At 43.8% G+C, this 72,089-nt stretch overlaps 2 long non-coding RNA genes across 2 annotated transcripts in view; one reads left to right on the plus strand and one right to left on the minus strand.

Moving 5' to 3' along the window:
• Positions 1-32,129: 32,129 nt before the first annotated feature.
• LOC309341400 lies at positions 32,130-44,361 on the plus strand. The gene is made up of 3 exons (XR_014156302.1): positions 32,130-32,197; positions 42,908-42,972; positions 43,876-44,361. It is a non-coding gene; the product is annotated as an uncharacterized lncRNA (long non-coding RNA).
• Positions 44,362-71,934: 27,573 nt separating this feature from the next.
• LOC309340346 overlaps positions 71,935-72,089 on the minus strand; it is a 989-nt gene continuing 834 nt past the window's right edge. The window contains exon 2 of the long non-coding RNA XR_014155949.1: positions 71,935-72,089. This exon is cut by the window's right edge and continues 84 nt beyond it. This is a non-coding gene — a long non-coding RNA (uncharacterized lncRNA).

A 72,089-nucleotide genomic window follows, 5' to 3' on the forward strand; every position in this document is an offset into this window, starting at 1 on the left:
CACATTCCATTGTCTATTGAGATAGATGGATGCCAACATCAACAACGTTTCTTACAATTAAGATAATCCATTTTTATATTATCTAGTTGCTTTATGAACAAAATGAGTCAGTGGAGTCTATTGATATATATTTGAATATTTGGTACAGACAGCAGGATGGCCTGATGTTCACAAGTAAACAGTGAATATTGATGTATCAGGAATTTGATCACTCACACCAGTATTAAATTCAAATCAGTATTTCAACGGCACAACTTTAGTGCAGTTATTTTTTAAGATACAGTTTAAAGCAGGTCTGTAGGAATAGTTTACTTTCAATTTTGGTGAAGTAGCAATTTTTCCAGAAAAAGCACTGGGTTTGTGCGAATCGCCTTTTAAAATCCTGTTTGAAAACACAGTTTCTGTATGTATGTATGTGTATATGTGTGGGTGTGTGGGTATGGAAAAAGCATTGAAGAATCTTAAAAAGGGTGAGTTTTCTAAATGGATTATTTAGATTATTTAGATAATTTGTGCGGGGAGGGGAAACTGCAAGTAGGTTGAGTTCAGCTCTACTTTGAAGCAAGGTTTTAGTGAATGCTATTTAATAGTTGAAAGGCACAGTGTAAAATTGGATAAAAATGTAGTTTATTAAGACAGTTACTATTATTAGGTGTGACAGTGAGAAAGTATTATCCACCATCTACATATTTTATATCCCCGATCACTATTTATGCCAAATTTTATTACCTCCAGTGCACAGCACAGCGGTAAGAGACCCAAGATATGACTCATGGTTTTACGATGCCAGTTTTTTAATTCTCCAAATTATGGCTTCGTCCAATCCCCTCCTTCATAACAATATGGTCCTGCTGCAAAGCCATTGCAAATGCATTGGAGAGCCATTGAATTATACCTTTGTTTCTAATAAGAGGTTTAACATTGTCTTTGTTCTTAAATATAATTTTTTCGCAGGTGCTCATATGTATATGATGGTAGACACAGACTACAAAGAGGATATGGATCTACTGGTGTGATTAGACTCTCTTTAATTATAATTTTTTCATAATTTTTGCTAAGGCCTTCCCCCCAAGAGTGATTTGCTTTATACTCTACAGAAGTCTTCAGTGGACTGATTCATGTTTAAAAACATAGCTCAATAGCCTCCTATAATGGGATTTTCCAGAAACACAAATTCCACAAGGGGGTTATTGATTTACTGTAAACCAGAAGACCTTTCCTTAAAGAGCAGCGTACGTAAAGTTGACGGGCAGCTACCTTTGCCCAATTATAAGGTGAAAGCAGTTATTGCCACAGAGAGATTCTGACACGTTGAAAAAAATTAGGTGTGGCTGCTCTGAGGACTTGGTTGGTATGCAAGAGCTCCAGCTTGCCTGTTTATTTACATTGCCCTCCTCACATGACAAAAAAAGAAAAGGGATTTGGAGGGAATGTGGTGGGGGGGAGGGGGGAGAAGCAAACTCAGCCCACAGGTTCTTGTTACAGAGTTCTTCTCATCATCAGATGGAATGGAAACAGTTCAAGGAGAGGAGGTGCCAAAGGTGAGATGGTGGAGAGTAATGGATCCATGCCTTTTGTCTTTGTCCATGGAGTTTTCTTGGCAGGGATACTGGAGTGGCTTGCTGGTTCCTGCTCCAGGTGGATCACGTTTGGTCAAAACTCTCCACTATGACCTGTCCATCTTGGGTGGCCCTGCATGGCATAGCTCATAGCTTCTCTGAGTTATTCAAGCCCCTTCGCCACAGCAAAGCAGTGATCCATGAAGGGGAGAAAAGCAATGACAAACCTAGACAGCATCTTAAAAAGCAGAGACATCACCTTGCCAACAAAGGTCCGTATAGTTAAAGCTATGGTTTTACCAGTCGTGATGTATGGAAGTGAGAGCTGGACCATAAAGAAGGCTGATGGCCGAAGAATTGATGCTTTTGAATTATGGTGCCGGAGGAGACTCTTGAGAGTCCCATGGACTGCAAGAAGATCAAACCTCTCCATTCTGAAGGAAATCAGCCCTGAGTGCTCACTGGAAGGACAGATCGTGAAGCTGAGGCTCCAATACTTTGGCCACCTCATGAGAAGAGAAGACTCCCTTGAAAAGACCCTGATGTTGGGAAAGATGGAGGGCACAAGGAGAAGGGGATGACAGAGGATGAGATGGTTGGACAGTGTTCTTGAAGCTACGAACGTGAGTTTGACCAAACTGCAGTGGAAGCAGTGGAAGAGAGCATCATTCAATAAAGACATTTGATTGGCTGTGTGGCACAGGGATGGCACCCCTTTCCCTGCATGGCCACAGATGAGATGGGATCGCTCAACTGACTGAATCGTAATAATTATAATAATAATTTATTATTTATACCCTACCCATCTGGCTGGGTTCTCCCAGCCACTCTCATTAATTCATCGTTTTATTTGTATGCTGCCTTAGTTAAAGCAATGCTCAAGGCGGCTTACAACATGGCAAGATTTACATAATTACCGACATAACAAAAGTCATAAACAATAAATAAAACACATCAAAAAGTACACAACCAAATGGAAAACAATTTCCCCATAAATCATAAAATCTAAAACTAAGAATACAGCTTTAATATAAACCACAATTTAAAATGATATTTAAAACAAAAACAGAGCCCTCTCTGCCAGCAGCAGCAGCAGCAGCAGCAGCAATCCTTTATGAAGCCTGTCTGGTCCCACCCCAAGCCAGGTGGAGAGAAGCAGGGCAGGGCAGGACTCCCAACAGAATATTAAAAACACAGTAAAACATCAAACACTGAAAACTTCCCTAAACAGGACTGCCTTCAGATGTCTTCTAAAAGTCAGATAGTTGTTTATTTCCTTGACTTCTGATGGGAGGGCTGGTGCCACTACCAAGAAGTCCCTCTGCTTAATTCCTTGTAACCTCACTTCTTGCAGTAAGGGAACTGCCAGAAGGCCCTCAGAGCTGGACCTTGGAGCTGAATGATGGGGGTGGAGACGCTCCTTCAGGTATATTGGGTTGAGGATATATTGGGACACTTGCCCTCGGCTCCTCTTCTGGCTTGGTTATCATTTCAAGGAAAACAGGGGAAAGGCCGGGGTGGTGAACTAGCGGACCTCCAGATGTTGGCAGACCACAACTCTCAAAACCAACCATTGGCTGTGCTAGCTGGGCTGATGGGGTTTCACAACATCAGGTGAGCCGTAGGTCCGCCATCTGTGGGTTAGGAAAGAAGTCAGCAATGCTTAGTTCTCATTGCTTCTTGAGAATTCTAAAACGGGGTGGTGAACTCAAACGCATTTGTTCTTCAATTAGAAGGCGACCATGTGAAACAGCCCTGTACAGGTCTGATACTACACCTAATGTTCTGCACCAGAGTGCAGGAAGCCCCTGTAACCAGCAAAATTATAAAAAGTGAGAGGTATTTAAAATGAAGCAAATTATGCTCTACACAACCCAAAATAACCAGTCAGCTAGTCAAGACAGAAAGTTATTCTTCTCAGAGAGGCACACCCATCTACCTACGGCTGAGCTCTCTCTTTAAAGGATCAAAATATGTTAGTGGAATCAGATCCCTATCTTACTGAATAACAAGCAATGGAACAACAGATTCCTGGTAGCATTCGGTTTTTAACATTTAATCATGAAAGAATATGTATTTCTAAGAGATAAACGGTCCACATGATAAGGTAATTAATCATTTGAGAAAACACGAGAGCACAACTTAACCATCAAAAATAAAAGAGAAAGAATGGAATGTTCCACAAAGGAATGTAATGGAAACTCCTAAAAATGTCAGAAAGGGAAATTTGGATTCTGCTTCCTACATATATGAGTTCTAATCGGAAAAGGGGATGTCGATGTTACCAGCTGCCCATAAGCGGACCCTGATGCATTTGACAATGCATGCATGATTTCCCAGGGGTCTTTACATTGACTTGTATCCAAATCCCTACTTCAGATGTGATTGGGAATAACTTTTGTTCATTCATGTGTGTGTGTTGGGAGAGCAATATTTTTTGCACCAGCCCTTCACATTACAAAGGTGTACCCCCAGCATATGGGGAGATTGTGTGGGTGTAGGAGGGCTGCCACGGGGAGCAGAACATCACTCATAGCACTTTGGAAGTTGCTTGCTGTCTGCTTACAATTCAAAATGTGCAAGGCTGGTTTTAAAACCCGGAATGTTAGGGACTCTTTACCATATTAAATACCAGGGCTGTGTGAACTGCCCCTCCCTTTGGGGCCTGCTTCAGCACTTTGGACTGGACCCTATTCACTTCAGATCCCTTCAGCAGGGGCCTGAATCTGAAGAAATATTTGGGAAAATCCAACCTAGTCCTCCTGTTGACCTGTACTGAGAAACCAGAAAGGGGGCAAACATGCAAAGGTGTATGAAACTCGCAGACAAACTAGTCACCCAAGAAGAGACTACCATGCCCCAATTTTAAGAGCGGTAGATCCAGGCATTTCTCTGGGTTTTTTGTTCATTTATCCCCTCCCACAAATACCCATAATAAGTAAAACGCTAGAGCTGAGTTTTGGGGAGAAGGGGAGCAAATGAGAACAGAAGACTAATTAGTGTAACTAACTAACTATTAAGACACAGATAAATGATGACACATATTTTATAATAAAGTAGGGATTGTGTTGGGTTGGGAAGGATGGAAAGGCCTGAAGAACAACAGAAGGCATAAGATTGATTTAAAGCAAGCATCCCTGGAGGCATCGGCCCTCCAGATGTTTTGGACTACAATTCCCATCATCCCTGACCACTGGTCCTGCTTGTTACGAATGATAGTTGTAGTCCATCCTGAGAATGCAGCTGTAAATAATGTGTAAAATATGGTGACTCTGTCTAAGTAACTATTCTAACTGAAGAATAATAGCATGTAATTAAACCCCATCAGCACTGTGCATTTAAAGCTGTATCATACCACTTCAAACAGTCAAAGAATCCTGGGAACCATTGTATGTTCCGGGTGCTGAGAGTTGTTAGAAGACCCCTTTTCTCCCCACTGAACTACAGTTCTCAAAATGGTTTAACAGCCAATCCTTCTACCCAAGGAACTCTGGGAACAGTAGCTCTGAGGGGGGAATAGAGGTTTTCTAACAACTCTTATGAGTACCCCGAACAAGCCATATTTCCCAGGATCCTTTTCCTATATGACTTAGTTTCAGTCCATCAGAAGGATCATATTTTCCCCATATGAACCTGCCTAGCTTCTGAGATCTTAAAGGAAGGCCCTTCTCTCAGTCTTTTTACCTTCACGGGCACGTCTGGTGGGGTGCAGAAGACGGCCTTCTTGGTGGCTGCTCTCAAGCTTTGGAATTCCCTTCATCAAAGAAGCTAGGCTGGCTCCCTCCTTGCTTTCCTTCTGACGGCAAGGGAGGACTTTTTAAAATTATATTTGCGTTTCAGTATATATATATATATATATATATATATATATATATGCAGGTTTTGGTGTCCTCGGGTGTCTTCCCGTGTAAAAGTTCCCAACTTTTACACGGGAAGACACCCGAGGACACCAAAACCTGCATTCCTGTACCCGTGAAAATCTACGAAAGCATATATATATATATATATATATATATTACATTGTTTTAATTCCAGAGAGTTTAATCATTTTTTAAACAATGACCTGTGTGTTTTATCTGTGTGTGTTTTTGTGAGCTGCCTTGAGCCCAGGTTTTACAGAAAAGGCGGAATATAAATAAATAAATTTGGGGAAGCCATTGCTGGTATGAGAGTCCTTTCAATGTATAGTGTGGATGTGATTAGAGATGGATGCTGGTTCCTTTGTGTCTTTCAGCTGTGCAGCTCAACATCTGTAATAAATAATGAACCTGTGCCGGGTGTAGCCTTTGCATCTGTTTGCTTTCAGACTGAAGACTCTGCCACACCTGACATTTTTTTCCTACAAGGCTGTAGGAAAACCTTTTATCTTAATGTGTACCAGAACAAAGCAGTCAAAGGAAGCGAGACCCAGCCAAGCAACTGGAGAAGGAATGAGAGAGAAAGAAAGCGAGATTGTTGGAAAGACAGAAGCAGGAAAGGGAGGGCATGGTAGCCAAATTGCACTTCTGAGAGTACTGCAATTCTGAGAACTGTTATGCTTGTGCATTTATTTCACTGAATACCACCCATGGTGTTTGGGTTTTATTTGCATTTTATTTTGTTTTCTGCAAACTGCCCTGGGAACTTTCCTGAAGCACAGTGTAGAAATATTTTTTAATAAATGGGCAGAGAAGGTGAAACTCAATAGCTTCCTGCTACCCAGGCAGATCAACGTTGGGCAAACCACTTGATGCCGATCTTCCAGACTGACTTGAGACATTCGTACAATAACCTTCCTGTAAATGCATCCAGGCACTTACTGCTCCAGCAAGAATGTCACCTTAGAGACACAATGACCCATATTTGGGTGATGGAGGAACCAAGATGAGCCGGGGTAAATGGTACATCAGAGCTGATTATGTTTTATTACGAGAAAGGAACATCCATATTGATTTGCCATTTCAATTAAAACCCATATAGGAAAAATGAAATATTGATGCCGTATTGTGTTCTGTGCCGCTTTTAGCAGGTCCATTGAATTCTCAGTGGGAACTTCATCATGCAAAGAGAATGCATTCTGGGTTTCAAATGACACTTGTTCTATATATGTGATGTATGGCCGGGCCATCTGTTTGTTAAATATACATACTAAGGAATCTAACAGGTCTATCTTTGTCCCGTAGGCAATGCAATGATGAAAACAGCCCAAAGACCAATATAGCAATAATTCTATGGAATCTGGAAGATTTGGAAACTTCGGTTAATTTTGTATGTGTAGTTTTTAGCCCAAAGGGTGGCTGAAACAAGGGATGCCGAGATCCACAAATGACTGGTCCTTCTGGAAGGCATACTATAATCAAGAACTGCAATTTTTAATAGGGGGGAAAATCCTATCATTAAGAGCACATGTCAAATAGCAAATTAGGTCAGGAAGATTTGATATGTAGGCATTCAATGCTCCCATAGAAATGGGAACTCAAATATGAAGTGGGCAGGAGTAGGGAAATGAGCACGCTATTCTCCCTAGAGAAGATGACTAGCGGCTTAGTCAGGTTGGCCACATGACCAACTTGCTGTACGCTGGCTCCCTCGGCCAGTAGAGCAAGATGAACATCGCAACCCCAGAGTCGTTCGTGACTGGACCTGACGGTCAGGGGTTCCCTTTACCTTTACCTGTGTTCCTACAAGACTCAAGCCATGATCCATAAATCACTGAAGCAAGCGTACTTGTATTTATGCTAACAAAAAAGAAAAGAAAAATAATTCATCCTCTCTCTACCATGTAGTTTCAGTGATAGCAAGTGTGGGACAGTTTAGTGCAACAGTAGCTGCCCATCATCATATGACTGCAATATGTTTTTTCTAGCTTCTGTGAGTATCCGCTGACCGAGTGCTGGAGTTTAACTACATAGAAACTGCATTTAGCAGCTTTTTTACAGGCTCAAGAGGAGTCAGAGATCAGACCAAAGAGTGCTTCTGGTTCCATGCCAATGTTTAACTGGACCACATGGGATTCCTGTATACACAGGGTGCTTCACGGAGAGCTTCGTTCCGTACCCAGGAGAAGAATAATATTATTTTTCCAATCCTAAGTAAAATGCTAACATGTGTTCCAAGTAGGTTAAGTTGTTGTTACCCAGATAGGAAAGTCAAGACAATGTATGTTTTCTTAATAATGTAATTAGTTCCTTTGGTTCCAAGGTGGAGGGAGGGAGAGACCCCATATCCACTATATAGTTAAAGCACATCACAGTCACAGCTTCCTTCCAAAGGATTCTAGGAACTGCAGTTTGTTTAGGATGCTGGGAAATTGAAGACAAAATTTAAAGAAGTTAAACAAGGAATATTTAAATTTGTAGGAGGGTCAGAAGAAGTTCAATGCTAGATTTGCAGCCTGCATGGAAATCTCTAGCACATCCAAATCAAGCAGGATTATTTGTGCACCTCAAGCAAGCAGGATTCAATCCTGCTTTCTGTAGGGTTTGGGCATGGACCTGAACACAAACAGCATTGAATTCCCTGTGCACCAGCTGATGCACAGAGTCACAGTCTTTTATATATTTCAACCAAAACATAGCATGCTCTGCAGTACCTGAGGGCAACAGGTTAATGGTGGTGGCTACACAACACACCCTTCTATCTTCCAGCAGTAGGGCTCAGAAGGAATTGCTGCCTCCCAGCATTTGCCACCTGAAGCAATTGCCTCACTCTTTCTAATGATAGGGCCGGTCCTAACTTGATAGGATTACTGTTTCTAAAACAACATTTCTGCACACCCTGTGTTGTTTGCATCCTTCTTTCTCATGAAGCTGGTCAATAGCATCAAGTTGCACAGGGCAATATGTAACGACAGGAAAAGTTCTGAGCCAGTCCAAAGCAACAGAGCTTAGTTAAACCGGGAATACGACAGCAGTGCTAAAATACTGACTTCTTCCCTGTTGAGAGCTCTCAGCCTACATCACGCTATGTAACCCTATAACACATCACCATGGAACTCAGTAAGTGTTGTCCGCAGCATTTTAACAACTCAAGGTTTTAACTAGGTGATGATAGAACTGTCCATGAGCATCACCCTATCTCATGCAGAGGGACACTTAACACGGTACAAAAAGCATGTACTTGCTGCTGTCTAGCACTTGCTATTTTTAAACAACACCAGCAGAGTTCAAGAGCTTCTTTATTCCCTGAGTAGTTTCACAGAAAATGCAGGAAAGGTCTCTGCCCCAAAGGGCTTAAAAATGAAAAAAGGGACGCAAGAGAAGTTTTCTTTACATGATTTTAGTTTGAAAAATTAGCTTCTTATTTGAAAACACCCCTCCCCCCATCATTGGCCCCATTATGGATCTCTCAACAGACTGATTTTTGAATGATGGCATGCAGAGTTGAGTACATTACAAATATAGACATGTAAAATATCAGAATTGCTTAGCTTGGATCAGACCAGACCAGATTTTGGATCAGACCAAATTTATCTTTATTTGATTTTTAATTGTATTGTTTTTGCTAATTTGTTGTTTGCCACCCTGGGCTCCTTTTAATTAGTAAGCGTGGCATCCTGTGGCCAACTGTAAGCAGACAAATGCATTTTTGTTAGTAACAGCAACAGGTGTATTGTCTAAATGCAGAGGTTTCATTTTAGCTATCCTGGCTAATAGTTAAGTGGATAGACCTATCCTCTGTTAATTGGCCCAACTTCCTTTTAAAGCAATCTAAATTAGTGGCATGAATAACACCTTGTGGCAATGAATTCCATAAGTTAACTACATGTTGTGGTGGTGTGTTTGTTGTTGTAGTTGTAGTAGTAGTATTAGTGGTATTTTATGACGACGACGACGACGACGACGACGACGACAACAACAACAACAACAACAACAACAACAACAACAACAACAACAACAACTTATTTATACCCTGCCCATCTGGCTGAGTTTCCCCAGCCACTCTGGGCGGCTCCCAACCGCGTGTTAAAAACAATACAGCATTAAATATTAAAAACTTCCCTAAACAGGGCTGCCTTCAGATGTCTTTTAAAGATAGGATAGATTCAGATCTACTGCTGACCAGTTTCACTGGGTGACCTCCAAGAAGATGGGGCCCTAGCAAAATGACATTTGTTATGCTCTCTCACTTCCAGGTTTCAACACAAAACGAGAGGCTGCCCTAGCAGAGAGGGTACTCTTCCATATTCCTGTGGATGGGGTGCCTGAAGTTTGAGTGAAAAGCACAATTTCAGGAATCCTAATGCAGCTTCCACCCCTGAAGCCCTGTAAATTTAGACTTGGTAAATAAAATAAAATCGAATCTGTGTTACCAGAGTTTGCATGCTTTTTATTTTCCTCATTCGGCCAAGATTTCCCCTTTTTAATAGAAAACCTCTTTGGTTCTATAATTTCCTAGACATAGCTCATTCACCATGCTGGCATCACCTTGCACTTCTTTGTACCTTTCCAAATGGGTGGCATACATTTTATACCACAGATTCTATCGCAGGAGTTTTAAATTTAGGAGAGGTTGGGCTCTCCTGACTTCCTTTCAACTTGCGTTTTACCTGACCATTCATTCCTGAAACGTTTCCTCCCTCAGAATTAGATATGGCTGTTTTGACTTTCTATTCTCGGTAATAAATCAGATATGCACGGCATTTATTTTCATGTTTCACTCATACACATATATTGCGCAGTTTTGATATACAGATAAGGAACATCGCTCGAAAAAGAGCACGGAGCATGCAAGACTTCATGCGTAAGATTCACAAGCATATGCACGTATATTTACGCTGTAAAATTGTTCTATATTGCTTTAGGGGTTTTCTAACCGTACAATACCCACATTTCCCCAAGATTCATTGTGTTCTGCATATCGCACGCTTGAGAAAGAAATTTCAGCCTGTGTTTTCAAAATGCCAATGGCGATCTGTCCTTGAATCCTTTGAGGATAAATGAGTTAAAAAATACCGTATTTTTCGCTCTATAAGACGCACCAGACCACAAAACGCACCTAGTTTTTGGAGGAGGAAAACAAGAAAAAAAATATTCTGAATCTCGGAAGCCAGAACAGCAAGAGGGATCGCTGCGCAGTGAAAGCAGCAATCCCTCTTGCTGTTCTGGCTTCTGGGATAGCTGCGCAGCCTGCATTCGCTCCATAAGACGCACACACATTTCCCCTTACTTTTTAGGAGGGAAAAGGTGAGTCTTATAGAGCAAAAAATACAGTAAATAAATCGGAGACAGAGATGGTGTAACATGAAGTTGGGAGTGTGCAGAAGAATCATGATTTATGTATGACAGCAGCAGGCTGGTGATAGACTCATGCAAATCCCCTGTGTTTTCTCCAAGCCTTAGTTCAGACGCGTCTGCTGCTGAACAAGCAAGAAAGGGAGGGAGGACTTAAGCTAAATAATGAAAGTGAAAGCTTATCCTTGGTTCATTGATCTGTATTTGTTGCTGCTCCGCCCTATGCTGCCATCCTTATCCACAAGAGATAACTTACAGGCATCCAGAGAACTACACAAATCCTTAGCATCTCAGATGCTGTCTTTCTTCTGTTGCTTAAATTGCTATTTCACACAGCCAGTGCGGCTAGCATTTGAAAGTCTCCATGACTTTTTAAATCGGCTGTCTGCGAGCCGTTTACTTCCAAGAACTTTCACTGATTTCAGTGGGACGAATTTAAAACAAGACTAATATAGCTGGTAGTCCGAAAAGCGCTGTTGACAGTATGAATGCTGTTATTTATTTGTTTTTCCATGAAATTTGTGCACCGCTTGATTGTTTCTTAAAAAAACAAACAAACCATCAAAACGGTTTACAAAAGATAAAACAATAAAATTGATTAAAAAAAAATTACAACCCTGCTTTAAAACATGCAGAAGTTAAAATACTAAAACACAATTTCCAACCCTTTCCCAGCAGGTCCCTGTCTCAACGTATATAGTTATTGGCAAGAGTTGTCGTAGAATCATAGACTTGGAAGGGACCACGATAGTCATCATGTGGTATAATGGTTAAGAGCAGTAGACTCGTAATCTGGTGAACCAGTTTCGCGTCCCCTTGGGTAGTCACACTTCTTTGAAGTCTCTCAGCCTCACTCACCTCACAGAGTGGTTGTTGTGGGGGAGGAAGGGAAAAGAGAATGTTAGCCACTTTGAGACTCTTTCGGGTAGTGATAAAACAGGATATCAAATCCAAACTCTTCTTCTTCATCATCTAGTCCAACCTCCTGCAATGCAGGAATCTTTTGCCCAACGTGGGGCTTGAACCCAGATATAAATCTGAATATATGTTAACAGAAGAAGATTCCAGCAGTCTAGTCCGGCCCAGGAAGAGAGCAGCTGCTCTAGTGGGGATTGAGACATTGTTGACTTGCACCCAGATCATATGTGTATATACCCAGAAATAAACCCCACTGAGTTCAACAGGACTTGCTGCCATCTCTGTATAACTGCCTAGAATTGTTGTCTCAAAAGGTTTCAGCTAGTGGATTGTGTTGAGTGTGATGTTCCCGATTTCAAATTCATCTTTTGGCCATAGCTTATAGGAATCAGATGTTTTGGACCACAATGCCCACCAGTCCAGTCAGCATGTGCTGGAACTGATGGTTGTAGTCCAAAACAGCTCCAGAATGGTGAAGGCAGCTTGACAGAATTGTGATTACAAACGGAGAAACATTTGGACTGAAAGAGAACACAGCTACTGCTTCGCTGCTGCATTCCTTAGGCCTGCAGGAGGACTTTCACGACCCACACCCCGCGCCATCTCAGGTGCTGTATCCCTTAACCTAGGATGTTAAATGATGCCCAGAATAAGCCGGGTTTTATGTATTTAAATAATAGCATCAAAGCCTGCTGCTGTCCCACAACTGCAGTGGCTATTCCTCCCTCCCGTTAAGCTTGCAAAGTCACAGCTATCAACTGCGGCACACTCTGTGCCAAAATCGTGCTGTTAAAGAACAAGTGCATTGCCCAGTCAGCTGGCTGACCAGTGGGAATTTCAACGAGTCCTTTGCATTTATCATCTCATTGCCCATGATGAGTCAGGTGAAAAAGGAACGATTGCTCACCTCACTGCAACAGAAAGACTCCTATTCTGTCCTTTGACAAGCTACTCCTTCCCTGATATTGACGACAATATCAGCTCTCTGCTCAGAATTTTTCTCACCCCAAATATTGGGTTTATTTTCTAACTGGGGTCCCTTCAGACTGCAGGTTGTGGGGTGGAAATCTGTTTCCCCTTATACACGAGCTTCCTGCACATAAAAAGGTGATATGTTACAGGAAAGGTTTTCAAGTTAACCCTTCCCATGACATCTTAGTTTTCTGAATATAGACAGACTTCTTTTTTAAAATGGAGGAGCAATGAAACTTTGAATTCCATCCCCCAGCAGACTGAAGTAGCACAGTGTAGAAAGAGATATTTCATATGAGCCTGCCAATTTTGTAGCTCCAATGGTGAAACATTGTTTATTTCCATAATTTATTTAAATACTTTATTTAAATATTCCACATCTCCCCTTTCTGCTCCACAATATGGATAACAAACAGAATTTGAAACATAATAGAAGGGGCCGCCAAACTTTTTTGGACTAATGGGCATATTTGGAAGTCTGTCTGTCACAAAATGGCTGTTGTAGGATGTTTGACATAACACAAAATGGCTTCTGTGGGAGTGTGGCATAATGCAAAATATCTGCCACATATAGAAGAACAAAAAAAGAGATGGTAACCCATTAGCAGGAAAGGCATGTATATAAGCAACCGTCACACTCACTTTGCACTGAGACCATTTGCAGGCACCGCAGAAAGTATGAGCCACAGGCGGCAGGTTGGCGACTCCTAAAATACAAAAATATCAATAACATAAAAATTAAAACAGCAGCAGCTGTACAAACAGATGAGCGAACTAAAAAGGAAGGGAAGGACCATTTCAGTTGTTCTTTATGCCAAAGGCACATTGGAACAAAACAGTCTTGATGCTGAAACACCAACAGAGAGCAAACAAGCCTCTCATGGGGGCCACAACTGATGAGGCTGCTCCTCACTGACCCACCAGCTGCACCTCTGCAGCACAATCTTGATTTGGTATTTTAAATAGTACAGTCCTGGTTGGGTAGTTTAAACAGTACAGTACTGTTAGGTTATTTTGATATCTGGACATGGAGAGGATACCTGGTGTCAGCTGGCTGGCTTTCAATCAAAGGAACAATGTTTTTGGTAGGATAAACTTGATATCAAAGGACTTACAAAGGCAAGCCCAAATCTACCAGGCGTCCCTTTGCTTTGATCAAGAGGGAAAATGTGACTTGTGCTCCCAAGTGTCCCTTTTTAGTGGACTTGACACAACAAAGCACCCAAAGTACCTGACAATTTCTTGTAATGCCTTGAAAGACAGGTGTTCATTCCTGGGGAAGCTTTGAAGCTAAAAATAAAATACAAGAAAATTAAAATTAAAGGATTTTTCCAGGTACATAGCAATCATCTTAATACTTACATTTCAGGGGGTTTCTCTCTCTCTCTCTCTCTCTCTCTCTCTCTCTCTCTCTCTCTCTCTGTGTGTGTGTGTTGCTGACAAAACTCCTGAAATGGAATGCAGACAATGAGGTAGAGAAAAGCTTTTGTAAGTCATTTGAGATCAATCAACAGAGAATGCCTTTTACTCAGCCATGTCATTATCAGATTAATAACTGAGTTCCAATTCAAACTGGAATTATTTGGATAATGAAATCAAAAGGGACATTTTCACAAACAATTTGCCTTGGAGCAAAACTAAAAGTGCTCTCTCCTACCCCACTGCGATTTCTATTACAATTTCTATTAATTTTTTTTACCACCACACCCCTTGCAATAAGCCACCAGACCCTTACCTTTTAAATTCTTTGTATTTCCCTCACCCCGCCTCACGCTTCAATGTAAATTGAGATAGCTAGTCTTCTCTAAACTTCCATTGGAGACTTACAGTGGTACCTCGGGTTAAGTACTTAATTCCTTCTGGAGGTCCGTTCTTAACCTGAAACTGTTCTTAACCTGAAGCACCACTTTAGCTAATGGGGCCTCCCGCTGCCACCGCACCACCGGAGCCCAATTTCTGTTCTCATCCTGAAGCAAAGTTCTTAACCTGAAGCACTATTTCTGGGTTAGTGGAGTCTGTAACCTGAAGCGTCTGTAACCTGAAGCGTATGTAACCTGAGGTACCACTGTATTTACTTTGTAAGCAGAGGAAAAAATGCCACCCCAAAGGGTAAGGCCTTTTATCACAACCATCTGAGTCATCTGAAGGGACTCCCTATAATAGATCGGGATTGGCCAACTTCTTTTGGGGTTTTACTGTATTCTCCACCAGGGTGGGCCCAAGACATTTCGGCAAAATGGCCCCCTTCCCTGCCAGGAAATGTGGTGGTGGTGGTGGCCAGGGAAGATCTACATCAAGACCAAGGGTGGAGAGAGAAAGAAGGTTCAACATTGGGATCTGCTGCCCCAGGTAGACCCTGCCATCTGAGGCAGTTGGTCACCTCGTCTCATGGGTGGGCCAGCACTATGCTTCACAAAGCGGGATGAAAAGTGTATTTTGCTGCATCATGTGACCGCCTTTGGAAATGGGCAGGGAACCCAAAATAAAGCTGGTGTTGTCTAGCCCCAAAGGCTAGGTATTATTTATGTCTTTGTAGTAGATTTATATCCCATCTTCCACCTTGAAGTTCAAGGGTTGTATTCCTTGTGGCATGGGCATATTTCTTCTCACGCCCTGGGACTTCCCTTCCATGTCCCCAAATCCTCTGTAGGGATTTTGAGGGCATGAGGGGTTCAGGCAGCAGTAGAGAAAGGGGAAGGTTGTTTTTGCACACGGAAATCTGTTACACGAATGGAACTGCAGTGTTGGATACAACCCCAAGATGGCATGCATGAGGTACACAGGTAGCCTCTCATCCAGGCACTGAGCAGATCCAAACTTGCTCACATTTACGTGACCCCAAACCATGTCCTAGGACCTACACAGTTAAGGAACACTTGCTCTTACACATACAGGTACAAAAGTCACGTTTACGTACAAAATCTAAAAGGTAGGGAATCAATGTGGGGAATATATTTATTTCTTACAACTTGAAACTATATTTTTATTCCTTACAAGTTAAACCATGAAAAACCTTTTGCCATTATTTTGGTGAAAGGGTGGACTTCGGGGCATCCTCACCACATACGTGTGTCTGTAGTTCCTCCAATGCCGTTCTGTATTGTTTCTGTTCATCTTACTCAAAATAAGCTGGTGCGATTCATTGATTATATAGTAAATTCAAGGCAGTTTACAAGAAAATTCATAAGATGCATGGGACGCAGTACAAACAGTCAGAATTGTTGAAGTCCTACTTGTTTGTTAGTGCTCTTTTTCCTGCTCTGGTTTCTTCAGATCATCTGGTTCAAGAGCATTTAGGGTTTGGGGCAGAGACAGGGAATCTCTGGTACTCCAGATATCATTGGACTACAACTCTCATCAGTTCCAGCATGCATGGCCAATAGTCAGGGATGATGGGAATTGTAGTCCAACAACATCTGGAGGGCCGAAGGTCCCTGATTTAGTTCTTTTTTTAAAAAAAAGTAGAGGAAGGGTGGCCTTAAGTGAATGGGTGTGTGTGTGAGAGATTATTTATAGGGAGAATTGGGTTTTGCACTGAAATATTTATAAGAACATCCCAGCATCCCATAGTACAGTTGGCCACAAATGCCTTTCTATATTTCAACAAAATTCTAAGCAGTTTGCAACGTAGGTTGAAACATCTTAAATAAAGACGGCAAATACAACTCCTCATTAATTCCTATATTCAATGAAAAGCAATTAACAACTAAATATAGTGTCCTTAGATCTTTAAAAAAATCAATATATAAAAATAAATTATTTCTAATTAAACGGCAGCAGGACTTTTATTGAGCTGGAGCAAAGTAGCAGGAATAAACAGGACGAGGGCACATTCAATCCTGAGATATTGGGTAATACAAATATGTACATTTTTCATTTTAGAGACCTCTGAAACCACCTGGAGCTCTTGGAGCGAGCAGGCTGTGAATCCCAGGACCCCAGCCTATCACTCTGCTTCATTTGCTGTTGTGCATCAGGCCCCATCCATTGAAACAGTCTCCCCACGGGTGTCTTGTCAGCTCTGTCAGCTTTTTGCTTTCACTGACAGGTAAACGCTGTTTCATTCTCAAAGGCATTTCAGACTGCGCTGTGCTGTTGAGGCTTGGTTTATATACTGCTATTTGTTGAACTTTGCTACAGTTTTTCCATGTCCTGTTTTTCTTGATTTTTATCAGTAGTTGTCACCTGTGTTGTTGTATTTGTATTCTTCAAGAATCATGAATGCCAGCTTGGTCCCATGACGGTGGGTGCCCAGGGCCGTGGGTGCTATGCAGTGGGTGCCCGGCCCCTTCATGGGGAATTTTGTGATGTCCTTCTGTGTGTGTGTGTGGGGGGGGGGATATACATAGCTGTCCTTTATTTACACCATCTGGTGGTGCTGGGAAGCACAGTGGTACCTTGGTTTACATACACTTCAGTTTACATACGCTTCAGGTTACAGACTCCGCTAACCCAGAAATAGTGCTTCCAGTTAATAACTTTGCTTCAGGATAAGAACAGAAATCAAGTTTCGGCGGCGTGGCGGCAGCAGGAGGCCCCATAAGCTAAAGTGGTGCTTCAGGTTAAGAACAGTTTCAGGTTAAGAACGGACCTCCGGAACGAATTAAGTACTTAACCCGAGGTACCACTGTATAAAGGATGGCATTTCCCATGGTTCCCAGCATCCTAAATACTGCAGTGAGCATGCAGGAGAAAGGAAGTAAGCTCAGGGAATATTGTAGCCAAGAGAAAGACCAGATAAGGACTGAGCATCACCACCACTGAACCAAACTGTTGACCTTCTTGCCTGCCTCTTTCCTCTGCTTTCTTTTACTGAGTGCTGGGAGGTGTGAGATAGAGAAACTCCAGTGGGTGCAGAATGCCGCGGTGAGACTCCTTACGGGGTCCTCGCCGCGGGATCACATTCACCTGGTGCTATACCAGCTGCACTGGCTCCCGGTGGAGTACAGGATCAGGTTTAAGGTCCTGGTTTTAACCTTTAAAGCCCTATACGGCCTAGGACCTATGGGACCGCATGTCCTGGTATAATAATAATAATAATAATAATAAATTTTATTTATATCCCCGCCCTCCCCAGCCGAAGCTGGGCTCAGGGCGGCTAACAATAATCAAATAATCAAATAATCACACATTCAAAATATTCATTATAAAAATTAAAATCAAATTAGTGGCAACCGATTAAGCAATATTCTGTGCAGGTTGCCAGAGGAGGGAGTCAGGCTGCGCCCTGACCAAAGGCCTGGTGGAACAACTCTGTCTTGCAGGCCCTGCGGAAAGATGTCAGGTCCCGCAGGGCCCTAGTCTCTTGTGACAGAGCGTTCCACCAGATTGGAGCCGCAGCCGAGAAGGCCCTGGCCCTAGTTGAGGCCAGCCTAACCTCTCTGAGGCCTGGGACCTTGAGGGTGTTATTATTTGCAGACCGTAGGTTTCTCTGTGGGGCATACCAGGAGAGGCGGTCCCGTAGGTACGAGGGTCCTAGACCGTATAGGGCTTTAAAGGTTAAAACCAGCACCTTAAACCTGATCCTGTACTCCACCGGGAGCCAGTGCAGCTGGTATAGTACTGGGTGAATGTGATCTCGCAGCGAAGACCCCATAAGGAGTCTCGCCGCGGCATTCTGCACCCGCTGGAGTTTCTGGGTCAGTCTCAAGGGCAGCCCCACGTAGAGCGAGTTACAATAATCCAGTCTGGAGGTGACCGTCGCATGGATCACGGTGGCTAGGTCAGGGCGAGAGAGATAAGGGGCCAACTGCTTAGCTTGGCGGAGATGAAAAAATGCCGCCTTTGTTATAGCTGTAATCTGCGCCTCCATAGAGAGGGAGGTATCGAAGATTACACCCAAACTCTTAACGGACGGTGCTGGCACTAATTGCACCCCCGCAAGAGATGGGAGTTGCCCCCTCAATCCCATATCGTCCCGGCCCAGCCAGAGGACCTCTGTCTTCGAAGGATTTAACTTCAACCGGCTCCCACGTAACCATCCAGCCACAGCTTCCAGGCATCTCGCCAGTGCGTCCGGGGCCGAGTCAGGATGGCCATCCATCAACAGATAGAGTTGGGTGTCATCAGCATACTGATGGCAGCCCAGCCCAAAACTCCGGACAAGCTGGGCGAGGGGGCGCATAAAGATGTTAAAAAGCATCGGGGAGAGAATCGCACCCTGAGGCACTCCACACACCAAGGAGTGGCGCGATGACAATTCCCCCCCAAGCGCCACCCTCTGTCCCCGACCAGAGAGAAACGAGCGCAGCCATTGAAGGACTGTGCCCTGGATCCCCACGTCGGCAAGGCGGTGGTCCAGGAGTTTGTGATCGACCATGTCGAAGGCTGCTGACAGATCTAGAAGAATCAGCAGCCCGGACCCGCCTCGATCCAGCTGCCTGCGGAGATCATCTGTTAGGGCGACCAGAGCCGTCTCGGTCCCATGGCCAGCGCGGAAGCCGGACTGGAATGGATCCAGAGCAGATGTTTCATCCAGAAACCTACCAAGCTGTTCAGCAACCGCTCTCTCAATCACCTTACCCAGGAATGGAAGATTCGAGACCGGGCGGTAATTGGATAGATCTAAGGGATCTAATGATGTTTTCTTTAAGAGCGGGCGCACCACTGCCTCCTTCAGTTCCCCTGGGAATATCCCGGTGCCAAGGGACAAATTGATGATATCCCCCAGGGGGGGCCGCACCTCGTCTGGACACGCTCTAATCAGCCATGACGGGCACGGGTCAAGAGGACAGGTGGTGGGCTTTCCAGCTCGGAGGAGTCTGTCCACATCGGCTGGAGATATCCGGTCAAAGTGGTCCAATACTGGACCCGAGGACAGTCGAGGGGCCTCCAGTTCCTTTATTGTATCCAAATTGGCAGGGAGGTCATGGCGGAGCAACAGGACCTTCTCCGCAAAAAAGCTCGCAAATGCCTCACAGCTGTGTGTCAGATTATTATTTAAATTTGGCTGTCCTTCAAGGGACGTTAAAGACCGAATTATACTAAATAATTGCGCCGGGCGAGAGCTAGCGGATGCAATGGAGGCCGAGAAGTAGGACTTCTTAGCGGCCTTCACTGCCATCTCATAGGTTTTCATAAAAGCCCTATAAGACGTTCTTGAGGCTCCGTCACGGGCACCCCGCCATACTCGCTCTAGCCGTCTGAGGTCCCGCTTCATTTTCCGAAGTTCCTCGGTAAACCAGGGAGCCCGGTTTCTGCGGGGTTGCAGAGGGCGCTTAGGTGCGATCTCATCGATGGCTGCCAGGAGCTGGGTATTCCAGCCCTCAACAAGCTCAGTCAATGAGTCGCCAGGGGGAGCAAGGTCCCGCAAGGCTTGACGGAATCTATCAGGGTCCATCAGCCTCTGCGGGCGAGCCCAAATCGGCTCACCACCTAAGCAGGGTGGGGGTGGAAAGTCAATCCTAGCTTTCAGACCGTAGTGATCAGACCATGGCACCTTCATCGAAGGAGACATGATCACATCTATACCGGCGCCAAAGATCAAATCCAGCGTGTGGCCTGCTTGATGTGTGGGGCCCGAAACAAACTGGGAGAGCCCTAGTGTCGCCATGGAAGACACCAGGTCCAGAGCCTGTGAGGAGGGAGTGGCATCAGCATGGAAGTTGAAGTCTCCCAATACCAATAGGTTAGGGAACTCCAAGGCCCAGCCGGCCACCGCCTCCAGCAGGCCTGACAGGGTGGCTGCTGGTGCGCTAGGTGGCCGGTACACCAGCCAGACAGCCAAGCTCTCCTCGGAGCCCCACACTAGGCCAACACATTCAATGCCGGGGATCGATGGCGATGGTAGAGCCCTGAAAGAACAATCTTCCCGGATTAATAATGCCACCCCTCCCCCCCGGCCCACAGTCCGTGACTGGTGGAGGACGGAGAAACCCGGGGGCGCCATCTCTCATAAGGTAACAGTTACCCCTTCGTGCACCCAGGTCTCCGTCACACAAGCCAGGTCGACCCCCTGCGAGGTAAAGAAATCTCGCAGGGTGGTGGTTTTGTTGCCTATAGACCTGGCATTGCACAACACCAGTGAAGGAGGTGAGTAATCCTTGCTCACCCTACCCTCGTCTCTCGGGATGGGGCGCAGATTGGAAGGGGTACGAGCATATCCGTATCTCGATCCCCTTCGCTTATAACATCTGCCCCCACCACCATACCTCCCTCGCCCCTCCACGATAGCAATCCCAAGCCTCATAATAACCTCCATTTACAAAATAGAAAGACAAAACAACCAAAAAACAATTGTGCCCAAACAAAAACCAATCCCCACCCCACTCAATATCCCACCCCAAAACAGAACAAGAGAGGCCTTACACTCCAAGCACTCACGATGCAGCAGCAGCAGCAGCAATGTCCCTGGCCTCAATGAGGCCTCTTAAAGCCGTGGCGAAAGGTGAGCCTGGGCCCCGCCCCCTAGGCCAGGTGGAGTTGGCCTAAGGAGGGAGAGGCCTTACACTCCAAGCACCCACGGAGGACCTTACGGTCTTCAAATAAAAACATCTTGGAGATCCTGGGCCCCAGGGAGGTTAGGCTGGCCTCAACCAGAGCCAGGGCTTTTTCAGCCATGGCCCCGATCTGGTGGAACGCTCTGTCACAAGAGACTAGGGCCCTGTGGGACTTGACATCTTTCCGCAGGGCCTGCAAGACAGAGATGTTCCACCAGGCCTTTGGCCAAGGCACTGTCTGACCCCCTACTTCTGTAATCCTCATAGAACTCTAGCCCAATGCTTGCCATTAATTTGTTTCGGAATTGATTTTAGAATGTATTTCAATTAATTGATTGTAAATAAAATTTTATTATTATTATTGTGAGTTTAAATCGCCTTAGATGTATTGCATGATCAGGTGCAGCGCAGGAGCCATCCTGGTGCACTTCTAAGACCCATTTCAGTGGCAAGGTTAAACCTGTTCACCAGTCTTTTCCACTAAAATCAATGGGACTCAAGTGGATTGTGATCCACGTTTGGAAGCGCCAATTATGCCTATTACCGTCTCTTAAATCAGCCAGAGAATTTATAATTAATAAACAGAGCGGTATATTCTTGTAGTATAGACATTCTCAGCTAATTTGAGGGCTTAAAATATTTTACATCATAACGCACGCAATCCCCATGTGTGACTATCTTGGTCCAGTGTATATATAAACCTCTTTTCCCTGGAAAATTTGACTGTCGTCGCTAAATTTTAGAGATGGCTCTCTCTCATCTAACCTGAAATTACCATGGATTTTTTTCTTTATGAAAGGGAAGTGTTGGCAGTTCTAAGTAGCTCCCAAAGCAATCATCGCTAATACGCAGCTGACTGGAGCGAAGACATAAATTTTAAAGACAAAGATAATCATCTTTAGAGCTTGCAAGCCCCTTATTAGTATGCATATAGTGTTACTAAAACTTCAAGCTGTGTATTATGAGATGGCCTTTTAAGCTGTTTAATTTCATTTTCCTCAATATTTAGTAAGTGGAATCTGAGAGGCTGAATGGCACCTCACCAGCTGGACTCGGCTCCTGTTTAGGCAAGGCTTCTAAACTTCTAATATGAAGATGGAACTGGTGGAATTGAGCCAGGGTGAAACATATGGAATTCCAGTTCAGACATCACTTTTGAAAGAAACCATTCTCCTAGTCTTTCCTCCCACCTTTGGTGACTTTTGAAAAATAGCAACAACATTGGAAAGGGGTAAAAAAAACCACAAACCAAGTGTGTGGTCTTTCAAGCCTATGAAGACAGTAAGGATACTTTCAAAGGTGGAAAAGAAGAAGGCAACAATGGCCGTTCCTACCATTAGGCAGAGGGACATGACTGTCTCAGGCAACAATCAGTGGCGAGTTGCAGCGTTGGCCACAAAGCCTGCCCTCAGTTCCCTAAGTTGGCCAACTGTCCTCAGGTCTGATGAAGGATGCTCTCCCACTGCCAGTAAGATTCAAGGGCCCACCCAGTCACCTTTCGAAAGTGAAATGGGAGGTGTTATTTTGTTCATTTTCGCAGACAGCATAATGTCCTGGGCTGACCCTGTTCTATGACGTATGCAGGTCAGAAGCTCTTACAGAAGTGCCCAAGTTGCCATGTTTGTACATGACTTAGATTTTTTAAAAAAAGCATTAAAGGGTTTCAAATTACCTTCAAACACTTCAACTCGCAATATGTAGATGCCATCATGTGAGGAACCCCTAGCATGGTGTAGCAGTTGGAGACCAGTGAGACCAAGATACAAATGCCCAGTCAGTCAGGAAGCTCACTGAATGACAAGGCAAGTCACCTTCTCTTAGAGCAGCCTTCCTCAGATTGTTGTGAGGATGAAATGGGGAGAACCATGTTTGTTCCTTGGAGCAAAGTGGGATATAGATAAATAAATGCTGGTAGCTCCTCACTTCAGATGTTTGACCTCCTATTGGTGGAGACCAATGGAAATGATGATAGCGGGGTGGAACTTTGTGTGCTCATTTGCTCTCCCAAACGGGTTGATTTTATGTGCACGTACTATGGGTGGTGCTGTGGGTTAAACCACAGAGCCTAGGACTTGCTGATCAGAAGGTCGGCGGTTCGAATCCCCGCGACGGGGTGAGCTCCCGTTGCTTGTTCCCTGCTCCTGCCAGCCTAGCAGTTCAAAAGCACATCAAAGTGCAAGTAGATAAATAGGTACCGCTCTGGCGGGAAGGTAAATGGTGTTTCCGTGTGCTGCTCTGGTTCGCCAGAAGCGGCTTAGTCATGCTGGCCACATGACCCAGAAGCTGTATGCTGGCTCCCACAGACAATAAAGCGAGATGAGTGCCGCAACCCCAGATTCTGTCACGACTGGACCTAATGGTCAGGGGTACCTTTACCTTTTACTATGTCTGGACAGCTTTTGTTTTGACCCTAAACATTTGATTTAGTGCATCTTCCTGCAACAATGGTATAATAAGGGCACTGAAATTTTTCTGTAACATGCTAATCTTATCTTATCCTAGGTATTATTTTTCAGTGTAAAAACCCCTAGGAAGAGTTATGTGAGTGAGCTCCCAACTCCCCACTTAGATCTCCAGAGTCTGAATGAACAAAAGAACATCAGTTGCTACGAAGCTTTTTGAAAAAGCACATTTTCAGCCACCCCACATGGGTCTTGGGCTTAAAGTACTTTTGATCCATCATTTACATTTTTATTTCATGTTTCCAAGGAGAGCAAAAGTTTTGAGCTCTGGAAAGATGTGCATTTAATGGGAAGATAGACCTCCCTCATGCCTAGCAAACCCTTGCTTTGGGTAACCAGCAGACAAATAATGTGTCTATCAAATTTATTAGACTCCTCAAATAATAAAACAGGAGATTTTAAGTTCAAAGAAAGCCAGGATGACTTTATTTCTGAATGGATTGGGGGAAGTTGTGCATTAATTCTGACATCAGCTGGTTGAACTCACAAAGGACTAGTGGTAAGACTTACAAATAGTTCTGCACCACATGAAGAGGGGACTCCTCAATGTGTGGTTATTTGGGAAGGAAAATGGGAGACGATCAACGTGTTTTCCTCTGACCTGTTGGATGCTTGTAAAGTTTGTGGTCAGCTTTATCAATCTTGTTCTCTGGAGAGGTTTTCGAACATAGCTAACCAAAGTAGCCTGAAGGGAGACGATTGAAGGGGGAAGAAGAATCAAATAGATTTGCCATGTCTCTTGTCATTTTTATATGATGTTTGACGTACAGCCATTTCCTTTCACAATGCATAGTTATTTCACCCTTGTCTTGCTTTCATTTATGCAGCCAGACTCTGAGTCACACAGGACTTGTGTGAAACGCCATTCGGCGGAGGCACTCTAATAAGACCAATAATGTAACCAGGGGAAAATGGTTATGAATTTGCAACAAAAAATGAAATTATTTCTTCAAACTGGCACAGAGGGGAGTACGTAGCTGCTGGAAATGCAGTTTCAGAGAGAGAGGGAGAATAAAGTAGGGGATAGTGTGAAAGAATATCTCAAACTAAGATTCCTCACATGTCCAAAATATGCATATAATTTAAATTACTGCCATTTATACTCATTTGTTCAATTCATGGAGGCTTCCACTTTTCACAATTCATGGAGGTTCCACTTCAGTGGAACTCCTCTTTGCAGGCATTTCTTTAGGGCTGCCACTTTTATTTCTCCCTAATGGCTCAGATATTAAATGACCTTAAATTTCAATTATGGATGCCTATATTTCCCCTATTACAATGCATTTTTTGTTAGTTTCACCCATATAAAAATGTATATATTAATGAAATTAACATATATAATCACACTTTGGGCTCCCCTGCCCAGTTTTGTTTTTTGAGGGCACCAGGCCCCCTCAATGTTCAGAGGGCATTCACCTCCGCGCCCTGGCCCCTCACAATGTTGCCCGTGTGATGTCAGGAGGTTGCCTTGGGGCCCCCTCCCCAATCATCTTGAGAAGATGGCGCCTCTGGTTGCAGTGTCTGTTTTGCTGCAGCTGGGGCAGATGAAGGCGTCTGGTTGTGCTGCTGCAGATGCATCACGGTGTTTCTTCTCTCTGAGCTCCTCCCAGCAGTCATTTGTCCTCTGGTCATTTCTGGATACACAACCTGTCTCCAGGCATAGCAGTCCTCTGTGATGGATTCCTACATCCCTGTGTGGTGTAGTGGTTAAGAGCGGTAGTCTCGTAATCTGGGGAACCGGGTTCGCGTCTCCGCTCCTCCACATGCAGCTGCTGGATGACCTTGGGCCAGTCACACTTCTCTGAAGTCTCTCAGCCCCACTCACCTCACAGAGTGTTTGTTGTGGGGGAGGAAGGGAAAGGAGAATGTTAGCTGCTTTGAGACTCCTTCAGGTAGTGATAAAGCGGGATATCAAATCCAAACTCTTCTTCTTCTTCTTGATGTTGCCAGCCTTCATGTCACGTTTGCAGACATCTTCGTAATGCAGAATTGGTCTACCAATTGCCCAGGTGCTGGAAGCCAGCACCTCCGAGACTACTCCTCAAACATCTAGAGAAACTCACTGTGTAATACCTCATCACTGATGTTCCCTTTTCCTTTCCCCACACCACTGCCCACTACTGGTGACGAAACCCACAGGGCAATGATATCATGTCAATCAAAGCATGTAGCGAGCTTCACAAAGTGTTACAGAGAAGCGGGAAAAGGAGGCTCAAGGGTGCCATGTCCGGTTGTGCCCTCGTGAAGCAGTTAATAGGATCCGACATCTGCTCAGTGTGAGCGTGTGATGCAAGACACTGGCAGAAGAATGAAGGAAACCATGAGAAAATTCAGGCAGATTCTTTCACTCCTTGGTTTCTTCTGAGTTCTGGCAAATGCCTTCACATTCTTTATGATAATTCGCATTCGCTCGCAAGCTTTTGCATTTTTAGCAGGACATGGTCATAAATAATTCCATTTTATAGTGCAGGAGACATTCTTGGTTTCAGTGACCCTCGATACTTTTCTTTTTTAAGCTGTGCAAGTTGAAACATCCCTGAGTTGTGTGTATGTGCTTGTGTGTACATGCACATCCTGGGGGGGGGGGGACTGGAGGAGTGAAAAGCAACCTTTGTAGTTCAGAGGCTTGCAAAGTATTGCTGAGGTCAGTATCCAACCCCACAAGAGGGTTAAAAAACCCCACCATACTCATATATACCCATTTTGACCGTAAGTTGAAACATACTGTACTCTCTTCTCCTTCATGCGTGTCGTTTTGCTAGGAAGCATACATTATTGGCAGGCACAAAGTAGCATTTCTTAAGACTGCAGCAGACAACTACACTCAACAAACAAACAAAATGAGGAATTACTATTTACTGGGGAAATGTTACCTAAGAATGAATTTGTGATGGGAACCCCACTAGTTCATAATAGGTTGGCCCTTGTGGGAAATGGTGTACTGCAGTGGTGACCAGTGCCCTGTTGAGAGTGGCAGGGAGGCCAACAGTAGATGGCGCCAGAGAATGACAAGCAGAGTCAGAGCCAACTCATTCTAGTTTTATCTCTTGTCTTCCTCCCTGCTGAGTTCTACAAGGAGAACACTGAGACTAAGGAGGAAGATGACAGCCAGTGCTACCCCCTGGACTGGTTGTAAGTAAGAAGTCAGATGAGTGGGGGAACGACTGAGATTGGTAGGGCAATGCCCTATTTACCCTGTGAGCCAGTTGCCACTGAGGTGCACAGCTAAATGATTAAATAATGAATAACTAAATGTTGTTGTTGTTGTTTAGTCGTTTAGTCGTGCCCGACTCTTCGTGATCCCATGGACCAGAGCACGCCAGGCACTCCTGTCTTCCACTGCCTCCCGCAGTTTGGTCAAACTCATGCTGGTAGCTTTGAGAACACTATCCAACCATCTCGTCCTCTGACGTCCCCTTCTCCTTGTGCCCTCCATCTTTCCCACCATCAGGGTCTTTCCCAGGGAGTCTTCTCTTCTCATGAAGTGGCCAAAGTATTGGAGCCTCAGCTTCAGGATCTGTCCTTCCAGTGACCACTCAGGGCTGATTTCATTAAGAATGGATAGGTTTGATCTTCTTGCAGCCATGGGACTCTCAAGAGTCTCCTCCAGCACCATAATTCAAAAGCATCAATTCTTCGGCGATCAGCCTTCTTTATGGTCCAGCTCTCACTTCTATACATCACTACTGGGAAAACTATAGTTTTAACTATACAGACCTTTGTTGGCAAGGTGATGTCTCTGCTTTTTAAGATGCTGTCTAGGTTTGTCAAATAACTGAGGGCAAAAACTGTCTGGGCGTAGAAGGCCAAAATTAAGCTTGAAATGCAAGTAAGGAAGATGCGAAAGAGTTGGTTAATTTTAATTTGGGGTTGGATGGGTGTTGAAAGAGGCTTGGTACAATGTCTAAATTATAAGGAAGAACATAAAGAATTTTTCTTTCCTCCATAAACACCACTAGATGCCTTTTCAAAGGGAAATGACATATTCACAGAGGAGAAAGCTATCAATGTCTACCAGCCCTGTTGGAGGCAATATATCTCTGAATGCCTGTCACTGGGAATCGCAACTTGGGAGAGCCCTGTTGCAGTCAGGGCTTCCAAGAGGAACCCGGCTGGCCCCCGTGAGAACGGAATGCTGCATGAGATGGGCCTGTTCTGGCAAGACTCTTCTTACCTTCTTAGGAAACATTCTCCCACGAGTTGATGAATATTGCCATTTCTGATGTTATTTCCTGTGCCTCTTTATTCTTTTGCACACAGAGCCTATGTAGAATATAGAAGGAAATTGCTGGCAGATGATGGCATGAATCTACAAAAACGTTTATATTCGAATAAATGTGCAATACAATGCTACATAGTTGGCCTTGGTGAAGATTTGACGTTTTCATCCCCAAAAGGGTTTTGATTTGAGTTTCTACTGAAATGGGGCTGCATTTTAATGTTGTATTTTAATCTTGTTTTTAAGTTGTATTTTAATCAATTGTTTTTATACCTGGTGTTAGCCGCCCTGAGCCCAGTCTTGGCTGGGGAGGGTGGGGAATAAATATTATTATTATTATTATTATTATTATTATTATTATTACATCACAAACTGATGTAGAAATACGAAGTACAAGAGTAGGGGGAAAGGGAGAACTGAGAAAATAAAAAATCGACAGATTTGTCCATCTGTATTCCTAGTGTAGGGTTTTAAAGGTCAGTACCAGCACTTTTGTTCTTGAAGCTACCAGCATGAGTTTGATCAAACTGCGGGAGGCAGTGGAGGACAGAAGTGCCTGGCGTGCTCTGGTCCATGGGGTCACGAAGAGTCAGACACGACTAAACGACTAAACAACAACAACAACCAGCACTTTAAACTCAACTCAGAAAATAATTGGCACCCAGTGAAGCTTTCTTCCTGCTGGTGTAATTCTATCTATCTAGACGAATGGTCATTTATGGACTTTATTTAACAGGAAGGTTGTAGCAATTGAATCTAGAGGTTGCAAAGGTATGTGTGACAGTGTTACACAAAGAGAAGAGAGCTAATGTACATGTACACGGAACCTGTGGCCTTCCGGATGTTATTAGACTACAGCTCCCATCTGACCATTGGCCCTGTTGGCTGGGACTGATGGGAGTTGGAGTCTGGTAACCTCTGGAAGACTAGAGGTCCCCCATTCCTGGCATAGACTCTACTGGACTACATGGACCAATGCTCCTGTATAAAACAACCACAATGTATGAATGTAATATTTATTACATTCATATTACTAATTGCACAAACTCATTGCTTATTATTCATCTCATTAAAGGCTACATTAATTATGCCTATGCTATACAAGTCAATAACAAAGAACCTGTTTGACACAGGAAAAAGAGAGAAGAAACAATCCAAAAATCTGCTCTGAGCTATTCAGCTCACACAGACGAAAGCTAGAAAACACATTAATTCTTGGTGTTCTACCTCATGGAACAGATGCGTCTTATTCCAAGATGAAACCTGAGAGCCATAAGCCTGTGAGCCGTCAGGGAGCTGGAAGTCAATGCAAATTCTTAGACAGTCTCAGTCCTCAAAAGATTCTCAAAATGGTCAAGTCTTCCAAGGAGTATGTCTTGCAAGGTTCTCTTTCAGGATTACAAGGGTTGAAGAGTTTTCACCACTCCACTTGGAATTTTAAAAGCCAGGGTGTGTTTATGCTAGTTTTGTACAGAACCAAAGGATGCAAAAGTTATAGACAATATGTTTGGGTTATTATTTCAGGTTTTTTGAGATTGCAAACCCCTCATTACTTCTGAGTAATGCCTAGGATTGTACCCTAGATCTCAATTCCATTGGCTGATATCTGATGCATATGTAGACAATTTAAAAATGCAACATATGTTTTTGAAACATATTGACTGTATGTTTTAACTTGTTTAAAATGCTTAACTGTTTCTTTGGCTGTTCCTTTGTCCCAGAATGTTACCAAATGAACATGTTTGGTGTCATTTGTTTAAACTAGTGAATAAAACAAGAGTCACAGGTTTTTTTGTTTTTTTTTACCCATATGAAGGACAGAAATGTCTAACTCTTGGCAGCCAGCATGAAGATCACATTTTCAAGTGTATCAAAATTCCATTTTATCAGCAAGAAAGGGTCACATTGTCTAACTAGCATAATGAGCACGCAGAATTTTTGCTTATGTTCCAGATGGAACTAATATTTTAAAGTGTTTCTCATGGTGGCTAAACAGGAGTTTGATCGCTCTTAAAAGCCTGTTACAGTTGTAAGTGATGAAAATTGTGATTTCATTCTATTCTTTCTCTGCACACAACCCCCCCCAAAAAATATGTGTTTGGCTATATTATGTTCTTTCCCCTAGAAAAATTGTGAACTTGATTGGATTATTCTATTTCCCTGATCAGTCAATTGCCTGGAGGGAAGTGTGACTGCTATCTTGTTCTAACTAGTAAGCCTCCTCTAGTAAGATTGTGCATTTCTCCATAATTCAGAATGTCTGAATATGGTCCAATTTTGGGAAAGCCAATATTCTTCCATCAGTCACCTGATTTCTGTCACCAAGGGATCAACTGCATCATTTTGCCCTACATGTGAGCCAACGGACCAAATACAAATACCAGCATAAAGGTAAAGGTACCCCTGACAGTTAAGTCCAGTTGCGAATGACTCTGGGTTTGCAGTGCTCATCTTGCTTTACAGGCCCGAGGGAGCCGGCGTTTGTCTGCTTCCGCAGACAGTTTTTCCGGGTCATATGGCCAGTATGACTAAGTGAAGGCAGAGTACAAAGCCCTAAATGACTTGGGACCCAAGTACCTATAACAGCACCTCCCCAATACAAACCATTTCAGGCCCTACGATTGACAGTGCCCTCTAGGTGGTGTCACCACCAAAGGTGAAACCCTGGAAAGCCACTGCCAGCCAGTGTCACCATTACTGGATGGAGCAGTGGTCTGACTTCGTATTAAGCAGCTTCCCATTCTCCTTCCTGTATACTCCCAAGGATGCAGACACAATTGAGAAGGGAAGATGACATAACCCTGAAACGGTTGCTTTTATTAGCAACTGCCTGTTAACTGCAGTATGTTTAGTGGGGAAGATCTATATGGGCTGCATATAAAATGCTGGTAAACAAAGATGTCTGTTGACTTTTCACATTCTTCTTTTGCTGGTTTGCCATCCAAATCCAGCATTTCTTTTTTGTTTGCTATAAACATCTGGACTCAGTTTTCTTCTGACATCTTATCCTCCCACATGGTTTTTAAACACCAGGTCCAGGCAGACTGTAGGTTACAGACCTACTATTTGGGGGCCATGTTGTTGCTAGGTAAATATGCTTTCGAAGATTTCAATTTCCTCTGTGATATTTGAGATGCTGTGGCCTACATATAAATACCAGGATCCTTCCTACACATCCAGAAGGCCAACCTTCTTTGCAAGATTTCGTTGTTTTACCAACACACTTGTTTTCTTTTATAAGAGAAGCGCAGAAAGGCTCAGGCAGGCTGTGTATGCTCCAGCTGGTGGTGAGAAAACGAAGGCAGAGAAAGAGGAGAGGCCTTTAAAGAACCTCTCCCCCTTCTCTGCTGGAAGGAGAGATTCCTCTTAGAGTCAGATCACTGGTCCATCAGATGTTGTGTTGCTGACTTTGATTGGCAGCAGCCCTATAGGGCCTGTCAGGTTATTTCGGAGAAGAAGCCAGGCCCAAATGGTTGTTTTTAACAGTGGAACAACTTTATTGTGAATGGTCTAGAACAGTCTGTTGCGAACAACCACATGACTCACTGCTTCCACTGGACACAGCGCCCCTAAAATTGAAGCAGCAGGCCTAAGTGGGAGTTTCCCCCAGTTTGCTTACCTAAAACCATTTACTTGGAGATGAGGGGGAATGAACCACTTGCACTGACACACCCTACTCATGAGCTAGAGATTACCTCTACACAGAAGGCTAAAGGTAAAGGGACCCCTGACCATTCGGTCCAGTCGTGGCCGACTGGGGTTGCGGCGCTCATCTCACTTTATTGGCCGAGGGAGCCGGCGTACAGCTTCTGGGTCATGTGGCCAGCATCACTAAGCCGCTTCTGGCGAACCAGAGCAGCGCATGGAAACGCCGTTTACCTTTCCGCTGGAGCGGTACCTATTTATCTACTTGCACTTTGATGTGCTTTCGAACTGCTAGGTTGGCAGGAGCAGGGACCAAGCAACGGGAGCTCACCCCGTCCCGGGATTCAAACCACCGACCTTCTGATCGGCAAGCCCCAGGCTACTTTGTATGAATTCAGACCATTGGTCTATCTAGCATTTGCTGTGACCGGCAGCAGCAGGAATCTTTGCCAACTCTACCCAAAGAACCTGGATGCTCTACCACTGATCTGTGGCTCTTCCCTTCCCTTCTCTAGCAAAATTTGGTGGGGAATGGAAATGGAAACATAATCAGATATTAACCATAAACAAACATACAATGAAGAAACCATTGGAATCTTAGTCATGCCAAGAAGAAAGGGTCTTGTGGAACTTTAAAGATTTAAAACAGATTTATTGTGACATAAGCCACGGTTGTGGACATTTATGTCACTTCTCTGTGTGAAGTGGCACAATCTGTGGCGCAAGGTCCCTTCATTGTCGCGATAGCATTCCTGCTCTCTGCGCGATAAAGGTGGTAAATAATTTTACATTTAAAAAGCTTGTCGATTGATAACTCAAATTCTGTCATTGAAATAAACGGTAGGATTCGATCAGTGACATCATTTCAGTGGTTAGGATAGCTCAATTGGTCAGAGTGTAGTGCTGATAATACCAAGGTCACAGGTTCAATCCCTAGATGGGACAGTGGCATAATAATAATAATAATAATAATAATAATAATAATAATAATAATAAATTTTATTTATCTCCCGCCCTCCCCAGCCGAAGCCGGGCTCAGGGCGGCTAACAACAATCAAATAATCAAACAATCAAATAATCCAACATTTTAAAAACATATCATGATAAAAATTAATTAAAATCAAATTGATGGCAACCGTTAAGCAAAATTCTGTGCAGGTTGCCAGAAGAGGGGGTCAGGCTGCGCCCTAACCAAAGGCCTGGTGGAACAACTCTATCTTGCAGGCCCTGCGGAAAGATGTCAGGTCCCGCAGGGCCCTAGTCTCTTGTGACAGAGCATTCCACCAGATTGGAGCCGCAGCCGAGAAAGCCCTGGCTCTAGTTGAGGCCAGCCTAACCTCTCTGTGGCCTGGGACCTTCAGGATATTTTTATTTGCAGACCGTAGGTTCCTCTGTGGGGCATACCAGGAGAGGCGGTCCCGTAGGTACGAGGGTCCTAGACCGTATAGGGCTTTAAAGGTTAAAACCAGGACCTTAAACCTGATCCTGTACTCCACCGGGAGCCAGTGCAGCTGGTATAGTGCCGGATGAATGTGATCTCGCAGCGAAGACCCCATAAGGAGTCTCGCTGCAGCATTCTGCACCCGCTGGAGTTTCTGGGTCAGTCTCAAGGGTAGCCCCACGTAGAGTGAGTTACAATAATCCAGTCTGGAGGTGACCGTCGCGTGGATCACAGTGGCTAGGTCAGGGCGAGAGAGGTAAGGAGCCAACTGCTTAGCTTGGCGGAGATGAAAAAAATGCCGCCTTTGTTATAGCTGTAATTTGCGCCTCCATAGAGAGGGAGGTATCGAAGATTACACCCGAACATAGTCCTGCATTGCAGATGATCCTCAGAGTCCCTTCCAAATCTGCAATTCTATGGTTCTAAGTTTGGGTTGCAGTGTTAAAAATGGGCAAGCATTAGTGGTATATGAACAAACAGATAGGAACTGGGGCTTTATGGGGAGACTGAGATCTATGCTGACAGAAGGGGGTGACCCTGTGCAATTCATTATTTTCTGTGCTCAGTGCTGTAGTCATAACCTCATATATGTTAACAGATTATCTTGCTTGAGATATTGCCACACATGCTACTATGCACTGCAGGAATAATAGAAACACGGGGAACTCCCTCTAGTTCGGCATCATTGACACTGACTGGCAGCAGCTCTTCTGGGTTTCAGACTGCGGACATTCCCGTAGTAGGGAAGAGAGATAGTAGCATCAAATAAATTACTTTGAGAATATCCAGAAACCTTTTGGCCCAAGGACAGATTTAATCACAACCTCAGTTGACAGGATCTTGGCTACCTAAAATGCTGATGTTTTCTCACAGTACAGGGCAGAGCTGTGAGTATGATATTTCCTGCTGCAATTCCACATATTAGGACAAAACTGACCATTTGGTATTTGTAATATCTCAGGGCCTCTTGACTGGAGAATCTTCTTTGGCCTGAGGGCTACATTCGCCCTTGACGTGCCCTCTGGGTGCCACATGTCAGTAGTTGTTGTTGTTATTGGTTAGTCGTTTAGTCGTGTCCGGCACTTCGTGACCCCGTGGACCAGAGCACGCCAGGCACTCCTGTCTTCCACTGCCTCCCGCAGTTTGGTCAGACTCATGCTGGTAGCTTCGAGAACACTGTCCAACCATCTCGTCCTCTGCCGTCCCCTTCTCCTTGTGCCCTCCATCTTTCCCAACATCAGGGTCTTTTCCAGGAAGTCTTCTCTTCTCATGAGGTGGCCAGAGTATTGGAGCCTCAGCTTCACAATCTGTCCTTCCAGTGAGCACTCAGGGTTGATTTCCTTCAGAATGGATAGGTTTGATCTTCTTGCAGTCCATGGGACTCTCAAGAATCTCCTCCAGCACCATAATTCAAAAGCATCAACTCTTCAGCAATCAGCCTTCTTTATGGTCCAGCTGTTACTTCCATACATCACTACTGGGGAAACCATAGCTTTAACTATACGGACCTTTGTTGGCAAGGTGATGTCTCTGCTTTTTAAGATGCTGTCTAGGTTTGTCATTGCTTTTCTCCCAAGAAGCAGGCGTCTTTTAATTTCGCGGCTCCTGTCACCATCTGCAGTGATCATGGAGCCCAAGAAAGTAAAATCTCTCACTATGTCAGTAGTAGACAAGGCCAAAAACTGTGTAGCCCAAGTGGACATAGGTTAGGCTAAGAGTAGTACTCAACTAAAAAGGTTCCACCAGTGCGAGGAGATTTAGCTTTCTAATGGAACTTCCCTCCTCTTTCTGTGCATTCCCATGTGCCCCCTGAATTTGTCCCACAGGTTCCCCCAATCCTTCAAATCAGATTTAAGGGAAAACCAAGTGGATGAGCACTCAGAGAGGAGAGAATATGGAAGTGCCACTGCAGCTAAAACTCCTTGTGCTAGTAGAACTGTTTAGCTGGATACCACCTGAGGTGATGGCCAGAAGATTTCTCTGGATCCCCCTCTCTAGCCAGAGGCAGGGTGGATACAAGGGGTAACTTTGTGTGAAAAAGGACAACAGACTCCAGTTTGAGAGAGAGATGAGGAAAGTCACAGAGATGTGATACTGCTGAGTTTGGCTTTTGAAAGCTAACAGCGTGGGTCTATCTCTGGTGATCTGATATGGGAGCAAGTTGACTTTGGCTGTCTGTCGGGGTGCCGGCAAAAATGGGTAGGACGAAACTGCATACAAAAATGTGGTTTTTAATGGGAGAAATTAAAATGCTGATTACTTTTCATGAGGACTTGCAAACTTGCTGCAGATTAAAACTAAAAAACCACCTGCAAAATTGCTGCGAAAGTATGGAGAACTGAATTCAAAGTTGGAATGATGAGACTTTGAGAGAAACCAAAATTGACAGATTTATCCATCCTTACCATAGTTGAGCTTTACCAAAATGATCCACTCTCATAATATTACATTGAGAATCTACTAGGTATTTCTCTGTCCCCCTTTAGCCAAAAGGATTTTAATAGGCAGCATGAAGGGCTCTTGTGGACATTTATGCTGTGGTGCATCTCCCAGAAACTTGGAGGCTGAAGGTGGTTCTATGGCTGAGAGAAGATGACAACCAGTACTGATTTCTTGGCAGAGAGGATGTCCTGAAATGGAACTCCCCATTCCCCAGTATGGGCTGCCACCAGGTCCCAAAACAATAAAACAAGTTGGGATGGGGGGGGAGGTACCAACCCAAATAACCCATGTATACAATAATTCCAGTGACTGTAACATTTGAGGTTGGTGAAGTTCTTGTGATCTACCAATAAATCTTGGGAGGCAAAGTTCATAAGTAAGCATTTCATCAAGCAATTTAGATAATGAATTCCAGACTGTTCAATTCCTGGCTATTGAACACAGGTTTAAAAGCTGCAGACCACACATTTCCTAAATGGATGCATTTAATCAGATTTATCTTCTTAATAGTACAGAACTAATACGGAGTATAGGAAATGCAAGAGTGATCAGGAGGTCTCATTCTGGGCTTGCAGAAAAACAACACAGAACAATCCTAGTTCAGTGCCGAGAAAGTAAAAATTATATGGCAAAACAATTTGATTTGGCAATATTGTAGTTCTCTTACCTTTCAGGGATCTATAATATACCAGCTTCGCTAAATCAGTATTCAATGTCAGTTGCAACTATTGATCAGACTGTGTCTATCTCTATCAACCATTGCTTTCTAACTTAGATAGGGTGACCCCTGATATACCACCCTTAAATTCTAACCACCACCTAGCTAGGAAGATAAGAATTGGCACATTTATAATTCTACTACAAGTTGATGACATGATCATTAGAGCTAGCTGAGGCGAGGGAGCACAAACTGATTCAGCACGAACAGGGTAGATGACAGAAATTAGTTGCCAAGCAGATTGTGCTAAGGGCTGGCTCACAAATGGATGTACCTCCCTTGAACTCTCATCACTTAATTACTCAGCACTTGACGAATGTCAAACACATTAACTGTTTCTACTGAAAAGAATTGTGTTTGAGTTGATATTGGGTTTATATGGAAGTGCTGTCTACAGTGATTAATCATTGGTGGCTGTTTTATACAGCCAAGCAACGACTTGATGCAACGGTCAATGGGTGGTTGTGAACTTGCCACAATTTAATATCACAGAAACAATGTTTTTTGGAGTTGTTGGTGTGCAGAATTGACAAGTTATTCTTTGGGGTGTCGAAAGAGTTGAGAGTCCTAGACTGCAGGAGTGAGGTTTTGGTGTAGCTAATCCCAACATGGTGAGATAAATCCTCAAAGCAAAAGCAACGAGGATGAAAATCGTGATAAAATTGTCCTGCTTATATTGCAGTCCACAGGTGCCCATCTCATGGTAGAACAGGAGCAAAAGCCTTCTCCGTTCTTGCACCCAACCAATGGAACCACCTTCCCTTAGAAACCAGACAAGGGACTTTTGGTACTTGTTAAAACCTTTTTTGTTTAATTCAGGCCTTTGGAGACTATTAGCGCTTCCTGCATTGCTATCATGCTTTCTAACACTTTATTATTTTCGCAGGGACTACCAGCACACATAGTGTAGGACTTTAGTATGAATAATTGTCAGAGCTGCCTCTAGGTCCCAGCTCACAGAGGACCAACGCTAGGCTGTCGTAACGTACAAAAGTCTTTATTGAAGTTCAGTTTCCATTTCAAAGCCGCAGCGTGCAGCCCTACGTCTTAAACCCTAGATCGGCGAAGTCCCGTCTGAGTCTCCTCCCCTCTGACACCAGTTTAAGATCCTAGCCCTGCTCCACCTTTTCCGCTGCTCTCTCCTCCTCTGGGTCCTCCTGCCCTCTGGGGCATTGCCCTTTCTGGACTCTTCCGACGCTGAGTCGCTTAGCTCCTCCCCCTGCCTCCGGCGGGCTTTAGGACCCGGTTCCCAATCCTCATTCTCTGCTGTCCCGCGCTCCTGTACATTTGAACTTGCCTCTCGCGCGCCAACCCCGTGACCTTTCTCCTAACCGTCACACTACTTCTGTCACTGCTTCCCTCTTCCGGGATACTGGCTGGATCTGACCTCCCCTCCATTGTCCGACTCTCCGATGGAGGCGTAGTCAGCCCTGCCTCGTCTTCTCTCCCTGGTGGGGAATGTACTGGCCCCGATACTTGGGACTCTTCCCCCCCACTCTGCTCTGGTGGGGAAGCTGGTCCTGATTTCCAACTACTGCTCTGGGAGTCCCTGCTGCCCCCTTGCTCCTGGGGCGTTCCCCTTGGGAACCCCCTACCCCTGGCCACTGGTGCCCCCTTCTGTGAATCTTCCGATTCGCTGGAGAGGCTCATGGAATCCCTCGGGCCACTGTCCTCTTCTCCTACGCTCCCCTCGGATTCTTCCCCTTCGCTCTCCATTTCCTCTCTTCCCTGTGCCTCTGCTCCTGAGCCCCTGACAATAATAAATACACATATGGGTGGGGGAAGAAGACCTTGCTTCCCCTCCCTTCCTCTTGACTGAGAGCAGGTGGGGGGGGGGGTTCAGTCCATGGCATCCTCCAAAGGACTGAACCCAAACTCTCGCTCCTCAAATACCTCGCTGCCAAATATCACCTCAGCCTATTCCCTAAGCTCCATTGCCACGGCAACTGCCCAGACTATTCTCCATCTGTGCACCCACTCTGCAGCAAGTCCCGGGCTGAACCTGGGCTCCGCCAGCTAAGGCACCCTGCTCACTTCACCCCTGTCAGGACCTGGCACCTCTGATGTGGACAGTCCCCTGCAGCCCAGTGGTGGCTGGTGGAAGTAGGCCTGGGAGGTTGTTGTGGCAACCAGGCCTTGGGAAGAGGCCTGGCAGGGGAGTTGGGATTTTGTGGAGGGCTCCTTCGCAAATACCTTCCCTGTAGGAAAGGCATTTGTGATAGAGCATCTGGTACCCCACAGGATCAAATCCTCTGCTTACCAACCAGTGAGTAGTAGAGGATTCAGTTCTGTGGGGTTCTGCTTCTGCAGCATGTTCGCTGTAGGGAAAACTCTAGCAAAGCAGATCCCCTGACAGTTCTGGATCGCTATGGGTGGCCTGAGCATAGAGATCCAGGGCTGTTTCTATCCAATTTAGTCAAAGCCCAGATCTCCCCCACACCTGAATCAACCTGATTTGGCCTGGGCTTCAGGCTTCAGGCAAATACGGTGCACAGCTTTTGTTAATCTTGTGTCTTCCTGTTCAAATCCCATTGAAATATAATCCACTAGCTTGAGGGTGGCACTGTGGTCTAAACCACTGAACCTCTTGGCTTGCTGATTGGAAGGTCGGCGGTTTGAATCCACGTGACGGGGTGAGCTCCTGTTGCTCTGTCCCACCTCCTGCCAACCTAACAGTTTGCAAGCACACTAACGCGAGTAGATAAATAGCTACCGCTGTGATGGGAAGCTAAACGGTGTTTCAATGCTGTTAAGTTGTGGGTGAACATATCAGACAACACAGCGATTCTTCAAACAGCTCTTGTTTATTCAGAGGCCAGAACAGAACTGAACTGAAGGGTTCAGCCAGCCTGCTTATATAGAGCTCCAGTACAACGTAACTGTAACAACTTTCTGTAACTATCCAATCACTGAATGTCACTTTCGATCCCTTATTTGCATATGTGGACTTGAACTATCTACAGTATCCCCCTGCTGGCCCAGGGTGAGAACTTCAGTACATAACAAATGCACTCTGGCACTCGTCATGGTGTCCCGTTGCACCAAAACCCATTTAGTCATGATGGCGACATGACCCAGAAAGCTGTCTGTGGACAAACGCCAGCTCCCTCAGCCTGAAGCAAGATGAGCACCATATCCCATAGTCAAGTTAGATTGGATTTAACCATCCAGGGGTCCTTTACCTTTACCTTTTACTAGCTTGCCCTGATGCAGTTGTGTACTCTTGTACAACTTGCATTAATTTCAGAGAGACTTGTACAGGCGAACCTCCAGGTGTATTGTGTTTTTGGACATAAATGAATCAGTGAAATGGCTTTCATGGGTTATATTTCAGTTTGCCTGTGCCTCCTGCCATAGAATGATCCTAAAGGACGGCTTAGCGGTGAGTGAGCGTTTGTCATACAAATGAAATATTTAAGCCCCTTGTAAGTTCCAATAAAAGAAACAGTCCCTGCATTGTAGGAATGCAGTGTTTTAATCCCCTTTCTCTAGAATATGTATTTCCCAAGCACTGCACATCGACACAAAACACATTAGTGCTAATGTCAGAACTCTTACAATCCACCTGGCATTAAAGAGCTGTAAAATGTTGCCATGTGGACTTTCTGGACAATATCATTTTAGAAACAACGTGTGCTATGGAATTAATTAACAGGGCTAACATGTATAAAACATACATTTTTATTGTTTCTTATGTACTATAAAATTTGCAAGAAAGAGACGGGCCTGGGAAAGCCATGCCGTCTTGCAAGGCATTGTGTTGGAAAGGGCTGGGCAAAAGCAGATGGAAAGTCTGAAAATGAAATGAGAACAGATGGGGAGTCTGATGGTGAAATTCAAACAGGAGTAATTTGGAATTTACATTGCTGAGCTCAGACATGCATTTATGGAGTTCTGATAAGGAGAAAGAGTTAAAATGTATAGGCTTCACTCTGATTCAGAATACCTCACAGAATCCTTGTGTCTCCACAATCCAGAAATCACATATATTCTTGGATATGTTGCAATCAATGGTGTAGTAGTGAATTTTGAACTTCAGCAGCTCATCATGACCCACAATCCCAAGAAGTGTCCTAGAATGTAGGCAGCTATGTTGATTCAACACACACACACACACACACACAGAGAGAGAGAGAGAGAGAGAGAGAGAGAGAGAGAGAGACTTCTCAAAGGGCATCAGCATAATAATTCATTAGGGTTAGATGACAAACTTAGAGTAGATATTTATAGAATAAAGTCAACTTCTAAAAGACGGTTGAGCTTTAACAAAAAGACCTTCAGCCAGCTGAAATGCAACCCATTCACTTTCAATCTTGCAAAAAGTCTTACCATTTAAACTCCTAGCATGAAGCAGGAATTCTACCAAAAAAAAAAAAGGAGGAACAAGTACCTAGCCTTTGCTTGATTTTTTCCCTTCTAGAAAAACACTGAACTTTAACAAAAAATACCTTCAGCAAGTTGATGAATTACTAGCACTGTGCTAGATGCTCTATATATTTAATTGAATTTTTATTGCTTCTTATTTCTTATATATTGGATTGCAATCCAACTCCATATAAATAAAATTTAAAAATAACATAAATATTTAATGTGATGGATGTACCTGCCGTGCCCGTCCTGCTTACCTGCCAGGTGGACTACTGGGTTCTAGGGCCCCTTCCACTGGACTCCTTTTTTCACAGCTGCTTCTGCTGTCCTTCCCAGATGTGCCTCAGACCATCGGAATGAAGATTATGAGCCACTGGTTGTCTGCAGACCACATTTTGGGAATCCCTGCTTTATGGCAATACTTATCCATACTTCTGGAAGTTGACAAAGGAGTGATAATAGCCTGGGATAGTCAGGTGATACAGCTTCTTGATACAGGACCATTTGGGGATTGTCTGTACAGGCAAAATAGATGAGAGAAAAAGGTTGGGGTCTACCTTCCCACTACTTTCCACAGCCAACAAAGGATGATATAATCTAGGTGTGTTTGTGGTTATTCCAGATGGAGCCTTAATGAGGCAAAGTGATCATTTCGATATTGCAAACAGGTATCTTTCTTTTACTTACCAGGTTTTCCATGGGAAAGGTACCATAAATCTTGTTTAAATGCCAGGGTGTGGGTGTGTGTAATTTGGCATTTGAATGCCATTGATATCATGCTTAGCTTGGAAGACTGAGCAAGCTGTATGTGTGGACAGAATGCAGTTTTTTAAGACAGACGAAGTCACTACTATTTTGTCTTCTTGTCTGTCTTACTGTTGAAATCAATGGCACCTGCTTTTAAGACAGCCAGGTAGTATTTTTTTTTTTTTTTAAGATAGACTGGAGAGCAGACATGTATAGGATTGTGCTGTTAGTCTCCAGATGGCTTGCTTTTAATGGTTTTATCTCTTTCATTACCATTTTATTGGCTTGCCCCTCCCTTTTCATTTCTAGGCTGCTATTAGTGTTGTGTTGTTGTTTTTTAAAGGGGTATACACATCTTGAAATAAATAGGCTGATAAATAGATGTCATTTGTGATGATCCACCTTGGGAGACGAAATACGGAATGGCACCACACAATGTGTCAAAGTAAATGCAGATGTATAATTAACAGAGAACTCCTACCTTCCTTGGGTGGGGTGGGTTATGGAAGAGTTTCCACTGCATCCAGAGATCTGCTGGCAAATAGTGTCTAGGTTAGGATGGCAACTGGTTTATTGTTTGCCCCCTCCCATTGTGGCCAAAGGAAGGGAATTAACTATAGCAACTTCAGGGTTGGCATAGTTTTAGGTCCTGAGGGGAGCAAGAGAGCATAGGGTCCTGAGGATCAGTGGGGCTCCCTCCCCCAACTGCCCTCCCTCCCTCCCTTCCTTCCTTCCTTCCTTCCTTCCTACCTACCTACCTACCTACCTTCCTTCCTCTCTACCTCCCCGCCAGTGCAAAGGGAGATCGGTTGCATCCTACTGTCCTCTCAGAGCCACCTTCCCAAACTGAATACTGTTACAGATTTAATGGAGGAGAATCCCCCTGAATCCTATAAATTAACAAATGCCAGGGTTTTGATTAATTGGGATATGGATTAAAGTGTAGCACTGTGCCAGCTAGGGAATTCAGAGAATTCCTGGGCTGGCTTATGCAAACCAGCCTCAATGGCCCATCAAAAGGTGTTGATGGGCCATTGAGGAGTGAGATGTTACCAAGGGTTTCTGGAAAGAAGGAAGAGGAAGAGGCACTGAGATCCACCTTTGGAGGAGACATACTGCAGGCTGCTTGCATTGCTACCTCTTGAAATGACCATGCTGTAAGATCTGGACTCCCTCTATGCAGACTGATGGTTTAAATAGGTGAATAAACCATACTTCCTAAAGCCACGGCAGTCCCTATTATCCCTATTATCCAAAGGGACACAGACCCTGTGTGTCTGCCTGGGACCCCATGGGCCAGCGGTTCTCAACCTGTGGGTCCCTAGATGTTGTTGGACTACAACTCCCATCATCCTTGAGCTCTGGCCTTGCTAGCTAGGGAAGATGGGAGTTGTAGTCCAACAACATCTGGGGACCCACAGGTTGAGAACTGCTGCCATGGGCTCTTGCCACCGCTTGGCAGAGAGAGGAGCAGGCACATGGCTTTGGTAACAATATGATTCCTCCCTAAAATAGTAATTGAAATATAGCTGTTGTTGAGCATAGAAACATAGAATGCTGCCTCATACTCAGACCGTTGACCCATCTAGCTTAGCACTACCTACACTGACTGGCAGCAGCTCTCCAGGGTTCTAGGCTGGGTTCTCTCCCAGCCCTACCTGGAAATGTGATGGATGGAACCTGGAGATTTACTAGGGATTCAGCCTGACACCTTCTGCATGCCAAGCAATTGATCTATACTGATAATTTTCATCTTCACCTTCCAGAAAACAGAAAAGCACCTAAGGAAACAGATAAAATCTAAAACTTGGTTTTCTGCTGTGACCCTCAGGTGAGTGGACTCATCTAGCTATTCCAGCTTAGGGATTGCTAGCCCCAAATGTAAGAGGAGATTTGCAAATCTCCTTCCCCCTGCAGCTACAGACTCAGACTTTAAATCCAAGGTAATTTGGTGGGTTTATGAGAGGTAGTATTTCAGAGTTATGGCATACCAAAAATATACCTTTGTCATTAGGGAATTGTTACGGCAAGCAACTGGAAATAGCCAAAACTGGAAGGTCCTAATAACAAAGTAAAGTTTAACAATGCATTGTTCTCTGGTGGTCCAGCAAAAAAGAAAAACAAAACGTGGCTGTCCAGTCATCCATTTGTTCTGCTACTGCTTGGTGCAAATCTCCTCTGAGTGCCTGCTTTGGCAATGCCCTCCTGCCTCTTGTCTTCCATTGGAAATAGAAGAAGAAGAGTTTGGATTTGATATCCCACTTTATCACTCCCCTTCAGGAGTCTCAAAGCGGCTAACATTCTCCTTTCCCTTCCTCCCCCCACAACAAACACTCTGTGAGGTGAGTGAGGCTCAGAGACTTCAAAGAAGTGTGACTGGCCCAAGGTCACCCAGCAGCTGCATGTGGAGGAGGGGAGACGCGAACCCGGTTCCCCAGATTACGAGTCTACCGCTCTTAACCACTACACCACACTGGCTCTCCACCACACTGGTGGAGTCTGCTCCAGTGCCCCAGAAGCTCTGTGCTTGGTGCGACTCACTGGTCATACTCTCTTAAAACTGCCTCTGATCCCTGGCATCTAGGTTGTGTGGCTTCCCCTGGGCATCCCCCCACTGCACTGAGGAAACCTACACAATAGTCTGCGCATAGGCTTCTGCGAGAGCTGGGTCCTGCAAAGATGGAGGATTTGGGACTGGGGATACAGTTTTAATGTTCCTTGATATTGTTTTCAGAAGGGAATGGACAGGAATGATGGCAGATGTAGTCAAACAACACCTGAAATTTCATAGGTTCCCTACCCTGGTTTATGGTGAAGCAATCACTCACGTGACAATGTAATCTGCACCGGAATACTCCAGGCTTTGCTGAAGAAGGATGCAATCACAATGCTAGAACAAGGCATGCCATCAAGGATGCCGGTGCCATTCCTGCCAGAAATAGATCCGGTCTCACGATTCTGCTTTGATCCTGTAAAGCTGGTGCAGAGAAGTCCAAGAAATTGCAGGCAAGCCCCAGTACAGAGTGGTGATTGCTCTCATCACTGCTCAGGATGCCACTCATAAAACATTTGAGAGGGGTTCCCCCTCCAACCCTGACATTGTGAAGACCTCACGACAATGTGAAAGATGCAAAGGGAATGCTTTGTAGGCAACAATGCAGGAACAAACTCAGTTGTATCATGGAACCAAACACAAGGAACATAACTGACTTCAATAAAAGCAAGCCCCCAGACATGAATAGTCCTTTTCTTTCATTTTGTAGAAACGTAATAACACTGAGATTTGCAAGAAAGTGGGGGGGGGGGGGAGAGAGAGAGAGAGAGAGAGAAAAGAAAGAGAAAAGCTAGGTTAATAGCATTGTGGTGACGACAGATGGCAGCTGGTAGGGTTCCCTGAAAGAGAAGTAATGTACCCTGACACAGCTCTGATGCAGCCCTAGAAGAATTTATCCCAGAAATATTGGGACCACACATGTACTGTGATTACACTTAAGTTAAATTCCTTTCTCTGTCTGCCTGTTTCAAATGCTCCAGTGTTTGAATTTCATTCCCTACGTGGTTCTCTTCCCACCCCACAACCCTCTCTGCTCACATATATCCCAATTCCTGGACTGACCTGTTTTACATCATTTTCCAGGTCTTTCTAGACCTTCCAGAAACTGAAGACAATTAGGGTTGGATTGGGACTAATGAAATCAGTGAGACTCGCGCGAGAGTTTGGCACTGAAAACGGACCATCCAATCCGAAGCTGGAATGGCTTTTGTAATTCCAGGATGTCTCAGTCAATTCGTGGTAGTTGACTGGTATTGAACATGTGCTTGAACCCTCATAATGATTCTTGTTTGTCTGTATGGAAGATGGAGAGAGAGGTATGTGTAGAAACGAGCTTGCAGTACAAAGGTAAATTCCATGTTTGTTGCTCCAGCCACTTTTGCTCTGGTCCTGTCCACTATTGGCATGTGCCCCCCCTGCCCCCCGCGAAAGAAATCCCATCACCAGCCTCAAGTTGCCTCAGACTGTCTTTTAAAGAAGCATTGACAGAAATTCCCTTGGCAAAGAGATTCTCTCTCTCTAAAAAAGGGTCAGGAACGTAACCATTTCTGCAGTTGTCTTTTTTATTATTATGATAACAAGGATAACGCTTCCTGAACCCCCCACTGCTGTTGCCCCCCTGCCTCCACTGCCACAAATATCCTTAGATAATTCTTCTGCCACCCACTGTACCACCAGCACTGTACTTTTATGTTGTCATATTTTGAATTGGAACTCGGGTGAAACACACAAATAAAACCAACACACAATGTGATGATTAATAAGCCAGACACAAATATTTGGATGGCTTTTAGCACGAGCATCTGTTTTGCTTCACAAGCACACTATATTGGAGTTGACAGAGGGGGGGAAAACACTTCTTTAGTAATTTGCACTATCCAGCTTTAATGCAATCATCAAATGCACCTCTGACTCAAACACTAGAGTAGCGTGAGGAATTTCTTGCTTGAACTAGGAGCTGGGCTTCTTTTAATTTGTGCCAGGAAAGTGCATAGCCAAATGAACTTGGGAGGCAAATATAGTTTTGGGGTCATTACACCTGATGTGCTGCTTTCTGAATTAAAGAGCAATCTTTCATTAGAAATGTCCATCCTATTTAGGGTGTGATGTGATGCTTCTATACCATGAGTTGTTCGCCCTCCCCACCTCTGCACCAGACTCATTTCCTTCCTCCTCAAGCTCCAGTTGTATGTTTACCTTTGCAGGTGCATGCCTGGAAGGCAGCACAAAGAAAACCATTATTGATTTACAAGATAAAAGCACAAATAAATTGTTAGCATGAAAACAAAATAACCCCCTCTATCGTAAACACATTTATAAGCCCATAGAATATTAATCAGCCAAAGGCCTGGTTGAAGTGGAACATTTTTGCCTGGTGCCTAAAGATATATAATGAAGGTGCCAGGATGAACCTCCCTTGGGAGAGCATTCCACAAATGGAGAGCCATTGCAGAAAAGGTCTGTTCTTGTGTTGCCGCCCTCTGGACTTCTTGTGGAGGAGGCACGTGAAGAAGGGCCTCGGAGGATGACTGCAGAGCCCAGGTTGTTTTACTTGGGGAGCAGCATTCCTGGAGGTATTGTGGTCCTAACCATGAGGTGGGGTGAAGTTGCCGCAGAAAATCAGCTGATAGGAAAAAGAGGTACAGCGCCCCTGCCACTTCTCTAGGGAAAATGCTGCTCTTTGTAATGGCTATTGGGTCTTTGCAACATGCATTTGCATGTCGTGTCACGCGCATGTCATGTGTCATCTGTCCATGGTGCTAGCTTAATTGTGTCAGGTGTCAGTCCCAACTTCTGACAAGTTGGTTGGGGCAAGGGGCTTGGGGTCAGGCAAGGATTGGTATGATTTGGCAGGGATGCAGGTGGAGGCTGGAGGCAAAGACAAGGGCATCATTTCTATTGGTTAACCTTTTGGAAAGAAGGTCATTATAACCAGATATCATATGATATCATAATGATCAGCTCAAAATGGTGGGTATTTTTATTTATTTATTTATTTATTTAAACATCAGTATACTGCATATTGTCTTTGTCCATGGAGTTTTCTTGGCAGGGATATTGGAGTGGCTAGCCGGTTCCTGCTCCAGGTGGATCACGTTTGGTCAAAACTCTCCACTATGACCTGTCCGTCTTAGGTGTCCCTGCATGGCATAGCTCATAGCTTCTCTGAGTTATTCAAGCCCCTTCGCCACGGCAAGGCAGTGATCCATGATGGGGACAGATCGTGAAGCTGAGGCTCCAATACTTTGGCCACCTCATGAGAAGAGAAGACTCCCTGGAAAGACCCTGATGTTGGGAAATATGGAGGGCACAAGGAGAAGGGGACGACAGAGGACGAGATGGCTGGACAGTGTTCTCGAAGCTACCAGCATGAGTTTGACCAAACTGCAGGAGGCAGTGGAAGACAGAAGTGCCTGGCATGCTCTGGTCCATGGGGTCATGTAGAGTCGGACATGACTAAATGACTAAACAACAACAACAATACTGCAAACTCATGTAAAATATCAAGGCAGTGAGCTCCACATAGTAAAATATAAAACACGATTAAAAACAATGCAAAAATAATCATTGAAATGACAGGCTAATTCATAAAATTTGAACAGCTAAATCGTAACAATGTTTAGTGAGGAGCAAGTCTCATTGAGTTCAGTGGGGTTTGCTTAGGATTCAGCCTGCATAGGATTGCGCTCTGCAGCCTTTTCTGTTTCTGTGTCACTGCTTGCTTTCCAAGATACAGTGGCCCAGCTTGTAAGTGTGACCTACATTATCATTATATAATGGGATGAAATTAAGGGTAATTGACGCTGATCATCGGGGCAAAAATGTCCAACAATGAGGTCTATTTGAATTGTCAAATCTCTTTTGGGAAAGCAATGAAAGACTCGGCGCTGGAGTATTTAAAGTTGCCCTGGACAAATAATGTAAAGTGGGAAATACTGTTGCATTGGCTGGGGAAGTAGGTAAATGATTTTTTTTCTTTCTCCACATAAGTACATAGAGCCTTTTAAACCCTTCCCCCACTTGCATAACTTTCTGAAAAATTCTTCTACTCTGTGCTAAGCTGATGAGAGGTTGTAATTAAATATTGTTAAGTATTGGCGATCGTTAGCATTCCTGGGGCTTTCCTGCATGCTTTGTTTATGCAACATGGAATTGAGAAACGTTTCTTTCAGCCTTTATGAAATATTGGCAGTGTCATCTCTCATAACCGTCAGGCTGTCAATTATTTGACAAAATGTGCTGATGATTGTAACTGGGCTACAACTGGTTCCAGTGCCAGAATACTATTAGCATGTAGCCTTTTCTGCTTAGAGGACAAAGAAGGCACTCTGGGAGCCTCTCGGGATATTGCCACATGGCATACTCTAAAGTTTCTAGACTGCTGTATTTGGAATCTACATAATACTGAGAAATGTTGCTTCTTCGATCCCAAAAGATAGGCTGCAGTATTGATGTCCAGTAATGTAATTTATTGAGCCACCTTCTGTCCGTTTTTTGAGATATTTGCATTGCTGTTAACTTGCTCAACACACCAGTTCAGCTTTAATCTGGTTTACGTCGCTGCACTTTCTTGTGCTTTTCATCCCTGCCTGAAGAAGGGCTTTGTGAGGCTCATATGATTGTATACGGTTTCTCTGAAATAAGTTATTTCCATATAAAGAAAGTCTTAAACAGCTTGGGCTTTGATGCTCTGCAAAGAGATGGTTAGTACAGAACACGATAGAGACTTGTAAGATTATATATGGCTAGAAGAGAATGAATAGGAGAAATTTTTCACTCTAAAAATGCACATCTACTATGATGACTGGATAACAGTTCTCAGACTATAAAAAGTGCATCTTCACGGGTGGGTAGAGTCTGACTGTCCAGAGGTTGCTCACATGACCCCTATTAGCCATGCTGACTGAAGATAATGGAAGTTGTTTAGGGGACCACAGGTCAGCCTGAGTGAAAGCTTCACTAACATATTGTTATGAGTTGTGTGTGTGGGGGGGGTCAGTTTGGATGAAACCTTGGGTCCCATTCCAACTTTCAATCCCGTATCCATGAGAGTAGAACAGCCCAGTTCCTTATGTTAAGGTAGTGGCTTTGCTTCTTTGCTTGGCTAGTTAAGTACCACCATTTAGCATATCCAAAGAAGTTGCCCTGTGCCATAAAGGTGAATGGGTGGGCCTTTCCTCACCTCCTCACCTGGCTGGTAGTAGAAGAGAAACAGCCAGAGTTGTGTGTTTGAGCTGGAGGACACAGAGCCATGTCTTGCTCTATGCTGCTCCATGCTGGGTTTGGGGGATCCCCTGGAAACCTAAAGGGGAATCATGATCTGTAGGTGTGTTAATGATGTGAGCCCATGTATGCAAGTTGTATATCTGTGTAAATGAAACTCCATCGCTTAAGACACCTCCACTGACCTTCATTCCAAGAAAACAGAACCTATGTAAGTACAGGTTGATAGGACAACTGAAGAGGAGAGACAACATCAGAACTAGAATCAGATTGTTCAACATTAGCTAACAAGGCATATGGACAACCAATGAGAAATTTGCCCCTTGTCTCACTGTGCATCTTTTTATACATAAGACAGTACAACATTCAGTCTGGCTAGATGATTCTCAGTTGTACCAGTTTGGAGGAAGAGGCTGATTATAACCAGGTAACTGGCTCAAAACTAACAAAATGAATTTCAATGGGGACAATTGTAAGGTTCTCCACTTAGGCAGGAAGAACCAGCTGCACAAATATAAGATGGGGGACATATGACAAGGATCTAGGGGTCTTAGCAGACCACAAGCTTAACATGGGTCAACAGTGTGATGCAGCAGCAAAAGAAAAGCTAATGCTATTCTAGGCTACATCAACAAAAGTATAGTGTCCAGATCAAGGGAAGTAATAGTCACTGGTGGAGGAAGAGGAGTGTGCACTGGTAATAGTACTGCTCTATTCTGCCTTGATCAGACCACATCTGGAATACTGTGTCCAATTCTGGGCACCACAATTTAAGAAGAATGTTGACATGTTGGAATGTGTGCAGAGGAGGGTGACCAAGATGATCAAGGGTCTGGAAACTAGGCCTTATGAGGAATGGTTGAAGGAGCTGGGTATGTTTAGCCTAGAAAAGAGGAGCCTGAGAGGAGATATGATAGCCATCTTCAAATATCTTAAGGGCTGTCACATGGAAGAGGGAGCATGCTTGTTTTCTCCTGCTTGGAAATGGGTTCCCACAAGGTGCAGGATGGGATGAAGTACAAGAGGAGGGCAAGGAGGGGGAGGGGAGAAAAAGACCCTAGAAGGGGTTCTCACCAAGGACCAGTTTTTCAAAACAACCCCAGTGGTGTCTTTGTGGTTAGCCTCCATCTGAAAAAAAACAAAAAAATTTTGAGCCATTGTAGTTCACAGACGAAAAGGGCATGCAAAATTAACGAGAGGTAAGCACTTATAATCCAAGGCTATCCGCCTATGAGGGTTAACATTAGCCGGTTGGACGTTTCTTTCAGACAGGCCCTTCACAGATAGAAATACACACACACCTACCTCATGACCTTCAGGGATTCGAAACTCTCATCCTGTTGGGCTTATTTTAAATCAAAGGCCAGCATGCCAGCAGCTGTGCAAGTGAGGAACGCCTAAGAAAATAAATACTAGTTAGAGTGCTATTTAATGCCGTTAACTGCAGTGGGAGGAGGCTGGAGGGCAGTAGCTTTTCGCAAGTTTTATTTGAAAGACTAACTCTGTGCGGTTGTCACGACAGTTGTCTTTGTGGCCGGGGCTGTATTGCTAACAGATGGAAATCGGGGAGCTTTCTTTAACTGATGCAGGAGAAAGACATGGGCTAAGTGAATCCTTGCATTCACCTTCATGCAAACCTTTGCCCTGCCCCTGTTAATAAACAGAATATTGAGTAAATATGATTAGTGACACGTTGGGAGGAACAGTAAACATGTGTTTGCTTTGTGTTATTATATAAGGGAATATTTACAATCCATTTATTATGGTATTTCTTAGGCTTGTTTAATGTATTATTGTATATTGTGTATTGTTCCTATTTAAATCTGTTAGGATTTTCTTAACTACTACTACTACTACTAATTTATTATTGATACCCTGCCCATCAGGCTGGGTTTCCCCAGCCACTCTGGGTGGCTCCCAATAGAATATTAAAAACAGAATAAAACATCAAACATTAAAAAGTTCCCTAAACAGGGCTGCCTTCAGATGTCTTCTAAAAGTCAGATAGTTGTTTATTTCCTTGACATCTGATGGGAGGGTGTTCCACAGAGTGGGCGCTGCTACCAAGAAGGCCCTCTGCCTGGTTCCCTGTAACCTTACTTCTCGCAGTGAGGGAACCACCAGAAGGCCCTCGGAGCTGGACTTCAGTGACCAGGCTGAACAATGGGGGTGGAGACGCTTCTTCAGGTATACTGGGCTGAGGCCCAGAATTATTATTATTATTATTAAAACACAATGCTTGAAGGCCATTCTTGTGAGGGCTGTTCTAACAGAAATGTATAGCAACATCTCTGTTTCCCTCCCTCAAAACCGAACAAGAATATTGCCACGAGCAGAAAAGGCCTATTCAGCCTCAAAGCAAACACACCTCTGATGATCAACCAGGTCTAATGCAGGTTCTGTTTGATGTACAGAGAAAAGGGCTTCCCCATTGCCTTGGATGTCAGTGTCCACTCCATTGATAAAGTGTGGATGTGCTTACAGAATGCAAACATCAGCTAGACCCTGAATGTCCTGGCAAAACCAGCTAAATCAGTCTCTGCAGGCAGCACCTTTTCAGCAATACTTCACTGCTGCTATTTGGCCCAATGCCTGGTCTTCTTGTGGCCTTGGCTGAGCTGACCAGTCAGAGCAAGAAGAAAAATCCCTTGGTGTGACAATACTTGCTCCCCAAGTCTATATATAGTACATTGAATTCTCCATTCTCCTCCTCCTCTCCCCCTCGCTCTCCTTCATTCCATATACTTCCCATGCACATCTTTGCTAAGAGAGCAGGAAAAGAAGCGAGGCACTTTATGGCTTGGAGCTGTTGCAGCGTCAGCTGCATATCAGTTGCCCTTGGAGTCCCGCAGAAGTCATTGTTCTGCTGGATCCTGCTGTCTGACAGCTACACCTATTGCTTCTCATGTCTCATGCCTGCTAACAGAATGTGTTGCTAAATTTAGCACAAGATTTAGACCAGCTAGTCCTATCCGTACTGATTAGCCTGACTGTCTCTCCTTAGCTGGCTCTGATAATCAACTAAAACCACTCACATATGCAGTAGGAGGCCAGCTAAAAGGCTGTTTTCAGCCCTTTTCAATTAATATGCTTTGGAATAATAATTGACTTCTTGCAATCCGGTTCAGAAATCTGCTATTCTTCATAACGTGCAATTTACTTTCTTCAAAAGAAGCGCATAGGGCAGCAATCCATTTACTTAATTGGTTTGCCTATTATGGCAGGATGCTTTCATTGGAGGGTGGTTCATGGCAGGGTGGTTAATCAAAAGAAAAAGGTTAAATGTCCAGGAGAGCAAAGCATTGTGTTCTTTTCAATCACGGGGTAACGATTAGGACCAAATGCTGATGCTTCCTTGCACTTCCCTTCCTGTTTTATTGGAGAGATGCTCACCTCTGTAGATGAACAGGGCACTGGTCCGAAACAGCAGTGTGGCTTCTTATGGATTGTCAATTTTGTTATCAACACAGGGGGGTCTCCAGCTAAGTTCTACTGAGAGTAGTACCATTGAAATGAATGGGCCTAAATCATTCCTTAACCATTGTGTGTGACTGCCATAAAACTTAGGGAACAAGCTGTACTACCAAAATGATTAAGGTTTTAAATGACAATTTTAGGTTATATTTTAGTGATCAAGATTTAATATATAATTTTAACTGCTGCTATATCTGAATCGTCTCTGTTATCCCCAATTGCAATTCAATGTATTCCTGTTGTGTTTTATGATTTTCCTGATATTTTAAGTGAGCCGGAACTGGTCTGTGACGGTAATAATAAAATTCAAATTCATAGCCATTAATTTCAGTCATTCTGCTCTGGATACAACCCATCATTTGGGAGTCCCATTCTCTAAAGCGAATGGAAATTTTAACAGAGTTGGAAAGAATGGCGGGGGGTTTCAGAGACCTTGAGGGACAGGTGAACTTTTGGAATTTTTAGGAGGGGGTCTTAAATATGATGCATTTCCTCCCCCTCCTTCCTTTTTATAAAACTGGAAAAAAGAAAAGAAATGTATTGTTGCTTTGAGAGCTGCCTTGGGTGTTCATCAACATTTCTGGGTCAAAAAATGCCACTCTGGAAGTTATGACATCGTGAGACAGCATAATTCTCAGGGTCATTCTGTCCCAGGAATGTTGCCAAGCTGCCAAGCCACTAGCTTTTTGTATGAAAGGAAGATAATCTTAACCAAAGCTGTTTTGTAAGCTAAGACCACTCTTTCAAAAATTCTTAAAATTTGCCCACCCTTGAAAGATGAATCAAATATTCAGGGAGTATTCCCTGTCCCCACCCCCCTGAAATTGCAGAAAATCATCAGGCAGAATACTTTGAGCCAGTGCTATCCAATTCCTGAACTGTAAGCTGTCTGGGACAAAAAGGAGGTTGCATCTGCCAGGGCAAATTGCAAGAAAACACTTACAGCTGACATGTAACTAGGAATGGATGAATCTGTCAATTTCAACTTCTTTCAGTCCATTTCTCCAATCATTACTTCACTTTGCCACATTTCTGCATCAGTTTGCAATTAAAAAAAAACAAAAAACCACCTCATGAAAATTAATCAGTGCCCATTTCTTCTAATAGACATTTTCTTGCCAACAATTTTCTATAATAAATTTATTTCAATAACATAGATATTTCAGGCACACGTCCCCTTTAGATATGCATTTCTGGTGGTGATCTGCATTTGAAAGACAGCTGTATTTCTGTTCGTGCATTATTTCATGTAGCGCAGATTTGATAGGTTTGCATTAAAATATGAAAATTAAATTTCTCTACCTCCCATCCATCTACATACCTTCCTACCTAGTTACACCTATTTTGGCCACATTCTGATATGATTACGAATAGAACTGAGGACGAGGGCAGCTGCAGTTCTCAACACAAATAGGAGCAAGTCTGATTTCCAACGACTGGCGTCACAAGTGGCAGGTCGACCTCTACCTAATGGTTGGCCCCAAGTGTACCTCAGTGTTTTGTATACACAAATGGCTGCCACCTTCATTCACATTGATGTCCACAGGGGAGGTGCAACTGAAAAGTTATTAGGGATGGGTGAACACACAAATTTTGGGTTCTCTCTGTTTCTCATTTTCCCAATCTTAAGTTTATTTTTCCACATTTCCACATCAGTTTGCAATATCACCTCATGGAAATTCCTCAGCACTTTAGTGTGAATTTCTCCTCATACACACATTTTGGTATGCAGCTTTTCCTAATAAATGCATTTTTGCAAAGCAATTTTCCAATAGTGCATTTTTTATGTTATTCACTGATCTTTGCATTCATAGGCACACTTTGCCCCAGTATATGCATTTTGGGGGGTACACATTACAGTGGTACCTCAGGTTAAGAACTTAATTCATTCTGGAGGTCCGTTCTTAACCTGAAGCTGTTCTTAACCTGAGGTACTACTTTAGCTAATGGGGCCTCCCGCTGCCACCGCACCACCGGAGCACAATTTCTGTTCTCATTCTGAAGCAAAGTTCTTAATCCGAGGTACTATTTCTGGGTTAGCGGAGTCTGTAACCTGAAGTGTCTGTAACCTGAAGCGTCTGTAACCTGAGGTACCACTGTACTTGGCTGGGGAACTGAATTGTACAATTCAGTGAAGTGTGAATTTTCAAAGGGTGGCTGTGTTTTGGTTTGCATATTGTTTCAAAAAGAGTGAATGAAGCAAGTTTGCCTTTAAATGTGAACTGAATCGAGTAGCTCCCCCATCCCTGTGGTGGATACATTAGATCTCTCCAGTGGGCTGGGGAATGGAGGGCCGTGGAGACAGCAGAAAGGGGAAGACAACAGAGGTTTATAAAATCATCAGTGATGTGAGGAAAACGAGCAAGCAGGGATTATTCACTTTCTCTTTAATTACAAAAATCTGGGGCCATCCATGCAGATGGCAAGTTTAATAAAAACAAGAGGAACACAGCATTGGGATGGGTGTAGCAATTGTATCTAAGACTGAATGGCAGGGATGAGAGTTGAACAAATTAGGGATAAAGAAAGAGTAGTAATTAAGATGAGAGAATTCTAGGCAATGGATTAATGCATTCATTAAACTAATAGGAATTAAGCATTACAATCTCCCCAGCTTTGAAACTTCAGCCTTGCCATTTTAAATGTCATGTCATTCTTGGTTACTTCACAGAAGCATAGGATTTATTTATTTATATTTATTTATTAAATTTGTATACTGCCCTTCATCCAAAGGTTACAGGGCGGCTCACAACATAAAAATGAGAGGACAAAATACGTAAGAAAACAGAAACAAGAGCAAAGCAATATCCCCACTCCCACAAACATATTTATTTAAAAGGCAATAAAATGTTAATCAGCCAAAGGCCTGCATATCCTCCAACATTTCTCAGATGAAAATAGGGACGTTCTAAATAATAATAATAATAATAATAATAATAATAATAATAATAATAATAATTTTATTATTTATACCCTGTCCTTCTGACTGGGTTGCCCCAGTCACTCTAGGTGGCTTCCAACATATAAAAAACATAAGAAAACAGGGCTGTCTTCAACTGTCTTTGAAAAGTTGTATAGTTTGGCTTGGGGGTCGCATAACTCGATACCCTCAGATGAAAACAGGGACACTCTACCGTACCCTCCAACATTTCTCGGATGAAAATAGGGACATCCTAATGAAAAGTGGGACATTCTGGTATCAAACAAGAAACCGGGGTGGCTTGTGTAAATCTGGGACTGTCCATGGAAAATAGGGTCTGGACCTGGTTATACACAAACATTTTTTTTTTTTTGGCACCTAAATATTTGTCATGAAGGCTCCAGGCAAGCCTCCCTGGGGAGGGCATTCCACAAGGGAGGAGCTACCACAGAAAAAGGCTCGTTCCGTGATGCTACTCATCAGTTACTGCTGTGTTTTTGACTGTGTAGAATGAAGAATATCCTTATGTATTACTCTTGTTACAATGGTTTAAAAATTGTTTAAAATATCAATAACAAAAAGATAGAGCTGGCCCACTCGGCTACTCTCGACAGAATTACACATTTGCCAGTTGAGGCGCAGGTGGCCTCAGTGGCTAGGAGCAGCATTTCATAGAATCATAGAGCTGGAAGAGACCACAAGGGCCATTGAGTCCAACCCCCTGCCAAGCAGGAAACACCATCAGAGCACTCCTGACATATGGTCGTCAAGCCTCTGCTTAAAGACCTCCAAAGAAGGAGACTCCACCACACTCCTTGGCAGCAAATTCCACTGTCGAACAGCTCTTACTGTCAGGAAGTTCTTCCTAATGTTTAGGTGGAATCTTCTTTCTTGTAGTTTGGAATCATTGCTCCATGTCTGCTTCTCTGGAGCAGCAGAAAATCAACCTTTCTCCCTCCTCTATGTGACATCCTTTTATATATTTGAACATGGCTATCATATCACCCCTTAACCTCCTCTTCTCCAGGCTAAACATGCCCAGCTCCCTTAGCCGTTCCTCATAAGGCATCGTTTCCAGGCCTTTGACCATTTTGGTTGCCCTCCTCTGGACACGTTCCAGTTGTAAGACAGCTACAGCCATTCCTGGACCAAGATAGCTTGACACTGTACAGCATCACTTAACTGTGAACCTGCCATAAATGTTGATCAACTTACTTGTTGCTTAACATCATTCAGTTCATCACTTCAGTTTATCTGCCACTAGCTGAAAGCACCCAATGTTGCTCAGGAATTCTAAAGAAACCTAAACAATGAAGGGGTAATGTAATTGGTTAGTTTCTATAGCCGCCCACACCCCTTTTCCCAACCTGACCTGCGTAGACCTGGGGAACACACAAACCAATCACTGCTATGTTGTACTGACTGTATGTGGTCAGTAGCTCTGCCAGACTGAAGGAGGCAGAGTGAACATCTGAATGGTGAGACCCATGGGTTTGGAAGGGGCCACTGAGCTTACCTGGGTGCTTCTGGAAGACAACAGGGCAGGCTGGGGCAAGTCTACCATCAGACTGGAAGGAGACCCGTCCCTTGTAAGTGGGGTTCCAGTAGGCTTCTCTGATTGGAGTTAGGTTGCCCTCCATCAAACCAGTATTAAGCAACCTTCCTTTTAAAACTCCCACAATGCTCTGGAGTTACTTAGCTCTCCAGTGCATTGTGCAAATGTTAAAACGAGTAGCCACGTGTCCTGAGGTCAGTGTCTGTGAGCTGAACTGGGGAGGGCCGGCCTCAGCAGCTGCCTGAAGATGTCTGATGCCTACGCTGGCCTTGCATGTTGCAAGGTTTTCTGTTTCAAATTTCACAATTAGTTCTAAGCTAAACATTTACTCATGGGCACATCAACGTACCAGCACCTTCCTCTCTTTTCATTATACATGCTTAGCTTTTTAATGTCACTATTAAGGATTTTTTTTTTTGTATTGGAGTAAGGGGTTTCGGTAACTTTTTTTCTTGAAGTTTTGTGGGAGAGCACCTCAAATTTACAGAAATACCACCTGGATTCCTGGAAAAATCAGGGAAACATGTAGATATAGAATTGCAAAGCAAAAAATTCATTGCTTCCTTCCATTTTAATGATGAGAGAGAGAAAGAGGACAACAAAGGAAATCTTAACTCCAAGGGAACACCGTGGTAATGAGGTTATAAAATGGTTCTAAAATGTTCCACGTAGCCTTTCTATGAGTTTCTTTCAGCTGCTAGGCGGAAGTGGAATGGAAAGAGGTGGGTTGTGTGGTAGTAGAAAAGCCCTCAGGCATCTTTTTAAAAGTATTAGACTGGGAATCATTAAATAAAACAACTCCCTCAATACTTATTTCTAAGTGCAATGAATAAATAATATTCCTTGCTTTTATTTTCACTGATCAGCAATTTGCTGGCATTAGTCATTGTTCCTAGGAGCAACAAACCTAGAGAACTTTTGTGGTGTCAGGCAACTTCTAGACAGTTTGAAAAAGTTCCAGACTTTGTGGAAAACATTTCAAGATGCAGAATGCAATCTAACCAACCTAAATACTTCAAATCCCTTTGATTTCTGATGGGATGTGAGAACTGGTATAGACATTACTTTTGCCACAGAGAATTTCCCACCGAAGCTCAGACGTATCATCTAGTACAAGGATTTCCTGATCCAAACTGTAGGAGGGTGCACTCCAGGACCCATGAGAAGTTTGAAGAGTGGCATCTACCATTCTGTGTCCATCTGAGTGGTAACAACACTGACACACACTGTTTCCAGTGACCTAAATATGAGCTGTGACCCCAATAAGGGTGGTAGCTCAGTAGTAGAACATCTGCTTTGCATGCTGAAGGTCCTAGATACAATTCCTGACATCTCCAGGTAGGGCTTGGTGAGGCCCGTCTCTGAAATCCTGGAGAGCTGTTGCCATTCAGGGTAGACAATACTGAGCTAGATGGACCAATGGTCTATAGCTTCTACATTCCGAGAATAACAATGGATGGATAGCTCCTATTTGCCAAATGGCTTCTGTTTAATATTCCCTTCCCACTGAAGGCCATCCATGCCCTGTTAGAATATTCCGTTCCACCTTAAGAGGAACAGGCATGACTGTTGTATGTCCCATGCCTGTTTACACTCCAGCACAGCTTGCTGGGAACTTCCGTTTGTGTATAGCTATTGCTTATGCCGCTTGCTTTTGGACATGAAGGGGAGAAGACATGTTTTTCCTTTTGTCCTGATGTATGCTGAATAAACTGCTTGTAAATATGCTTTACACAGTCTCTCCCTGCCACTTCTGTTGTGTGTTTACTCTGCTGAGTTGCGTGCCCAGCTTCTGAAGCTCTGGGTCACAGATTCATGCTGCACCAAGGACTGGAGTTCGACCGGCATGTCAGCCAGTGGGATGGAGCCAGCTGGGGGCTTGTCAATTGCCCCCGATTCCTTAGCAGCATCCCAACATGCCCTACATCAACATCATCCCAAACTTGCTCTGAGGGCCCCTCAACTCTAAGAAGTAGCTTTGGGAGGGACACACACAGGGTGAGCAATTCCACTTGTGCAAGCATGACTATGCTCATGCAGCCTCATAGACCACAGATTCCCCCCCTCTTCTCCATTTATAATACTGTCAAACATTCAGTTTACATCACGTATAAGTATGCACCAGCATGGAGAATTTTGGTTTGGAGCTGCTGATCATGGTGGAAGAAACACCTACACCAGGTGTGGGGAAACTTTGGTCCTCCAGATGTTACTGAACTGCAACTCACATAATCCCTGACCATTGGCCATGCTTTCTGGGGCTGATGGAAATCATAGTCCGACAACATCTGGTTCCTCACCTAACTCTGAATTTGTACAGGTAAATGTGTGATGACTGGTGATAAAAAGGAAGCCTTTTCAATTTCTGGTTTTCCAAGGCAAGTGCGGCCTGGTGGTTAACTATCCACATGTGAAAACACAAAGTTTATTTGATCCCCTGATAGGTTGCCATATGTAGCCAACAAACTACATTGAGCTTGGTGGGTCAAAGTTGTGTGAGTCTCTGGAGAATTCCCTCCACATTGTAGGTGATCAGTGAAAAAAGCCTTCACGACTTAGTTCTGAAGCTCCTTGTATTCTGTTACGCTGTAGTTTTCATCCTTTGCCCTGCTAGCGTCTACCTGCTGTCATCAGCCCGTTTAGGGTTACAAACAATAGCAAATGGTCGCCCCCAAATACAAAGACACTTTCCACCACAGTATCTTTAGTTTCAGCAGCCTCTATATTGACTCAATGGGAGTTTTGCTTTTCCGAGTGTGTTCAGTGTCACCAGCTTCAGAGCTACAGTATCAGAGTTCAGCAAAACATCTGCTCAAGAGATTAGAATTACATCGATGCTGGTGGCATTGCAGGAGAAATGGGCTGAAAGTCACTTTGAAGATTAAAAAGTCCTATTCAAATGTTAGTCAGGCACAAAAGTGATTTAGCCAGCCACAGAAATTCCATCCTCAGTGTCTCCTTCCCTATGAAATGTCCAGCACAGACCCTCCAAATGTTAGGAAATCCTGGTCTGGCCTCATACCAGCTAAGTTATATATGCATACCTATAGCAGATTCTGCCCATTCAGGCAGAAACAAAGGATTATTCATGGATTGTTAAGGGTCCCTTTCTATTCATTGGCTTCCATAGTGCCAAAATTAGTTGTGAATGAGGGCCAAATTAGATGTTACATGGAGATGCACTGAGGTAACTTAAAAATTAACAACAGTCTTAGGAGGCCCCTCTCAGGAATGGAGGAATAATGAAAGTCTCTGCATCTCCAAAATGTCATAACTAATTTTTACTGGACCAGGGACACTGTCTAGGGCCAATGGATACCTTCTGCCCTCTGGGGAAGAAGAAGATTGTGAGGAAGACAGGCAAAGACCATAACAGGACCTGCTCAAGCCAGACTGGTCTCCCTCCCACTGGGCCAACTTTGCATTTTATATTATTTATTTCTGTTAGTATTTTAAAACTGTAAACTGTCTTGGCTACCTTGCCAGAAGGGTGGTATATACCTGTAATCAATTAAAACTAAATAAATCATAAATGGATACTTTATCTTGACCATATAATACATTTTTTAAAAATAAACAATCCTTATCCTATATTATTTTTATGGTGGCCTCTTTCAATTATCTTTCCCTGCCCCAATCTGTCTTAAATCCCATCTCACTATTTCTTTGTATCTTTCTGCTGGTTTTTACATGTCTTCTAAATAGGATTTTCTTGAAGAAGAGTGTTTCTGGTTTTTCTTCATTTACTCCTCTGTCTTTCTAAGGGGGAAATACACATGGGGTGGGGAACAAAGAGAAAGGGAATCCCAGCATTCCCAGTGGGACCTGCTATATTGCATTGAAAGCACATGGCACTGGGAGGAAGCCCAAGGTCAGCAGAACAAAAACTAAGCAAAATAGTTTTAAAAAACAAGGCAGCCCAGTGGGGACTATGTGTGATAGCAGTGGGATGTTGAATGTCAGTTGCAAAATAAAAATGGATGGGAAATAGGGTTGGGGAGAAATTCGGTTTAGTTCTCAATTACAGCTGGTTTTATAATATTCACACTCTCCAAAACAATATGAGAACACAACCATCCTTTAAAATCTGCAATTATACACATTTTGCGATGCAGCTCTCCAACAAAAGAGTGTTTATTAAAAGGCACATATTAGGGGGAAATGTGCATAAAAATGAACGTATTGGCGAAAATAACAGAGGGAAAAATGCATTGTATCTGGAGAAACTGCATGCCTGAAAATTGCACTAAAAGGCTGAAGAAGTTTCGTTAGTTTTTGTTGTTTTCAATGCAGATTGCTGCAGAATTGTGGAGAACTGAATTTATTGTTGGGAAAAGGAGAAACCAAGAGAATCAACATTGACAGATCCTTCCACCCCTAACAGGGAAGGAAGTGAACGGGATATTCCGAAAAGGGTATGGCTGTCCGGAGTCCTGCTGTTTGGAGGTAAGGAGACGGTGCAACTTTTTGTGTGTGTGAGTCCCACTTGTAAGAACAATTCACAGATCAGCATTTTGCAATGCGTAGGCATTGTCCACAGGCGTAAAAGGTTTGAAGTCTAAGGGTAGGAATGATTCGAGAGTGAATATTGCCAGCATTTGCATATCAGAGCGCTGGAACATGACTCATATACACCCGGTGACTAATTTTATTTCTCCCCTTACAGTAATAGAGGGTTCTTACTTAAAAGCTTTTCAGATCTATATGAACAATGTCAAGTAAAGTGATTTCTCTCCCCCTCTCTCTCACTCTGTCTAGAATAATGTGTTGACTAATAATAACAACAGGACTGACTGATTGACTGAGAAGGATAGGTAAGAGACCCGGTCTGATGTAAGGATGACTGTGGGAGTATTTTGACATAAGGCTGTTAAGGAAAGGGAGAAGATGAGTCTCTGCCATTTGCCTGCCTGCCTGCCTGCCCACCCACCCACCCGCCGCCTACCCCTGTAACTGATCTCTGTGTCGGAGGTCACAAGCCAGCTGTCTTGCTTGCTGTTTTTGCTTAGCATTCAAATGAATTATATTCCCTTTTAGTCACTATATCTTGGGTGGCTGGGGCTGGTTAAATGCTTTTGTTTCTTAAATTAACTTCTCACAAAGACATTGAATTAAAAACGCAGTGTCAGTGCATAAGGTTTCATGCCCACAGGTTATCATAGCAGCAGGAGTCGTGGATGTCATATTTTGGGTAACTTTTGAATTACCGTCGGCACAGGAGAACCTTTGATCTTGACCATGTTCTGCTAATTATTTAATCTCGAACAATATAATAACATGTTCCAACCCATGCCTTAAGTAAGGGCACAGCGCTTATGCAAGTCTTCGTTTGTACACACGAGCCTGCAGCCTGCACTTTGCAGAAAGACATTGCATAAAAATCTTTTGGGGGTGCAATTTTATTTTCTACACAGTTCATTATTCTGTGTAAATACATTTCTCCGTGTAGCAATCATGTCCATTTCTGTGGCCCACATATTTCAATTTTTAAATTTCATTTCTTCTTATCCTTGAATGAAATGCTAAGAGCAAATCTATTTTCTCTCTCTTTTACCCTCTCACTTCTTGAAACAGGAAATGGGGGGGGGGACGCAAAGCAAAGGATTGTGGCATTGCTGTGCACGCACACACGCAGTCGCACACAAACACACACACTCTTTTTAAAAGAGTTAAAAAGAGTTCAGTTTTTTTATTAATTCTCAGGTTTGCTCTGCCCTGCCTCCCACGCCTTCCCAATCCCAGTTTAACTAGGACATTTCGAAAATTAATTCTGGGCCAAGAGCATGTGCGACGTGCCACAACTTCCAGCTTCTTTAGTACATTTGCATCTTTGTCTTCTCGCACTTTACTAAAGTGAATTGTTTAAAAAATAATAATAATAGTTTTTAAAATTTATATCCCATCCATCTGGCTTGGGTTTCCCCAGCCACTCTGGACGGCTTACAACATACCGTATATAAAAACACAACACAACTTCAAGCATAAAAAGATATCCTATGCAAGCAACAAATAAGCCAATAAATCAATAGAAACCAACAACAGTTTATAGTTATACCCAAATTGAAATGACTGTCAACCCCAACTAAACATTTAATCAACACCAACCCAACAAAAACAAAACAGAGGAACCAAAATTAGAACCATTTAAAACACTTTAAAACATTTTTGCCAGTTGCCCCAACCCAAGAGTTGTTCCAGGAATGTCCCAGTGGCCTCCCAGGAGCCTTGCGGCAGAGAAGAGCAGTCCTCCTTCCAGCACTCTCGGCGGCGGCAGTGTCACAGCAGCAGCAATGTTTATTGAATTTATATTGCACCTATGCTCCTAAAGAAGCCCAGGGTGGTAAACAACAAGCGATAAAACAAAAAAAGTATTTACAATCAATTCCAAGATAGATGTAGGTCTCTAGCATGGGTCTCTACTTAAAAAGCTATTTGAGAAAGAAGAAGGGATCCAGAAGACATTGAAAAGAAAACAGGTGTCCTACATTGGGCAGAATGGACCTCCTGATAAAATGGTATCTGCGGGAGGCCATCATTATCACCTGTGGACCAAAGTGATGCATTAGGTATATAAGAGGTGAGATGATCTTTCATGTATCCTGATCCCAAGCTCTCTTGAGCTTTATGCAGCAAAACCAGCAGCTTGAACTTAGTTAGACATTGCCAATCCGCATGTTGGTCTTCCCAGACGATGTGCCTTGCTGATGTGGTCCAAAGGAAAGCAGAGCAATATGTTTCGCAACAGCTTGGCTTGTCAGAAGGAGCCACCCAACTGTTCTGGGAACTCCTCTCCAGATTTGCATAGGGTTTACTCCTTGGTCTATTCTCCTCCCGAAAGGCACCAGAGGTTTAGGATTAGCGCTTTCATTCTCATAGATGGGCCACCTTCTCAGGTTGAGGAGTCCCAGCTACCCCTCTATAGCACGTGCAGAAACTACCTTCTTGGCTGTTGGGCCCACTTTTGGTCTCATCCTCTCAATCTGCCAGAGCCTGTATGCATTGAGGAAACACTCAATAAAGCAGTTTTGATGTGATTAGTGCCAATATTCTTTTTGTATGGAGAATGAATGCAAACATGAGTCCTTGCACAACAGCGTCATGCCACACAAAAAGAATCTTATTAACTCATATTTTAAAAGAACACTTTTATATCACTTTTTGGCCCTATGGGTAGAGTGAGCAACAAGCTACAATTCTTCTCTGTTGCCTGTCAGAAGCCGCTGCTACAGAATGGACAGACTAAAATCCCAAATGCCTATTTGCTTCCAAAGTTCTGAGAGCCCCCAAGATTTATAGATCGCTCCCTGGATGCCGTATGGGCCCGCCTGTTATCACAGCTTCTTTTAAACCCGACAGATCCTCCCTTACTAACTTTAGCTCTTTATCTCAAAATCCAGCACGGTGCGGAGGGTACCTTGGGAATGTCTGCCGTCACACCGCCAGCGTGCCTTCTCAAGCCCATTTCAGAGAGGCCAACCCCCAAGGGTGAGAGAGCCTCTCTGTGTTTGTCCTTTGTGTGGAGACAGTGAACAAGGGCACTAATTAGTGCATGGCCTGAGTATTCTAAACAAATAGAGGAAGGGACAACAGAATAAAGAAAGATATGTGTTCACTACTGGAATTGTGTTTTGACATTTATTTTGGACTTCATCAAGGCAACAGTCTTCTGCATTAATTGAAGAAGAAAAATAAACAGTCTCATTACCATCAGATCTGATGATGGGGGGAAATGGGCTGGAAAAAAATCCTGGATCTTGGCTGAGTCCCGTTCTACATTTAACAAAAGGGTAGAAGCACATTCTTCACGGCTGTGCCGTTTGGCTATTATGTTTAACAATCTAATTAGAAGGGCTGCGTAGTGTTTCCCCATAATAAAAGCAAAGACAGCACACACAAGCAAAACCAATTAGATAGCTGTAGTTCCACAGAGCTGGACTGCCCTCCAGCTAGTTTCTAACAAACCATCGAAAGGCAGCTCCTGCCCACAGCCTGAACAGGAACATGGCAGTGGTTTTAAGGGACAAGGCATTGCTTACAGACCCTCCAAGTGTCCCTATTTTCCAGGGACAGCCCCAGATTTATTTTTGATCCCAGAATGTCCTACTTTTCCTTAGGACGTCCCTATTTTCATCAGAGAACTATTGGAGATTATGGAGTTATGCAGCCTTTGAGCCAAGGAGATAAGTAACCATGCAGCCTTTAGAAGACACCTGAAGGCAGCCCTGTATAGGGAAGTTTTGAAAATATTTAATGTTTTATTATGTTTTTATATATGTTGGAAGCAGCCCAGAGTGACTAGGGCAATCCAGTCAAATGGGTGTGGTATAAATAATAAAATTGTTGTTGTTGTTGTTGTTGTTGTTGTTGTTGTTGTTGTTGTTGTTGTTATGGAATAGGACAGCCCTATTTTCATCAGAGAAACATTGGAGGGTATGTGCTTATTACTGTTCCAGTGGCAAACCAGTGACCGGCTTCAGAGTTTACTGGTTTTCCCCACAGTCATAACTTCTAAACACCCTACAGTCGAGACCTCCTAAGCATGAACAAAATGTTACTCAAGTAGAGGAATTTCCTAACATTCTTCTACATGCAGTGTTGTCAGAAACAGGCCAACATGCATCTTTTTCAGACTGTTCGGAGTTGGCAAGCCTAATTCAAGAAAGCAAACATTTAAGCCTCCTCAAATTGTTTTATCCACAGGGGCCACTGTGGATGCTGCGATGATTCTCTGCCTGCCCATTTTAGTGAGCTCAGCATCCTCCTCAGAAAGCAGCAGGATATCTTAGCAGGTTGACTGAACTCTCCCAGCTCAACCAATTGAAGAATCCCAGGGTTACTATTAGCTCAGTAGCAGAGTATCTACTTTGCTTGCATAAGGTCCTCGGTTCAGTCCTGGGCATCTTAATCCACAGAGGCCATGTGAAAGAAGCATGCCACTGATTTACACCTCTGAGAGGTAGGCTAGCTCTCCAATTTGAAAACCATAGGTCTAGTCTAATGTTGCTAACAACTAACCCAGATCTCTAGATTCTCCTAAACTTTACTCTTGAAAAGAGTATTTTTTTGAAATACCACTGCCTTAAAAAATCTGTTCACTGAAGCCATGGTGAATGGTAGTTAGAAAACATCTGAAGCAGGGAAAGGTATCCTACAGTAAAAGCAAAAAATGTCCATTTTCAGGTCACCACCTCATTACCGGGAAACACTGGCCTGCAAGCGCTCCAGTTGGAGAACAGCCTTTACCAAAGGTGTCATGGGCTTTGAAGACACTCAAACTCCGGACGAAAGGGAGAAATGTGCTAAGAGGAAGGCACACTTGGCAAACCCTCCCATGATCAACTCCCACCTGGAAATCTATGTCCCCACTGTGGAAGGACGTGTGGATCCAGAATTGGCCTCCACAGTCACTTACAGACTCAGTGTTAAAACATTGTTTATGGAAGACAATCTTACTTGGCTATGAGTGATCGCCAAAGAAGAAAGAAGAAGAACCTGAAAATGTAGAGTGAGATACCATGAGTAGAATTTCCTCAGATAATCTAAGTGGTCTTTTAAATCTATGCAGGTGATATTTCAGGGAGGAACATATGAACAGGTGGGAACATATGAACATACTTTTTACTGAGTCAGACCATTGGTCCATGTAGTTCGGTGTTGTCTACACTGATGGGCAGTGGCTCTCCAGGGTTTCCCACGTGGAGATGCCATGGATTGAACGTGCCAAGCAGATGCTCTCCCACTGAGCCATGCCCCCTTAGTTGATGGGCAAATTGTCAAAGATCTATGAAATGCTACCTTAATGCCCATTCCCCCCTTGAGATGCATTCCAATGCCCATCCCCTCCCAAGTTCAATAGCATGCAAACAGGTGACCATAAATCAAAAACGTTGCTTTTGCTTTTATGAACATTAGGTTCCGTACACAAGGGACTCCATTTAATTTGAAACAGGACCAGAGCTATACATTAAGCAACATAATTGCCATGCTCCTCTCGGCCTCTTTTCCCTCTGCCGCCTTCGATCATGTATGAATTAAATTAAGGCAAAACTGTACTGAGCGGATTGCTCCACTGCAAGCTTAGTCATCTGCTTAGCATTTTGTGTGTCCCACAAGGCAATTGTGGTTATTCACAAGTCTATTAATTAAAACGAAAACTTGTAAGGAAACGACTCGGTGGGTAGATGAACCACTCAACCACTTCAAAATAAGGAAAACATAAAAACAAAGGCAAAGAAAGGGGGCTCTTGCATTCCACGGACTGAATAATCTGATAGCGCCAATTGTTTGAAGTAAACTTTTACAAGCCTTGTGGACAGCGAGCACTTGTCATTGCGGCGTTTACACACATTTTTAATGCCTGAGAGTTAATGCAAGCAATGCAACGCTTCCTAGAATCTTGGAGATGGTGTTAATACCGACAGCAGAAACAGAAAGCCTCTGGGTCCAGGAGGGTTTTTTATGCTGTGATTTGCAGGCTGTCTTTCCATACAGATTTGAGGTGGCTTATAAAAAGAAAACAGTAACATCATAATAGGTGCTGGTGGCTTATCAGCCACTGAACCAATTTTAAGGGCTTGCTACTTACATATAAAGGGACGCAGGTGGCGCTGTGGGTTAAACCACAGAGCCTAGGGCTTGCCAATCAGGTCGGCGGTTTGAATCCCCGCGATGGGGTGAGCTCCTGTTGCTCGGTCCCTGCTCCTGCCAACCTAGCAGTTCAAAAGCACGTCAAAGTACAAGTAGATAAATAGGTACCGCTCCGACGGGAAGGTAAACGGCGTTTCCATGCGCTGCTCTTGTTCGCCAGAAGCGGCTTAGTCATGCTGGCCACATGACCTGGAAGCTGTACGCTGGCTCCCTTGGTCAATAAAGTGAGATGAGCGCCACAACCCCAGAGTCGGCCACGACTGGACTTAATGGTCAGGGGACCCTTTACCTTTACTTACATATAAAGCCATTAACAACTCTAGAATGGGGTTACCTGAGATGGAATATGGAAATCTTCGCCTACACTGCCCGGTAAGAACATCAAGATCAGCAGCTTTTAATGTCATTAGCAACGGTGTTCTTCTGGAGCAGCTTTCTGAGCTGAGGGTGGATGGCACCACTTTGTGATGGTTACAGTCCTACTTGGATGGTTGTTTTCAGAGGGTAGTGCTTGGGAGTGTTGTTCATCCCCATGGCGTTTTTTGTGCGGGATTCCACAGGGTTCATTTCTAACCCCTGTGGTGTTTAACATCTCCAGGAAACTGCTGAGTGAGGTCACCTGGATCTTTGGAATACATTGTCAGCAATATGTTGATAACACGCAACTCTGCTTCTTCTTTACATCTGCAGGTGTGGCAATGAATGTGCCAGATCAACCATTTCAACTCTCTCAATTGTTGTGTCATTTTGTTGTTGTTGTTTAGTCGTTTAGTCATGTCTGACTCTTCGTGACCCCATGGACCAGAGCACGCCAGGCACTCCTGTCTTCCACTGCCTCCCACAGTTTGGTTGAACTCATGCTGGTAGCTTCGAGAACACTGTCCAACCATCTCGTCCTCCGTCGTCCCCTTCTCCTTGTGCCCTCATTCTTTCCCAACATCAGGGTCTTTTCCAGGGAGTCTTCTCTTCTCATGAGGTGGCCAAAGTATTGGAGCCTCAGCTTCAGGATCTGTCCTTCCAGTGAACACTGATTTCCTTGCCATTTTATTGGGCTTGCTTTATTCTGCATTTTCATTGTGGGTGTTTATTTTGAAGAAAGTGTTCTAATGTGTATTTCTATTATATGTGTGGCTTTATACTTGCAAATGGCTTAGAAGCCACTTTGGCAAGTAAACAGCATACAAATAAATAAAGATGCAATTAAAAAAACACAAAAACAAAATAGCTGCTTTGAAACAGGATTCTTTCTCCTATATGCGGCAGTATTCTGGTGCCCAAGGCAGAAAAACTAAATGGTGCCACACCCAAAGTATAATAATAGGTAAATATTTCACAATCTGCTGCCTTCTTTCAGTATCTCAGAAACTCTCTCACCTTGCCTCACCCTACCTAACAGTGAGGTTGGCCTTCTTACGCTAATATTATTTCAAGGTAGAAGGGGGAAAGAGCATAGCTGCGTAATTTACTTTTGTAAATGAGATATTGGTTATGAAACGCGGTCAACCTAAACCTACACCAGATCCACTAGCAAATATTATTATACCTGATGATCAAGGCATAGGTTAGCCAGCTAAACCAATATTCTGTATGATGTTATATACCAGTGAATGTGTTTCTTGGGGTTCCATGTCTATTTAACTGACTCTCAATGAATATTCTTAAATAAATCTTTAGAATAATAAGCAAAATGTTTCTGGAATTCCTAGGAGGACTAGGAGGAAGGCCAAATATACTATAGGAAGGAGTTGGTAAAAAAAGAAGTGTGTGTTTGGAGGGGGGGAAGAGGTCAGATTACTAAACCAACAATGTATCATGTATTTTTTGTACTGAATGAATACTGTTGTTTGAAAGAATAAGGTGAAGGAACTGGATGGGCAAGACTTGGAGATTATTGCAAAAATTCCTTCCCATTTGTCTGTAATTATCGCACACTTAGTAACTGAGGGAGCAATAGTTATGATTATGTCCTTATGTTGTAGTATTTCCAGATAGGGATATGGGAGACGTTCATGTTTAAACTTGCCTCATGCATGCTTTACAAAACAATATGAACTGAAATGCTGCCATGCTCATTGGTGGCATTTTTATTCAGCCTGCCTGTTATTTTTCCTCAACTCAGCTTTTCTACCACTTTGTTTTCCATCCCTACCAATCCATCCCAGGCCCTTCTTCAAATATCTATCTATCTATCTATCTATCTATCTATCTATCTATCTATCTATCATCTGTCTGTCTATCTATCTATCTATCTATCTATCTATCTATCTATCTATCTATCTATCTATCATCTATCTATTATCATCTATCTTGTCTGTATCTTAAAGGGACCCCTGACAATTAAGTCCAGTTGCGAACGACTCTGGGTTTGTGGCGCTCATCTCACTTTACAGGCCAAGGGAGCTGGCGTTTGCCCTCTCCGCAGACAGTTTTTCCGGGTCATGTGGCCAGCATGACTAAGCCGCTTCTGGTGCAACAGAACACCAACACCAGAGCAGTGCACGGAAACGCCGTTTACCTTCCTGCCGGAGCAGTACCTATTTATCTACTTGCACTTTACATGCTTTCGAACTGCTAGGTTGGCAGGAGCTGGGACCAAGCAACGGGAGCTCACCCTGTCGCGGGGATTCGAACCACCAACCTTTTGATTGGCAAGCCCAAGGCTCAGTGGTTTAGACCACAGCACCACCCACGTCCCCTAGTGTCTGTGTCTTAGTGGTTTATATTATCTGTCTTTAGGGGCTGCAGGCATAAATGAGAAAAGGATGATAAAATCCAGCATCTGAAAGTGAAATAGGAACATAGGATGTCATCCAGACACACTCAAATTAACAGAGCTAAGTTAGTCGTACTCATTATTTTCAATGGATATTCATTATTTTCAATAGATCTACTCTGGGTAGGACTGACATCCAATCCGAATTGGGACAGATGGACCTAATTTCATTTAACAGAAAGCCTGTTGATGCATTGCTCATGCAGCGAGGGCAAGTGTGGTGAAATGATCTGTGGATTCTGTACCTTCAAAGTCACACTGTTCCTTCTGCCCCTGTCCAGGGTTCTAAACAATGTATGCAGAAGGGTGTCCATGCATAGAAAAGTTTTAATGCTACTCAACATAGTGATGGCAATGGTGGGGGTAGGAGGAGCAATGTGACTTTGGTGCAGAGTTATTGTGGTCGCACAGCACCTTTTGCCACCCTTGCTCTCTTTGCATGAATATACTTACGGTGGTAATCCAAATAACTGGCTGTAGGTTTCTTTTTCCAGACAAGCCTACTTACTCTTGGAAGAGTCCCAGTCTATTTCCATTGACATAATATTAAAATTCATTTTGCTTTTAATGGGAAGAGGACTGCAGCCTATGGGGATGATTAAGTCAAACACAATCTGGAAATATATGAAGTTGCTTTGTACTAGGTCAGGTTCTTTGTCTATCCCTGCATCATCTACTCCAGATTTACTCCAACCTTTCATCCTCCAGGTGCTGTGGGCTACAAATTAGGGCTCTGCATTGGATCCAGCTTAATCCAGGGTCCCAAACTGAATTGGTCTGATTTGGATAAGGCCAAGATTTGGCTGGATTGGATTAAGGAGGCCCAGGATCACCCTGGGTCAGATTGGTTCCACCTGGAGCAATTCAGGGCTGTCAAAAGGGATGGTGGTCTAGCAATAAGGAGTGGGGAGAAGGAGATCCACAGGCAGCCTGCATGTGTCTCCTTTTTCCTCTTTTAAACATGTTCTTGGGCACATCTCTTTCTCCCCCTGCAACCATGAGACATTGCAAAACCCTCAAATCAGCCCAGGGCCCAGATCTGATTACACCCATACTATACATCCCATTGGGACGCGGGTGGCGCTGTGGGTTAAACCACAGAGCCTAGGACTTGCCGATCAGAAGATCGGCGGTTCGAATCCCCGCAATGGGGTGAGCTCCTGTTCCTCAGTCCCTGCTCCTGCCAACCTAGCAGTTTGAAAGCATGTCAAAGTACAAGTAGATAAATAGGTACCGCTCCGGCGGGAAGGTAAACAGTGTTTCCGTGCGCTGCTCTGGTTTGCCAGAAGCAGCTTAGTCATTCTGGCCACATGACCCGGAAGCTGTACGCTGGCTCCTTCAGCCAATAAAGCGAGATGAGCGCCGCAACCCCAGAGTCGGCCACGACTGGACCTAGTGGTCAGGGGTCACTTTACCTTTATACATCCCATTATCCTTAAACATTGGCTGTGCTGGCTGGGGCCAATGGGGGTTAGATTCCAAAACATCTGGAGGGCAGTAGGTTGGCATATGACATAGGAAGCCAAGACCAGAATCAAAGGAACCACGCAGCTATTTCCATATACCCAAGCAAGCTTTGAGCTTGTGTGCCTTTATCGGCAGCCTCCTCACCCCATTCGTGCAAGGCAAAACCTTCTGAAACTAAGGGAACTTTCAAAAACATTTTTATTTCTTTTTTTGCACGGCAGAGGGGCCTGCTGTTTAGAGGGGGTGGGGGAAAGAAAAATCCCATTGGTCATGCCCAAGCACCTGGGCATGCTTAAAGTAGTTTTTGTTTCGGATCCCAGCCAATGTTAGGGGAG

Source organism: Podarcis erhardii (genome assembly GCF_964252035.2).
Source record: "Podarcis erhardii genome assembly, chromosome: 4".
In the NCBI taxonomy this organism is placed as follows: domain Eukaryota; kingdom Metazoa; phylum Chordata; class Lepidosauria; order Squamata; family Lacertidae; genus Podarcis; species Podarcis erhardii.